At 42.1% G+C, this 64,509-nt stretch overlaps 1 protein-coding gene across 4 annotated transcripts; it reads right to left on the bottom strand.

Moving 5' to 3' along the window:
• Positions 1-3,859: 3,859 nt before the first annotated feature.
• POP4 (POP4 homolog, ribonuclease P/MRP subunit) lies at positions 3,860-64,110 on the bottom strand. Of its 4 annotated transcripts, none has more exons than XM_030204050.1 (9): positions 63,868-64,110; positions 56,602-56,647; positions 20,229-20,355; positions 17,492-17,544; positions 11,324-11,547; positions 9,886-9,963; positions 7,935-7,996; positions 7,369-7,470; positions 3,860-4,253 (listed from the first exon to the last, which is right to left on the bottom strand). In XM_030204050.1, the coding sequence occupies exons 3-9, from the start codon at positions 20,233-20,235 to the stop codon at positions 4,117-4,119; spliced, it is 663 nt and encodes a 220-aa protein (XP_030059910.1). In that variant the 5' UTR covers positions 20,236-20,355; positions 56,602-56,647; positions 63,868-64,110; the 3' UTR covers positions 3,860-4,116. The 4 variants fall into 4 exon arrangements, with proteins under 4 accessions (XP_030059910.1, XP_030059912.1, XP_030059911.1 ...); XM_030204052.1 differs by having other exon boundaries at positions 63,967-64,110; XM_030204051.1 differs by lacking the exon at positions 56,602-56,647.
• Positions 64,111-64,509: the final 399 nt, after the last annotated feature.

Raw genomic sequence — 64,509 nt, 5'->3', positions numbered from 1 at the left:
GCTGAATATTCTAATCAATTCTCTTTACACAGTGATGGTAAATTATTATAACTTTTGAAGGATTAAAATGAGAGATTGTAGTATTTCCAGTTGTAGTACCTGGAAATTGCCTTAACTTTAAGAATTCCCTGCTGTATTTTCACATGACTAGTTTGTCTGATAGTACAGAAGGCGTGTTTGTTTCTTTTTGGGATTCTGAGAAATTGTAGTGTAGTGCTTCCCAATCTTCCTGTGGGTATGACCCCAAGTTGCACAATCACAAAAAGGTACGCAACCACTGGGCAGTATAGGAAAATGATTTACTATGAGGCACTTTGTCATGGTCACGACCTCAGGGCCTTAGCAAACTGTCACAGTTTCAGGGAAACGTGAGTTCTTGGGCCACTGCCGACAAAAGGCAGCAGCAGGCGAACCTTCCAACCAGGACTGGAACAGACTAGAAGTGCAATAGGCACACAGGCAGGAACGGGGTACACAGGAACTGAGCTTGGCTAGGCAGGACTAGAACTAGAAGTGCAAGCACACAGGCAGAACGGGGTACGCAGTAACTGGGCTAGGCAGGAATACAGGAGCAGAGCCAATTAACGCTAGAAGAAAGGGACTCAAACAGGCCGCAAGACCAAACTGGAACCTGTGCACACCACAGCCCTCTCATACAGGCCGCAAGGCCGAACTGGAACCCAAGCACAACGGCAGAAGGCAGAACCCTAGGCTGGGCCACACAGCAACTCAAAGAGTAGAGGGAGGCGACACAGCAACTCAAAGAGTAGAGTGAAGCCACTCAGAGGAGCAAGGTTGTGCCACACAGCCACTCAGATTCAAACAACAGATCAAACAGGCAATAACCAAGACAGAAGTGCTAACCCTAGCACACAGGCAAACAGATAAGAACTAAGGCAGAAGTGCCACACTAGCTAGGAAACAAGGCAGAAGTGTCACACAGGCACACTAGCTAGGAAACAAGACAGAAGTGCTACACAAGTACACCGACAAACCTGGAGACCTTTGGCTATGCATAGGCCCTGAATGAATGTCCTCAACTTCCTTATGATGTCATGACTACAGGAAAGAGGCTTAAAACACAGAAGTGTTAGCAGAGGCAACAATGCAAGGAAAAAAGACAGGAGCCACCTCTGAAGCAGACCACCAGAAGACAAGGTGAATTCGAAAGTGGAGTCATAACCACAGTTGTGACACACCTACACAGGTCATTGATCCCAAAGGTAGGTTTCATGATCCCACAATTTGGGAAGCTCTGTTTTAAGATATACCATGGGCATTGGAACATCTTTTAGGTTGGAGGAACTGGGTTGATTCCTAGTTCAGCTCCTTGAGACCCTGAGCAAGTTACTTAATCCTCCATTACCCCAGGTACAAAATATAACGCACTAGGGGCAGAGAAAGTACCTGCACATAATAAATATAAGCTGCTTTAGTTGTACTACAGAAAGGCAGTATATCAAATCCATGACTCTCTACCATTTTGGCGGGGCTCAAACAAACCAATCACCAGTTGATGCTGTGTTGGGTGAAATATTGGTTGTGTCATTGTTACTACGGCGTACCTTATTCCGCTGTCTATGAGGTACACCTTTCCTTGCTTGGGTCCTGAACCCCTCAGTCCAGAATAGCTTAGTCCACTCCTCCCAGAAAAATTGAGGTACTAGGTTTTGAAGTACATTTGGGAAAACTATTTCTCTTTACATCCCCACTACCTTTGTTTGGCTGAAATCCACAATGAATCTCTTCCTTTGCTAATTTTCTTGGTCACTTAAAATCTTAGGGGTCCTTTTACTAGGCTGCAGGGGAAAAAGGGACCTGCAGCAGCGGTGAGGACTGTTTTTCCAGCGCACCTGGGCCTTTTTTAACGCAGCGGGTAAAAAGCCCCCCAAAAATGACCATGGGGTGGGGAGCACTTACTGCCACCCACTGAAGTGGCAGTAAGGGTTCCAGTAGTAACTGGGCAGTGTGCAGTAATGCCCGATTAGTACCATGCTAGAAAAATCTTTTTTACAGAACCAGAAGTACCACCAGCGGCTGCGTTGGACTGGCAGTAGTTCCAATACAGTGTGCAGTAAGCCTATTTACCGAAGCTTTGTAAAAGGGCCCTTCCTGTAGGCAATCTTCCACTAGTCTATTGCCTCCTTGGGGGTCAGTGGTAAATTACTCATCAGCCAATTTCTTAAATAAAATGTTCCAAAGTCCCACCTTCTATTCATTTAGCTGACATATCTTGAATGGCAAACCTAGTATATTCATTTTTCTTAAACATTTATCTGCCGTCTGTCGAAGCAAAAAAAAAAAAAAAGCTGCTGTAGCTGAATTTGCTCTGGCCTGTAGGACTATCTTACGTCATAAGATTAGCTAAGTTGAAAGCTGCCAAGGAAATTATTAAAAGCTTGTGTGACGTAACAGCCCTCAAACCCCCACCCCTTCTAATGGTGGGTCATGCTGCTGTGATAATATCCATTTCACATTTACTGTGATTATAAGTCCAGCAACTGGAATAGTGCTTCTCTATGACTGTCACCCCAACCCCCATCTTTGTAAGCATAATCGAGTTTACCACTATGAATCTGATATATTTGTTAAATGTACCTATTTTTCTGTATAGAATACAAGCCTAATAGCTTAAATGAGTGCATATAATGTGCAACCACTTATGCCAGTGGTGTAAATGTTCATGCTTAGATCAGGGAAGTATGCACCTACATCACAGTATATTATAATTTAAATGTGCTAAGTGTGTCCCTTGCCCACGTGAACACCCACTTACAAAGAACTACCTCCAATGGCTTGGACTGGATTGATTCACTTTATATACTGTCTTTCAGCAAAGTGTTAAAGCAGAATTCAAAAGCTTATCAAATGCAACATACAAAATTATTCTCCCTTCTCAGTAGCAGAAGTACTGAGCCAGAAAACAAACCCATGCCCTTCAATATAGCAGCACACAGCACTCAATTTGTCCTGTGTTTTCTGTAAAAGTTGTTTTGTGACCCCTGAAGCAGGTGCTTTGGCACCGAAACACTGACCTTGTCGGGTCCTTGATATGAATATTCTGAATAAACTGTTTTTTTGATATTATCTCCCTATTGGTTTGCGCATTTGTCTGCCTCTACTTTTGCTGTTTTGCTTTGACTCTCCATGGAGGCTCCTCCTCTCTTCTTGGATTAGCACATAGCACTCTGGCATAGAGGCACCAGAGTTTCTTTGAATAGTAGTATGGAACCATGCGAGGCTGATGTGCTATCCTTTACATTTTCAGGTTAGAAGATTTTTTTTTATTTTAAATATATAGTGACTTCTGACTCCACTGTGAAAAAAAAGAAGAGTCCCAAGCAAGGAAGGCTTAGCTACTCTAAACTGAAATATATGAAACCAATTTGGACTGCTTTTCTTAGTTGAGCTGTGTTCCCCCCCTCCCCCTCCCCAAAGCCCCTTTCCAGATTTTAGGCAATTAAATGTCATCAGATATTGACCCTGCTTAGCTCTGGAGGCAGATGAACATAAAAAAAAATGGCAAAGAACAGCATTTAAACAGGAAAGCCTTCATAAGATTATTATTAGGTCCACTGCTAGGAGGAGCAACCCAATCTGGGAAATTCAGGGTGTATCATGCAAATAAAAATTGGCATTATGCCAAAAAGATGAACTACCACCAAGACTATTTAAAAAAAAAAAAAAAAAAAACCCCAACAAACAAAACGTTATGTGCCCTCTTGTACCACTCAATGTGTTCTACAAAATAAGTACCTGAATATATGTAAACCGCTTTTAAAGTAGTTGCAAAACAACTTCAGAAAGGCGGTACATCAAGTCCCATTTCCCTTCCCTTCTACCTCCAAGGACAACCCTGCAAGAAAAAATACTTTTATTTGACAAAGTAATAGCATAAGTGATTTCATTTTATATAAAATAATATTGGAAAAACTGCTACTGCAAATCTTCTTATTTTACTGGCACACAGCCTTTCAACAAGCTCGGTTTAAGGCTGACTCGAAATCAGGTCCATCTCCTTCTTCTAGGCTGGTGTGAAGGGTTCTCAGATTGTTCCACTTCTCTACGTCCAAGCCTGAAATACCAAGATGCGGCTACTGATGAAAAAGGCACTGTTCACAGGTCTATGCTTCCCTTCATCTTAAATTTCTTTGCAGAGCGTTCACTTGATCGGAGCTGGAACCTGCTCCCATAGATATACGAGATAAAGTCATCCACTTCCACGCTAAAAACAGTGTTGCACTTGGGAACAGCTGCAGTGGGAGGAAAAACACACAAAAATTCAGAAACAATACAAGAATAGCCATACTGCAGACCAATGTATCTAGCCCAGTATCCTGCTTCCAGCAGTGGCCAATTCAGGTCACAATTATCTGACAGAAATACAAATTATTTTTCACACTAATGAAAATTTAGTAACTTTCAAACAGACTGCTGGACTATATCCTCCTAATCCAGAACAAGGATGGCTGCAGAAAAGGTTACAAATCTAAAGGCTCTCCGAAGAAGAATATTTTGGGTTACTGAAAGGCAAAGTAGAATCATACAGCATTTGTAAAACAAATAAAAAAAACAAACTCAAACACTCAATGAAATTATATGGCAATCCTTTAAAAACAAATAGGAGGAAATATTTTTTCACACAAAGAATAGTTAAGCTCTGGAACCTGCTGCCGGAGGTTAACGTACCTGGGTTTAATAAAGGTTCAGACAAGTTCCTGGAGGAAAAGTCCATAGTCCACTTTGAGATAGACATGGGGGAAGCCACTGCTTGCCCTGGGTTTGGTAGCATGGAATGTTGCTGCTGCCAGGTACTTGTGACCTTGATTGGCCACTGGTGGAAGCAGGATACTGGGCTAGATGGACCATTGGTCTGACCCTGTATGGCTAGTCTTATGTTCTAAGACATTTTCGGGCTAATACTATTCTTTTAGATATAGGGTTAGATTTATACATCTGATGATGAAGTTCAATGACTGCCTGGTGGCATGCACACTGATTATGTATATCGCTATTCTACAGCGATAACTGTGGGGGAGTTGCAGGGCTGGGACAACCATTAGACAAGACTAGGCAGTTGCCTAGAGCAGCAGCAAAAAGCAGATACTGTCAAAGCAAAGCAATAGTCCTGTCAGCCGCATAACTCATGAGAACCAGCAGCCTGTACCTTCACATAGGGAGACTGGGAATTTCCAAATAGATCATATACCCGGGTAAATGGCTTTTGGAAATTCCCTTCATCAGAAATATACTAAATAAAATTTCATATTTAAATGTATGATGTCCAATTATGCATTTTTACAGGATTGTTTGGGGAGGCATGGCATTGAAGTGATCATGATTGTTGAGTTCATCAAATCTCATGGGGTGCTATGGAGCTTTGAAATTAACTGAGCAGGGCACAAGGCTGAAGATTCACCTAAGGCACCAGCCTTGAAGAACTGGGTGCTAAAGTGTGCTGCTTGCTAAGGATAAAAAGGTGTGGCAAAGTGTTTGGCCAGCCTTGTCACAGAGTTAGGCGCCATAGTGCTGGGGGGCCTGTGAGAGCACTAGCACACAGTTGGCTTCAGCATGTGGCCAGTTAGCTGGAGAGGTGGCGGAATCATGTTCCTCTGCTCCACACAATTTGTGCACTGGTTATCCCAGCCTGGGGCTTTTTAAGCTTTTCTCTCTTCATTCAGCTTCATGCAGTGACCTGTAGTCCCTACGTTTTTCCTTCTATAAAATATGCTGCCTCCTGGTACCTTACAGAAGGTTGCTAGATATTTGGATGCTTCTTTGTAGCCAGACTTTGACTTTGGAAAGCCCTACTAATTGAACTGCAAACTATTACCCAGCTTGCACTTTTTCAAAAGACGATGAAGACATTTATTTCTTAAGGAATTTCCAGTTATTGAATGTGTTTTGATAACCATTATAGATAGATTTTATATTACGTTTGTCTCCTGTGTATTGTTACTTTATTGACTGTTGTGTTTTATTTTATATGTTAATTTTTATGAATGTTTTAACTGTAATCTGCTTAGATTTTTAGATAGTGTAGGCTATAAATTATTTTAAATAAAAATAAATAAATACTGTCCTTTCCTTCCAAGCAGTATTTCTAACTCCTTCACTGTCTGGGAAGGGGAGTAGAGGGGGCAGGGTTGGCTTAACCATTGGACCAGATGAGGCTCTGGCCCGGGGTGCTAGCCATTAGGAGCGCCAAAATGCCCAGCTTATAATTTCATCTGGTCCACAGGTTAAGCTTTTCTTCCCTCCACATCTGGTCCCTCCCATTCTCTTCCCTCCAGACCACAGTTCCAGCACTGCTCCCTCACCTCTTTCACTCCCCCATGGTCCTGTAAAGTTTATGTCAGTTGCCGGCGGCAGCAGCAGCATGACAGGCAGCATTGTGTCTTTCCTCTGCCATGTCCCGCCCACAAGAAATCAGATGAGGCAGCACAAGGCAGAGGGGAAGACCCAGGGGCTGGCCAAAGGCCACCTGCCATTCTGCTGTTGCTGCCACCGCCAGCGACCAACGTAAACTTTACAGGACCATGGGGGAGTGAGAAAGGCGAGGGAACAATGCTGGACCCGCAGGGAGGGGGACAGAGACTGGACTAGGAAGGGGAGGGGGAGAAATGCTGAATCAAGGAGCGCTAGAAGCAATGTAATGGGGGAGGGCCATCGCCATAGCTAGTTGGCTCAGGGCACCACTATCCCTTGAGCCTGCCCTGAGAGGAAGGAAGAGATCAAACAGAAGGAAACAAAATCAAAAGACAATTGTGAATTATAACTCCTGGCTTTGATCTCATCCCTGGATCTGAATGAGGGGAAGGAGGCTGCCAGGTCAATAAATACAACAAACCTAATATTACTATGCAGTATGTGGTCGGTGAAGTGGGGTGCAAACAACAACAAAACAAAGCAATGAAGAGTTAGCAAAAAGTTCCAAGTTATAGCAATACATCAGCACTAGAAATTATTTAATATGATGGATACCTGAATCTCTGTACTCCATTATCTGCAGTAGGTTACCATGGTAAATATGAACAACATGGCAGTGCACTAAACACCACTCACATCTGAGGTCTACATCTGGTGGCCCTGGCAGGGCCTTCTACTAAAATAAACTAGGACCTGTGTCCCAAATTACTGGGTGCAGAGACAGATCCTGGGCTCTTGGCTTCAGCCACCTTTCAGGGCCTTGCTTGCCACATAGTAAATGTCAGAAAATAAAGACCTGCACAGTCTATCCAGTCTGCCCATCAAGGTGGCCAGAATTACAATCAGTCCTTACTTTGTGAATTCTAAGTTAAGGTAGCATCCTACACTTTTTTTTTTTTTTTTTAGGAAACAGTGAGAATCTTTCATGTGACTACATACCTTTTAGCTTGTCATCTTTTGTGATAATTTTGAAAATGTGCTTTGTTTCCTGCACAATGATTCCAGAGAGGCCAACATAGGAAGGACACTTTGATTTCTTGACTGATAAAAAGGAGGAGGATACATTAAAGAAAGAAAGATATTTAGTGTTTAAGCAGAGCTCATTGCATTATATTTCAGCAGAGCTGATGCACCATTGTTTATACAGCCTCAGAGTTATGGTGGTCTGTGGCTCCTTGGACTGGCCAGGTTGGAGAATGTTACTCAAGGAAAATCAGACATAGTGGGGATTCTCAAAAAGCTCTGGTGACAATATCTAGCAGCCAATCAAATAGCGGTTTTGAACAAGCTCTGATTGAAGCTAGATCCTGCAATACCAAGAAGAACCTGTATTGCTCCAACATACATATCAGAGCTACAAAGAGAAACTTCAGGCCAAGAATGTGAATCTGATGAAAGGAATAAAATCCTTCCAAATATTCCCTCTCCTACCCCTTTCAGGAACTTCATGACCACCTCTGGTCTTGTACAGAAACCCTTATGAAATCACAAAGCTGGAAACATACCTGTCACAAGTGATCCATGAAGATCAGCTTTCAGCAATTTAGTCTGAATCATCTGGGGTTGCCTATGGAAGGAAAATAAGTGTAATTTTTTTTAAATACTATGAAAATCACTTTGTTAATCAATTAACTTAAGTAGTTCTAAAAGCACACTGACAAAGAGGGCTCACGTCCTCTTTGCAGATCTTTGACCCCAGATTTGTGCTCCCTGGCTACCTAGTTGGAATTTATATTATTAACTTCTAAATCAGTGCTCATGGCAAACTGCAGATTCAAGTGCAGTTGGTAGGTACTTGTCCCAGAGCACTTATAATCTAAATTCTGTACCTGAGGTAATAAAGAGTGAAGTGATTTACCCAAGACTACAAGCAGCACCAGTGGGAGGAACTGAGATTTAAGCTCTGGCTTCCTTGGTTCTCAGCCCATCGCTCTAACCATTAGGCCACTCATCCCATCAGTACCATTTTCATATAAAGGTAAAACCCTTCACAACCTGCTGTATTCGTTTGTCTGTGTTACAGTGTAATCACACCCTCCCCCCACCTTAACCTTTATAACATATACAGTGATTGCAATTTCCCACTTATACAATCATAAGATTTTCCCTCTATCCATTTATTTTAAGAACTGTTATAGCCCACTTTTCCAGATAGCTTTCTCATAGTGGATTACAAATAAAAGAAAAATAATGCTATTGCCAGCCAAATCTTTTCCCTTCTCTCTTCCACTTTTTCCTTGTGCTCCTAATCAACCCTCTTGATTTCAAGTTTCTTCTCCCTCTCTGTCTCACATTCAAAGGCCTCCCACTTTTTGGAAGAGTAGGGGCTTCTTCATGTTCCTGCAACTGCCCTGCTCCTACCCCATGATGTGCATTTCCTCTCTAAACAGAAAGGTAACCTTGAAGAGGGACAACAGTCATTAAGACCAAGGCCCAGATGCTCAAAACTCCGGCGCTATTCCAAATAATGCTGTAAAAATACTGCCAGAACAAATACAGGCACACTTACAGCATTAGGGAGTTCGGCTGGAGGATTGTGCACGATGCATGCGCAGAAGAGTTCCATAGTAAGATAGGCTCCTGTGTGCATGCGCCTGATAAAACCCAAACACGAAGCACACATTGACATCTATTTTCTGTACCTTAATATAAGCATTTTTAATCTTTTTTTTAGCTTGGACACTTATAGACACAGGAAACAGATACCAATGTGTGCTTTCACTGGGTGTTAAATTTTTTTTTTAGTCCAGGCACTTTAAATTTAGACACAGGAAACAGGCACCAATGTGTGTTCTTGCGTGGGGCTGCTGTTTTTCATGACCAGTGCTTAAGGGCTTGCATGGGCTTCATTCTGCTCCCAAAAGCAGTCAAAACCGGCAGATTTTGCAGAAAGGATCATGAGAAGCATGGGAAATCCTCTCTTCCAACATCCTAACGCATGCTCTGACCTGGTGTTATTTTTTGCTGCTGCAGTAAGGCAGTTTTATTTTGGGCACTCTTTTCTGAGTATTGGGGAAGAATACAAAATGACCTCATTAACATGAGCTTGACTACATTTGCATGCTATCTGCGCTAGTGCCTGGCGCACTCGTTTCCTGCGCTAGACCCCTCTGAACATTCTGCGCAGGTAAATGCAGGTGCTAGTATGGCGCTAATGGCCTGTTTACTTTTGAGCATCGAGGCCCAAAAGCACACATCTGTCTGAAGAGGCTGCAGCAATCCCTTCTGTGATCTTGTAGCTGGGAATAAACACCGAGATCATGAACTGCAAAGTACTGCTGCTCATTCAGGAAGGTGGTTATATACTGACATATGGTCATACCCGTTCCTCATACAGGAAATGCAGGGATGAACATCTGAGGCTTAGCTTTTGTCATCCCTTTAATGTGTCTGGTTTTTGCTGGACTTTGTTTCAGAGTGTGAACTTTTGTTACAAAAGTCTGAAATAGCACTTACGTATCTGCTCGGAGCCCGTTACACAGGTCACGGATATACTGCTTCCATAAGTTATGTAGTGGCAGAAAAAGATTATACCTGTGAGCAGGAAAAGCATCAGGAAAAAGCAGAAAGTTACCAAATGGGAAGGGGTGAGGATAGCACACTTCTTTAGAAGAGTATAATTTTTGTTAGGGAAGGAAGAGGATAATATCATAATTAGAAAGGCTTCTGGACAAGGCAATCTACTCATGTGTCATTTCTGAGTAAATAAGAGAACAATAAATAATGTTTTTCTCCTACAGGCAGATTCAGCCTTTTCTGGTGCATAAGTTGCTACCATGCACAGAGTTTTTGCAGAAGACAAAGCCTTGATTTTAGAGGTACTAAAATTGCCCTAGAAGGACCAAAGCAATACCTTAAAGCTTTGGTACCACCAGAAGGGTATGAATTTATCAGGCAGCTTACCCCAGGTTTACATCAAAGACACCACCTTTTGCTCTTTTCTCAATAGATACACTTGTAAAGAAATAAATAATTCCCAGTGGATTCAGCAGAACATCACAAGGCTAACTCAGCATGATATGCGTCAGGAGAGGGCACAGACACTTAGGAGTTCCACCATGGCCTGTCACAGTGGCTGTAACAGAAGAGGTGATTAGTTAAATGTATACTTGGAAGGAAAGGCAGGGAAATGGAGAAATGATAGAGACATGTAAATATCTCTCTGGCATAAATGCACAGGAGGCGGGCCTCTTTCAACTGAAAAGCAGCTCTGGAACAACTCAACGCACAGGATGAAGGTTCAAGAGGACAGGCTCAGAAGTAATCTAAGGAAATACTTATTTACAGAAAGGGTGAAATGACCTCCAGATGGAGTCGGTGGAGACAAAAAGACCATATGAATTCTAACAAGTATGGGACAAGAACAGAGGAAAAGACAGTAGAGATTAGTTGATGGTATGGGATAGGAAACTGGATAGCCCATTTGGTTTTTATCTGCTGCCATTTTCTATGTTTAGCATATTGGGGATAGCTGTGAGGGAACCAAGGCCCCTTCCCCCTCACCCCCGACACATCCTGTTCTGTGGTAATGTTAAACTTAATATGGGATAGTGGTGGAATGACCAGCCACCCTGAAAACCAAAAATGTGGTCGCTGGCTTTTAGTAATGGCTAGTCCCCAAGTCCCTGTAACTAACACTTATTTTTATAGCACTGTTGGACATATGCAGCACTATACAATGGTGATAAGTATTCAGATACAAGTCTATGCCCCAGAGCTTACCAACTATGGGAACACTAAAGGGAATAGGTCAAGTGACTTGCCCAAGGTCATTGCTGTAATTCCTAAGCCAATTCCTCCTCCTAAATGTTGTATGAACAGACTTCATAAATGAAGGCATCCTGGAGACAACGCCTCACTACTGCTGATCAGCTAAAAGAAACAACACCAGTACCTCTGTTGCTCTGCTTTAATTTCAAACAGTCTCAGTTGTCTCTTCTCCTTAGCAGATAAACCTTTCCTTCGCTTCCTTTTCTGTTTTTTCTTTTGCTTAACAGAATGCTCCAAGATGACAGCTTTTCGGTTCAAGCGCTCCTGGATCACCTCCTCCCTTAGTCCTGGAAGGCAACGCTTCAGAAACGCACTTACAAATGCTTCACTCTCCTTTGGGCCTTGTGTCTAGGAAGAAAAGTTTTAAATGGGTGAGATGGTGAAATTTATTCTTAACTGATAATTTCCTTTCCTGGAGTCCTGCTAGACCAGTGCAGACTCACAGGTTATGTTGCCCTACCAGCAGATGAAGCAGAAAACCTGAACTATTCCAGAGAAATCACGAGTATAGGAAGCAGTGCAGCCAGGAACACCTCAGCCAAAGCCAATTAGTAACCAAAGGAACCCATATACATTAGAACTCACCCCAACCACAGAACCTTATACATTCTCCAGAGCAATTCAACCAAGACAGATATGGAAGGGCAGCCCAAACCTGATGGTCACTTCAGTTGCACTGTCTTCTTGAGTGGGCTCCGGACTGGTCTAGCAGGACTCAAGGAAAGGAAGTTAACAGGTAAAAGTTTACCTTCCTTATGATCCTGCTAGACCAGTCCAGACTGATGGGATATACCAAAACTTTATCCATCTGGGCAGAAGGAAGACAAGACTCCCCACAAGGCCAATCTGATAAATGTAAATATCCTCTGGACTAACTGCCTGAGCTTCAGCTCTGGAAGTAGACTGAGTTCTATTTGAAAGAACACTCAAACCTTCTTCCAACTGAGGATGTAAGCAATTTCTAGCGCCTCCTTGAAAAATTTGTGGCAACTTCCCCTTTGCATGGACCACAAAATAATATGAGGAATTGGACTTGCGAAAGGCATTTATCACCTTCAAGTATCACAGCAGGACTCTGTAGGCATCTAGATTAAGACCCCAATTTCTCTCTCTCAAAATGCTAGAGGTGAGACCACCGATTCAAAGATCAAATTGGAGGGGGGGGGGGGGGTTGAGCTAATGTTAAAGAGGGAATCAAGTCAAATAAAATAAACATTCCATATGAAACAGATAGCAGCATAGAATCATTGTGGATAGAAATTCCATGTGTGGAGGGAAGGAGTATTCTTGTAGGGCTGTACTACCATCTGCCGGGACAGAACAAACAGACGAATGAAGAAATGTTTACAGAGATTAAGAAAGCTGGAAAACTGGGTAATACTATAATAACGGGTATTTTCAATTACCCCAATATTGACTGGATAAATGTTACATCAGGCAGTGCCAGGGAGTTAACATTTCTAGATGTAATAAACGACTGCTTCTTGGAGCAACTGGTCCAGGAACTGATAAGAGGGGGAGCCATTTTGTATCTGGTCCTTGGTTGTATGCAGGGCATAGTGCAAGATGTGGCGGTGTTAGGTCTCCTGGGAAACAGAGATCATAACATGATCAAGTTTGAGCTATTATCTGGGATGAACCCACAAAGGAAATCTACTGCAGCTTCACTTAATTTTCAAAAAGGAGACTATAATAAAATGAGGGAAATGGTTAAAAAGAAGCTAAAAGAATTGCCTGCTAAGGTTAGGACACTAAATAAGGCTGGACGTTACTCAAAAATACCATCTTGGAAGCCCTGACCCGATGCATTCCACATATTTGCAAAGGTGGAATGAAGAGAAAACGACAGCCAGCATGGTTAAAAGGTGAAGTAAAGGAGGCTATTACAGCCAAAAGACTGTCCTTCAAAGAGTGGAAAAAGGACCCAAATGAAGAAAATAAGAAGCAACATAAGCACTGGCAAGTCAGATCCAAAGCATTAATAAAGAAGGCTAAAAGAGAATATGAAAAGAAACTTGCCACAGAGGCTAAAACTCACAGTAACACCTTTTTCAGGTACATCAGAAACAGAAAACCTGTGAGGGACCGTTAGATCACGAAGGAGCAAAAGGGGCACTCAGGAAGGACAAGGCCATAGTGGAGAAACTGAATTAATTCTTTGCTTTGGTCTTTACGGAAGAAGATGCAAGAGATCTGCCTGTACCGGAAATGGTGTTCAAAGGTGATGATGTGGAGGAACTGAAAGAAATCTTGGTGTACCTGGAAGATGTACTGAGCCAAACTGACAAATTAAAGAGTAGTAAATCACCTGAATTATAGTAAATCACCTGAATTAGATGGCATACATCCAAAGGTACTCAAAGAACTCAAGCATGAAATTGCTGATCTGCTGTTAGTAATATGTAACCTGTAATTAAAATCATCCATAGTACCTGAAGATTGGAGGGTGACCAATGTGACGCCGATTTTTAAAAAGGGATCTAGGGGTGATCAGGAAAATTACAGACCGGTATGCCTGACATCAGTGCCGGGCAAAATAAATAGTGGAAATTATAAAGAATAAAATTACAGAACACGTAGAAAAAAACAGTTTAATGTGACAGAGTCAGCATGGGTTCAGCCATGGGAAGTCTTGCCTCACCAATTTGCTTCATTTCTTTGAAGACGTGGATAAACATGTGGATAAAGGTGAGCCAGTTGATGCAGTGCATCTAGATTTTCAGAAAGCTTTTGATAAAGTTCCTCATGAGTGACTCCTGAGAAAATTAAAGAGTCCTGGGATAGGAGGCAAGGTTCTGGAGTAGATTATGAATTGGTTATTGGACAGAAAACAGAGGGTAGGGTAAATGGTCATTTCTCTCAATGGAGGAGGGTGAATAGTGGAGTGCCACAGGGACCGGTGCTATTTAACATATTTATAAATGATATAGAAATCGGAACAAGGTGGAGGTTTGGATGCCAAGTGCTAAAGGCCTGCTTGAGGAGAAGCTTAACCTTGCTGTCATGGGAATCCTTAAAGGCAGAGATGCCCTTCACTGGGCTAGTAGCCTTCTTGGCCAGGAGCACAACCCAATTCAGATCCCCCAGGGCTCCCCCAAAGGGCCCTGCAGCTGTTCATACTGCACAGGATTTTGGTTGACCTGGCAACAAAGTGGCTGCTGTTCCTGCCAAAATTAGGTCTCTTGGAGGAGGCACGGGAGCCTGTTGTCCAACCTTGAGGACCATGCTGATGACTCAAAACAGGTCCGTGGGGGACCCCAATGCTTGAAACACACTCCCCCCCCCCCCCCCAAATCACAGATGGGGTATCTGGAAGTACTGTCTTCCACATACCCCATAGTACCTGCTGCCTGACATGAGCACTGGAACAGCCAATGAGGAAAAAAAGAATCAAAAGAAAACATAAGTGTGCTGCTCACCAGATTCCCCATTCAGACCTACCCTTTTTTGTCGCAGCTGCCTGCCTGCTCAGCTGAGGCAGTTAAGCTGGGAAATACCCCGTTGAGCCTGAGCTTCCTCATTCCTCCCCCCCCCCAATTATCTTTAATAGGCAGGCAGCTGCAGAGGAATAAAATCCTGGCTCTTTTTCTTATTGTCTGCAAGAGGAGCACCCCCAGGAATCACAACCAGGAAAGCGGGGGGTGTGGGTGTGTGCTACTTATTCCTGCTGGCTAAGGTCTCATGGACCAAAGATATCTGGCCTCACAAGCTAAGGCCTTGTAGCCATGGAGGAATGGACACCTTCAAGATCAACCAGGGGAAGGTCCGTGGTCTGATCCCTGGAGTGAAAACCCAGGCCACAGCTCAACCTCAAGAGCTGCAGACCATACACTGCATCCTGGAGAGACAGGCCTACACAGGAGAAAATAAAAACTGCTAGATCCAACTTGCATCATCTGCTAAAGGCAGAGAAGTAGAGGTGATCCAGACTATACCACTTCCTATATAGGAGGTGTCCATGAAAAGTGTCGATATTCTCTGCCTTCATTTGCTCATAGGGTAACATAACCTGTCAGTCTGGATTGGTCTAACAGAATGATACAGAAGCATAAAATTTATCCTTGCTGTTCAAATATAAAATACCCAGGGTACAAAGTTTATTGTCCAAATGCATACACATATTTGGTACTGTCAGAAGTAGAAAGGCTGTTGAAAAGATGGGTAAATCAGGACCTGCCAGATAGATGCTGGAAATAAAATTGTGCACTCTGTCCTCATTGTTGCACTTAGTTTTAGAAGAAAGTGTCGCACCTGCTGCCAAAACACAAAAGGAATAGGGGCTGCCATGAAAGCAGATGGTGCATGCTCCATCTTTGCAGCAGGAATTTGCATTCATTTTGAAACAAAATAGAAAAAAAAAAGATTGCAAATAAAACAGGTTCATTTTATTTGAAAACAAAACAAACTGCACCAAAATTAGAGAGGTTTCATTTCACTTTAGTATGGACTATTTGAAACTAATGCATATGAAAATAAAAACCACATAGACACCCCCTCCCCCAACTGAAATAGGGGCAAGAAAGGGTGGGGGACAGTTATATGGTAGAGAGGGTGGGAAACAGGGAATGGGTGAGGCAAAAACAGGGAATGGAGGACTAAGTAGAGACAATGGGGTGATGGCCAGAGAAACAAGATGAATGATATGGTGAAGAGGATATGCCAATTCTTTTCAATCTTTTTGTGGCGATGACCCCATGATCACGGCCAAATAAAATTGTTTGATCCTGTAGGTGCAGAAAAGAGATTCATCTATGGAAAGTTCACCAGGTTGGGGACTCCAAATCAAGTTTTGTGACCCTATCTGGGATCTCGACCCATAGTTTGGAAAGCTCAGGGATATGGCAAAGTGAGAGGCGAATGTAAAATGGGAGAGAATTTAAAAGGTGATGGACTAAAGACAGAAAGTGAGGAGGAAATAAAAGCAGAGGGAGAAGCCAAATGAAAAAGATTTCAGAAAGAGATTTTTTTTTTTTTTTTTGGGGGGGGGGGGGGGGGGGGGGAGGACAGAAGAAAGCCAGAGAAGAGTTTGAGAAAGTAATAAACAGTGCTTTGTGCAGCAAACCCCACTGTGTGATGTTTCAGAAAGTTAAGTGTCTCACTGGGCTGGAAGGTCAGGCTCATTAGGTGGGCTGTTTTCTACAGATTTTCCAGAGCTCTTAGAGACCCCTAATCCTCTCTGCCACCTTTCCATCCTCATCACATCAGAAGAGAGGACTTATAAAACCAAGTCTCTGGGTCTTATATAACCCCCCTCCCTCCGAAACATCTAGGATACACTTTCATTAACACACAAAAGAGCTCCCCATTGTAGCTCTCTCCATTGAGCCATCTATGCCACCCACAGAAACTGTAGTGAGAAGGCAAAAATACAACTAGGTGGATTTTTTAAAAATTGTAATTGTTTTTTAATTTTAAGCAGACATTAAAACATTTTGAAAAAGAAAACTAGCTCAAAGGTATCACCATGAATAATAATCATAGCTTTTAATTAAATTAGCAACAGTATATGGTGCACAAATATAAATACAAATCTCAAAGATGAAGAGGATTGTGTGTGTGTTTGGGGGGGGGGGGGGGGGGGGCGGAAATAGATCCAAAGAAGAGAGGAAGAATAGAAAGAGACACAAAAGCATACATTCCTGCAATCCTAAGGAACAACGTTCCTACTCTCTCTCCATTGATTTTTGAGGTCTACTAAACATTTTCTGGCAGCTGGTCATAAAAACAGATCCCATATTTTAATGAAATTCATTTACTTATGAGTAAGACAGACATGCATGCAAAATGTAAACAGTGCTACAGCAGCAACAAAATGCAAGGCCAAGTTGCTTGAATGAAGCAGCAATAGGAAAATTGCCCCTGCTTTGACGATATTGAAGACAGAATGTCTTAACATGCAGGAACTTTAGGTTTGCAAAATATTCTTAGGTTTGTCTTAAGGACTACTGGTCTTTCTTGGCCATAGCTCCTGGCAGCACTTCTTTAATTACTACTTGAATTTTCATGCTGGAACAAAAATATAATTATTACTTTATGGTACTAACATTTTAAAATGCAATTAAATAGGCAGATATTATTTTTACAGTTTCACTTATCAGTGCAAAAGTCTTCCTGACTTGTAATTTAGTAATTTAAATGGATTTGAGCCTGCAAATAGGTGGGAAAATGTGGGGTACAAATGTAACAAATAAAATAAATAAACCACATCCACCCTACTAGAAACTGTACTTATTCAATATTACACAGAAAAGCACACTACTACATCATCTCCCAGTGATTCCATTACATGTACCTGAATGTTTAACTCTTTAGCCTCTGCAGAAGACAATGTTTTGTAAATCACACCTAGAACAGAAATATTCAGTTTAAATTGCTTTTACTGCTGAATGTCTCCACTTAATTGTTCTGTTTGTTCTTTTACTCCACTGTCTATTCATTTAGTATTACAGCATTGTTGATTATGCTATTTACTCTTGTTCTATATTATTACAAATCTCAATAAAAACTGAACTAAAAAAAAAACTCTCAATACTTCTGGAAACAGTTTGTGCCCAAATAATAAACATTTTGTAACAGTACTAGCAAAAACTGCAATACCTTTTCTTTCTACTCTCATTTCTGAAAAGCTATTCGTGACCATTTCTGGGAAAAGGTGACTAAAATCACCAGAAACAACAAAAAAAGAGGTTTTAATGAATACTGTTGGAGCAAATAAAAGTTACAGAAGTTCAAACATGCAACTTTTGCAGACTGCTTATGGCCCCATAACATGAAAATTGCCTATTTTCAACATTTTGTCACCTTTCCCCAAAGACAGTCACATTTGTGTCTACAACTAGTGTTCAAAATTTAATAGGCATAGCTTAATACTTATTATTACTAATTTCTATAGTGCTATGAGATGTATGCAGCACTGTATACATACATGTAAGAGACTCTCTGCTCAACAGAGCTTATAATCTATTCAAGAAACAGGACTAAGGGATTAGGAACGTTCATTTATTATGGAAGCGATTATTTTATTAAGATTTATTTACCACCTTTTGGAAAAAATTCACCAAAGGCACATCAAGAATAAGTCTAACATAAGCAATTATAGCAGTGAAAATATTCAAGGCACAATACACTGTATGCTATTTACAGTGTCAATACAATATGCAGTAAAGCATCTTAATAAACAACATAGGCTGTAAGGGAAGGTGGAATACATAGATAAGATTAACAACATGGGAACTATATAGGTGACTAAAGCGGTGTAATCTGACCCCAAATCCATCTTTCCACAATTTTTGTCTGAATCTGACATGGATGTCTCCACATAGCAGTCAATGCATCTGCTTCCTTAGGGCCCATTTTACAAAGGTGCACGCTGTGTAGATGCTCACAGGAATATTATGGCTGTCTACATGATTTGCGTATGCTAATTTTTAGTGCATACTAAAAACGCTAGCGCACCTTTGTAAAAGACCCCCTTAAAGAATGTGGAAGTCAGGGTTAACAAATAAGTTGTAGGCGAGAACGTTTTGACAGACTAACTTAAAATATCTGTGGATATCTTTCAGAGTTATCCTCTCTTCATAAGGTCAGTGAAGAAACAATTCCGGTAAAGGAGTTTAAACATTACAAATTCATCTAGGTGTTAGGCTGTGTGCATATACTGTATCAATAGCTTAGTAAGAGGGGTGGGGGGCAGACAGAGGTGGCAAGACAGTAGTACCTTACTGTTCAAAGACTCCATATCTATAATGGATGAGAAAGCCAACGTCTCTATTGAATCCTTTCATTTTAGTTACAAGGTGTCTGATCATCCGATTGTAAATGTTTTCCATTGATGTGTATTTAAGCTTCTTTTAGGTACTTTAAATGTAAGGTCATTAAATGAGTAATCTGACTTTGAGAAATGTCTACCTACTGAACTGTCATTCTGTTTTTTTCTGCAGTATTTTATGGTATGGTGAAGACTGATGTGCCCTTAATTGTTTTGGCTTGTTTTAATGTAGCTCCCTTTTTCACTTTTTTTTTTTTTAATACACTGGATAACGCACAACAGGGATTGTCAAGTCCCAGGTGCCTGTTTGTCATAATGCTGGTGCCTGGGATTTCATAACCTCCTAGTATGCTTTTTTTTTTTGTTAAACATTGGCTGCTGAAAAGAAAGAGTGGTGCTCCTTCAGTTTGCACCATGCAGTTCAGCTGTCAGTAAATTTTTACCTGCACATGCAAGAAATCTCTGGTTGGTCTTTAAGTGTCATACGACCAGCAGCTTGAATTTACTAACAGTCAAACTGTAGCCAAACTTTGTTCTTATGAATTTCACTGTTTTGGGTGTACCAAGATGGCAGTGGTTACACTGGGGAGAATTAAAACTTCCTTGGGTGGAGACCAGCTTCAGCCTTGTGACATCATGCCGTCTCGTCATCAAACCTCCTTGAATGAAAAGTCAAACACGCACTATGGCTCCTTGTGACCCTAGGCAAATCACTTAACCCTCTGTTGCCCTAGGTACAAAACTTAGATTGGGAACCCACTAGGGACAGAGAAAGTACCTTTATATTGACATGAAAGGCTATGAAACACCTTATAACTGAAAATGGGAGGGCTATTTAGGAGAGGGAAGTGCAACAAAAGGGAAAGACAAAATTTGTGTTGGTTTAGGAGCGATGCCCTATAGATGGTCATGCTCTGTGGTTGTTTTTATTTTTTTTTAATATTTTCACATAATAATCAAGAATACTCTTGATAAAGAAAAGATACAGAAAAGGGGAAAAGAATTGATTATCATCATATTACACAATTATAGAAAAAATAAGTAATCTTTCTGATCTCTAGTCCACCCAACTCATGTGTAATGTGGAATCCTCACAACAGGTACACAGGTGATGCATATCAGAACAAAACAAATTCTGGGCCCTCACTTTTATACACCTAGACTGTAAAATCAATTATCCACTAAATAAATAGGTCTCCTAATGTTATAGTATTTGAGAATACGATACAGATTATTAAGTGAATGCGTATTAATTACTCACCCTCCATCTCTGTAAACGTAGCTGAGCTGCACCAGAGAACTTGGCTGTCCAGTCTATCTCAATGATTCTTTCTATGAAAATGGAAAGACTCTTTCTTGCCCTTCCATGGTGTCATCAGCACAGGCACCTGGGTACAGGGAAGACATACACAGATCCATCTAAAGAATGGTCACAGCTTATCAAACAAGATTCACAGGCTCCTGCCTAGCAAGATGCAGGGGTAGGAACCAACAGGCTACAACTCCCCAGAACCCAATCGGGTTGGTGGCTAGACACTGTCCATTAACACCAGACACACAGCTGATCAGATGATTGGGCAACAGCCTTGCTAGTTTTGGTAGCTGATTAGATTATAAAAGCTGGAAAGCTGGGAGGGGATGGCGTGTTGGATTAACCATGAGATCTTCTATGCTCATCAACTCAGAATGAGAGTGAATTAACAAGGAAGACAACAAAGTGGATAAGGTAATATACTACAAGTTGTCAAGCTTTTATGGCTGCAAGACAGAATATATCGTTAGCAGTATAGACCAGGACAAGTATGAAGAGTAGATGAGCCAACTGTCCTTTCAATAATGTTTCAACACAGTAAAAGGGACAGGTGAAAAAAATAGGAACATATATTTTAAAATTCCCAAAAAAGAGAATCTTGCTGACATTCTACTAACAGGGACACAGAAAATCCTAACAATGCAGGTACCAGAGTATCAGTAAAAAGTTCCCTTATTTATTCTCAGTGTCATAAATAAAAAGCACCCAAAGTAGCTATCAACCATATACCAAACATAAAATTACATCATAAAAAGTTGTAAAAACAATCAAAATCCCCCACACATTTTGACCCATTCACCCCACACCATTATTCTCTTTCAGCAATATTCCAAACAAGATTATCCACCCAAACACATGACTTTTCTAATCTAATCTAGCGCTTTTTAACCACCAATTCCTAAAAGGTCCAAGGCAATGTAAAAGATTGCAAAATACAAAACAATATAAATAATACACTTAGTAGAATAAAATAATATCCACTAAAACAGAATTTACAAGTAAATATTCATTAAATAAAAAACGTTTTAAGATTTTTACAAAATGAATATGAATGGTCAGTTCTTGAATGAGAATGAAAAAGTAAATAATATAAAGAGGTTTAACCGTGAAATGATTTAAAAACTAAACTGTCAGAAACAGGAAGCCAAATAAAAATCATCATCAACATTTCCCAAATTCTGCCCTTATAATTCCAACAATAGCCCTCACTAAAAAACAAACAAACAGCCTAAAGGTATAGCAGATTGAGCATCTTGAGTCCAGATCATCCCATTAAAATACGTGGCCTAGATGGGAACAACCATGCCTTCACTTTTTTTTTTAGAAAACCAATAAGTTAACTTTCAATTTTATCTGCAAATGAAGGCTGTTTTATAATAACCACCCTGAAAAAGTCCTTAATTTCACACACAGGCTCTTCAAAAAACACATCCAAAGAAGATACATGTAGTAAAGTCCCCTGACCATGAAGTCCAAATGATTCTAGTTTGTTTTTCAAAATAAGAGGATGTATTTGCTCTTAAAATCCTGAAAACCAACCATAAAAGTTTAAAACTTTATCACAGGTCCCTACAGAGGACCAATGTAAAGTCAACATGGGAATGGCTGGCGTTCTTTGTTTATGTTACAGGACAATGTCAGCAGCTTCATTTTGGACTGCTTGCAGCCTTCTGTGATCTACTCAGTAGGCTCAAAATTAGGCTGTTACAATAGTCCAACTATGAAGTTATGTGGGCCTGCATAACCAATTTAAATAACCTAACTTCAAGAAGCGACCCTAAATTATCTATCACATGCAGTTGTTCCCAAGCCTGCCCTGAAGACCTCCAGCCTGTGTGATTTTCAGGATATCCGCTAAGAATATGCATGAGAGATTTTTGTTTTAATACACTGCCTTCAATTTATACAAATCTCTCAAGTATGTATATCCTAAAAACCCAACTCGCTGGGGTTTGGGAACCATCGTCTTAGATGCAAACGTGAAGTCCAGCCTGACCTTACAAACTCTTCACATTAGCAGACAATGAAACCATCTCATTCCCCAAGCACAGTTTTCTAGTCTTTTCCTATGAGAAGGAAACACTATTTCTTGAACACCAGGAAACTGCTAACTGAAAACACATCCTAGACAAGGACCATGGATTTTGGTTATGTGCACCCCAGATTAATTTTGATCTCAGTTTAACAATCAAACAGGCCTTGCCTTAAATTCCAAAATCACAGAAGGAGAACGTGACAGAAGAACAGGGCCATATGGTCTATCTACTCTGCCCATCCACACCAACTGCTCAGCTCTACAACCCCTTTCTCCCCTTCTTCAGAGATCCTCTGCACTTGCCCCATACTTTCTTGAAACTCAGATACCATCTTCATCACCACCACCTCAACTAGGAGTTTTTAATAGCATCCAACACCCTTTCAGTAAAGAAATGTTTCCTTAGATTATTCCTGAGTCTGTGCCCTTTCACCCTTTACCTATGACCCCTCATTACAGAAATTCCTTTCTGTTTAAAGAGGCCTGCCTCTTTACATTTATGCCACAGAGATATTTAAATGTTTCCATCATATCTCTCCTCTTCTCAAAGGGTACACATTTAGATCTTGAAATCTTGGGGTTTTTTTTTTTTGTTTTTACTAAAGCTTAGCTCAAGTTATCTGCAGCAGGGCCCATAGGAATAAAATGGGCCCTGCTGCAGATAACTTGAGCTAAGCTTTAGTAAAAGACCCCTGATCATTTTGGTAGTCACCCTGTGGATTGACTTATCTTGTTTATATCCTCCTGAAGGGGCAGCCTCAAGAATTACATGCAGTACACCAAATGAGGTCTCACTAAAGACTTACACTACCTATGCACCCAAGCCTTCGTCTGGCTTTTGCCATTGCCTTATTTTCCTGTTTGGCCATCTTAAGACCAGGTATGATTACTCCTAGATCTCACTCTTCTTTCATGCTCAGTATTTCACCCTCTATATTGTACCATACCACTCCTTTTGTTTTTTTGTGTTTTTTTTTTTTTGCAGTCAAAATACATCAGCCTGCATTTTTAGCTGCCAAACAGACCATTCTTCAAGCTTCACTAGATCCCTCCTCATGTTTTGCACCACTTCCAGGGTGTCTATCCTACTGCAGATTTTGTGGTCATTCTCCAAAGAGGCAAACCTTTCACGACAGCCCTTTTGCAATATCACTTACAAAACTATTGAAAAAAACAAAACAAAAAACAAAAGACCTATCCCTGGAGCACATCATTGGTAATGCCTTTTTCCCTCAGAGTGAATGCCATTTATCACTAACTTCTGTCAACTTCCACTCAACCAATGTCTACCCCAGCAGGTCACTTTAGGGTCCATACCAAGGGCACTCTGTTTATATAAGTTGCCTATATAGAACCAAATCAAAGGCTTTGCTGAAATCCAAGTACATCACATCTAGCACTCTCCCCTGATTCAACTTTCTAGTCATCCTGTCAAAGACATTGATTAAAATTGTCTAACAAGACAATTGCTGCCTCAGATTTTGTAATCCACTGGATTCCAGAAACTGCACTATCCTCTGTGTTAGCAGTGTTTCCATTAATTTACTGACTGGACTGTAACTCCCAGTCTCCATCTTCTTTCCACTTTTGTGAAGAATCGTTATCTGCCTGCCTTCAGTCCTGCAGAACCACTCCAGACTCTAAATGAAAGGGTCAGAAAGCAGAGCTGCCAGAACTTCTGAAGATTTCCCAAATTCTCTCAAATGTATCCTGTTCATCCCTATCGCTGTGTCTACTTTTAATTTAGCTAGCGTATCATGAAGACATTCAATGTCTACATCGCTCCCATTTCTATTTGTGGTAGTCTTCTGTGGTTCTACTTCCAGCTCTTCTGCAGCTCCTTTATAAGTGGACAAGGGGAATGTGCTGAACACACCAGAAGCACAAAAAGGTAAGCATCTACACCAGGTACATCAGAAAAGTCCTAATTAGTGGGTGTATACTTAACAGATGTTACTAGCCATATCTCAAGTCTATAATAAGAAAAATTTAACTAAGGTTAGTTCACTCTGTTATACACCATTTGACTTTGTGTGGCATCGCCCCCTGAATAAAGTGGCATGGAGGCCGTGTTCTGTGTTTCTTAAATATAAGTACATAAGTAATGCCATACTGGAAAAAGACCAAAGGCCCATCAAGCCCAGCATCCTGTCCCCAACAGCGGCCAATCCAGGTCAAGGGCACCTGGCAGCTTTCCAAACGTACATTCTATACATGTTATTCCCATGAAGAAATTATCTACACATCAGCACCATTATTTATTTATTGTTCACTTGTATCCCACATTTCCCCACTCATGCAGGCACAATGTGGCTTACAGAAAGTTAAGTAAATTTACAATGTAAGAATCATAGAAAAGTGTACAAAGAATAGACAGGGGGAACAGTAGCTAACAGTGTGAAACTAAGCAGGGTGATGGTCAGGGAGGGTGCATGATGTAGCATGGCAAAATCCACCAAACACACCCCAGATTAATCCCCAAAACCGGTCCTTGCCTTGCCCTTTTATATGCAGGGAGGGGTAGTTCTGACTTACATCCTCTACACCAGTAGTATTCACTGATGGTTCTCAAGGGCCACAAACAGGTCATGTTTTCAGGCTATCCCTAATGAACAGGCATACATATCAAGTCACAAGCATTAGCAAATGTGGCTTAGATTGTGAGCCCTCCTGGGACAAAGAAATATCCAGAGTACCTGAATGTAACTCACCTTGAGCTACTACTGGAAAAGGTGTGAGCAAAATTTAAATAAATAAATATATATAAGGAATTTCACAGCACACCCAGATATCTCTTCCCTTCACACACTTCAACAACTAGTGAATTTTCCAAACCTCTCTGGAGAAGAAGTGAAGCAAGCAACACTGGTAACCTGAGGGAGAAAGAGAGGCATGGAGCAGAAGCTAAGAAATAAGGGGAAGTGGAGAAGGGGGGCAGATGCTAGGTGGGCTGGGAGGAAAGGAGAAGCAAAACATGGGGCTGTTGTTGATGGAAAGGCAGGAAGAAGAGCGGCAGATGTTGGGTGGGGAGGGAGAGGTAGGGGGCAAATATTGAACACAGAGGCAGAAATGTGGATGCTGGGGCCTGGAAAAGTTCCTAACCATTTCCAGCTGAAGAAACAAAAGTGGAACCAAAGACTGGAGCAGAAGCAGACCTAAAGTTAATTAGTGTCGGGGACCTGATGTTGAGCAGATGCAGAAGTTGTAAAAGGTAAATATTATTTCATGATATATCTTATTTTTGCTCAGCAGCACAACGTTCATTTCCAGATTTGTACTCCAAACAGGAACGATCTCACTCAGATAAGCAGTAAATCTTATTTTTTGGGACAGAGTACCCTTAGCATCTGAGTGAACATGTATGAAATGTAGTTTGTATTCAAACCCTTCCTCGCTTGCATGGAATCTCTCTCAAATGTATTCTTTAGGGATCATTTGAAAACCCAAACATCTGTGACCCTTGAGCACTGGAAGCCATACCACAAGCCAAGACTACATCTCCTTGCATATGGTACAAAACTAGGACTGGCTCGCCCTGTTTGGGTTAGCATGAACGAGAGAACAGTTTCACCTCTGTGTCAGCTGCTCATCCATTCTTTCCTATCCCCATCTCCAGAAGTCACATGTGACCTGCAGAGATACCAAGTCATTTTGGGCAGGTGAAACATGTATCCATCTGAGCTCACATACTGAGCACCCCTCCTCTCATACACCAGCATGACTGTAGTGCAGAGGTCCCCAAACTACAGCCCACAGACTTAGTGCTCCCCAGGCTGAACTGGTTCCAGCCCATGCCACAACTTCTCCCCCCCTGCACTCCAATGGTCCAGCATCTCTCTGTCTCGCCCTTCCCCCTCCCCTAGCAGCCCTTTAAACTCACCAGTATCTGCAGCTGTTCGCTCCCCTTGATGACCCCCGAGCCTTCCCCCTGCCTCATATGCCTCACTGGAAACAGGAAGAGGAGTCAGAGGGGCACATCAGAAGAAAGGCTCCAGTGTTGGCCCGAGGGTTGTTTGTGAACCACTGATGAGTCGAAGGGTTGCGGGGAGGTGAAAACTTAGAAATTATAAATAGTAGTCGTAGTAGTAAATATCAACATTTTTATTTAGTCTTTTATTACACTGTAAGAGTAGAAAGGCATATTTCAGCGGTTTCTCACATGGACAATATTAATCAGTATTCCAATATGCCAAAGGCACTTTTTTGGACTGCTGTATTATTGAGCACCCTTTGCCTGCTGCCAACTGGGATGAAAGAACCAGTCATGCTTCAATTATGAATCAGTATTACATCCCGATCCTACAAAAAAATATAGTTCCTTTCCTTTATTGTTTTTAGATTGTACACTGCCTTGATTGCCTAGATTAAAAGGCAGTATATCAAATACATAATAAATATAGTAAACTTTTATATCTCATTTAAGATGTAAACCTTCCTCGGTGGGTACAAATTTGGATGAAATTTGATAAGATAGCTGGAATCATAACACAAATCTTCCAAAACAGAAGGATGTAGGAGGAATGCAATACGTTTCTACAATGAGGGTGGAATAGCATTGAACAACTACCTGCCAGTCCACTCCTATGTCCCAGTGGCCTCCTCCGTCACCCACTCCCACCCTTCTTTCTCTCTCTATTCTCAGCCCTAACAGTTCCCTTTTCATGCCTCTTCCCTAGGCCCAGCACAGTTCCATTCTTTCTTCCCCTTGAGCACCAGAAGTTATTTTCCCCATCCTTCAGCAGTCCTCTCTTTCTACCTCTCCCCCAATCCTAGGATTATTCCTCTTTCTCTCCCACTCCTATCCCCAACAGCATCCATATTTCTTTCACTCTCCTTAAGAGTGAAAATTGGACCTTAGGAAATTGGAAAACTGGGCATCCAAATGGCAGCTGAAATTAATGTGGACAAATGAAAGGGGATGCACACTGGAAAGAATAATTCGAATCATAGTTACCTGATGATCGGGTCCACCTTGGGGGTCAGCACTCAAGAAAAAGATCTAGGTGTCAATGTAGATAATACACTGAAATCTGCTCAGTGTGCGGTGTGGCCAAAAAAGCAAACAGGATGCCAAGAATTATTAGGAAAGGGATGATGAATAAGACCGAAATACTATAATGCCTCTGTATCGCTCCATGGTGTGACTGCACCTTGGAGTACTGCATTCAGTTCTGGTCACCATATCTCAAAAAAGATATAGCGCAATTAGAAAAGGTTCAAAGAAGAGTGACCAAAATGATAAAGGGGATGCAACTCCTGTAGTATGAGGAAATACTAAAGAGGTTAGGACTCTTGAGCTTGGAAAAGAGATGGACAAGGGGAGATATGATTGAGGTCTACAAATTCCTGAGTGATGTAGAACAAGTACAAGTAAATCGATTTTTTACTCGCTCCAAAAGTACAAAGACTAGGGGACACTCGAGGAAGTTACATGGAAATACTTTTAAAACAAATAGGAGGAACTATTTTTTCACTCAACGAATAGTTAAGCTCCAGAACTCATTGCTGGAGGATATGGTAAAAGCGGTAAGCATATCTGGTTTAAAAAAAAAGTTTGGACAAGTTCTTGGAGGAAAGGTCCATAGTCTGCTATTGAGACAGACATGGGGAAGCAACTGCTTGCCCTGGGATTTGTAGCATTGAATGTTGCCACAATTTGGGTTTTTGCCAGGTACTTATGACCTGGCTTCGCCACTGCTGGAAACAGGATACTGGGCTAGATGGATCATTGGCCTGACCCAGTATGGCTATTCTTATGTTCTCACATCACCATCTCTCTCTCTCTTTTGCTTCCTAATATCAGCAGCATTCATCCATCCACAATCCCTGTTCTTTCCCTGTTTCCTACCAGGTGTGCTCTGGGCCCTGGAACAGAAAAAGCTGCACAGAAACTCCCCTATCAACTGAGGCCAGAAGCAAAGAGTGGCATGGCTTAAGCTACTCAAAGGAAATTGCAGCACCAAGTTGCTCGTGGTCTCTGGAACCAGAATCCATGCAGCACATGCTCAAGTACCATTTCCTCTAGTTTGAGACTCGGTTCCAGCCGCAAGACAAACAGGCAACTCAATACACGTCATGCAGAGAGAAGTGACTTGGTAGTTCCCCAAAAAACTTCACACCACCTTTGTCTTGGCTCACTGTATAGGGTGAGGCAGAGCCAATGGAAACATTAGGGCCAGGTGAAAGAAAAAAAATTAAAAATTGAAAAAAATCTAAAAGTTACTAAAAGAAAAAAAACAAGCAAAAAAGTCTAAAAAAAAAAAAAAAAAAAGATGCAAAACAAAAAGCCCCAAATGTGACCACATATGAAGTCTTCATTAGAAGACTCCCCCCTCCCCCATGCTAAACTGATAGAGACCCCTCCCCCCAGGAATCTCATGATTTCTTAGTATTACACCCTTCAACCTAAAAGGTTTTCCCACACCTGGATCGATGATTTCCTACACAAAGGTCCCGCTTTAGCAAGGGAAGTAGAACCTTAGTTTTATGTTCAAGAGCCTTAAATTTTGAATAGGTGTTTTAAAATTGGTAACATAACTGGGTCAGAATAAAGATTCGTCAAGCCCAGTATACTATACTGTTCCAATTGTGGTCAATCCAGGTTACAACTACATGGTATGATCCCAGAGAATATAAAAATTCCATGTTGCTTACGCCCAGGATTATGCAGTGGCTTTCTCAAGTCCATCTGCTTAATAACAGTTTATAGACTTTTGGTTTTACCACATGCTCTGGTAATGAATTCCAGAGCTTAGTATGTGTTGAGTGAAAAAAAATGTTTTCCCTGTTTGTACTACTTAGTAACTTCATAGTGTATCCCTTAGTCTTTTTGAGTATACAACATTGCATTTACCTGTTCTAAGTCCACTCAAGATTTTATAGACCTATGTCATATTTTCCCTCACTAACCTGATCAGCTTTTTTTCCTAGGAAAATCAGTCTAACATTTTTCATTTTGGTTGCCCTTCTCTGCCTTTTCTAATTCCATGGCAGCAACCAGAAATGCAGACAATATTTAAGGTGTGGTCACACCATGGAGCAGTACAGAGGTATTATAATATCCTGTTTTATTCTCCATTCATTTCCTATTCCATGTGGAAACTTAAACGCATAAGACCTTACTTTCCGAAAGGTATATTCCGTAACTTGACACAATCAATGGTACTGAGATTATTGCAATGGAATATATGCGGGTTGTAAAGTGCAACTTATGAAAAAACTCCAGACAGCCCAAAACACAGCTGCCAGACTGATCTCCAACAAAACATGATTTGACAGTGCAAAACCTCTTCAATTAAAACTACACTGGCTCCCTATCAAGGAATGCATTACTTTCAAAATTTGCTCTCTGGTACACAAGACAATTTATGGTGAGGCCCCCGGATATATGATCAGATCTTCCAGCCAGAAACAGAATCAGTTCATCACGTACTTACCTGAACCTTCACTATCCAAGCTGTATTGGTCTCAGATACAAATCAACCTATGGATCCAATTTTTCATACTTAAGTACGCAAATGTGGAACGCATTAGCAAAGAGGGTGAAAACAATGCACGACCATCAAAACGTCAAACGAACTTTAAAGACCTGTTTTACAAGGCATACTCTATTGGTTCCACTTAAAAGCCGCATCTATACCTACACTGCAATGGACAATTTAATTCCTAAATTTCCTTATCCCTTATTGTACCTACTTACCCCCTACCTTACCCTTTATCTATTTGTTTAAAGCCTACCGTATATGGAATTTACCATTACGGTATCTTGTAAACCACATCAAGCCTGCTAATAAGTGGTAAAATGTGGGGTACAAATGTTATAAAATAAATAAATAAACAAACAAATTCTGTAAACTTACGTTGCTACAACTGGATTGCTTTTCCTTATGACCCTCCCTTTGCCCTTGTCCAGGGGGTACTTTTATAAGGAGTCACCCATTTTTAGGCACCAAGAATGTGTGTAAATGGTGCTATGTTAAGAATGTATGCATGGAAGTGATTATATATAAAATATTAGCCAATGTAAAAGTATGTGCTGTTTGCATGGCATGCACTTTTCCTATGGGCATGCACATGGGTGGAATCTGAGCAGAGCATACATGTACATGTGTAAATTGTTGTTTTTGATACCATCTAGCCAGAGGTTCTCAACCCAGTCCTCAAAGCACACCCAGCCAGTCAGGTTTTCAGGTTATGCACAATGACTATGCACGAGATAGATTCATGCATATTCATTGTAAGTATCTTGAAATCCTGACTGGCTAAGTGTGTCCTGAGGACTGGGTTGAGAACCCCTGATCTATACTGAGATGTTTACATCAGCCTCCATTCTAAATAGTAGCAAGCTTGAAATAGGTGTATTTTTGCCGCCTTTAGCTAGACGCCGTCATAAATAAACTCTCCACATTTCATCTGCCATTTGGTTGCCCAGCCAAACTGCGATTAGAAAGTTCCTAGAAGAAATTTAAAAGTGAACTTAAGACATTACTTACAATAGTATTTAGTCAATGATTGGCTGGGCCTTTGGGACATATAGACTGTACTGGTTAATCTGCCTAAACTATTATTGAAAATGTTATTTAAAAATTTATATTTTGTTACTTTCTTGATTTTACTTTTATTTCATTTTTATTTACCTTTTGGAAAAAAAATAGTTTACTTATTGCTATATTGACAAGTGATATAACAAATCAAATCTAAAACATGAAACTTAGAATTTCTCACAGTCCACTTGTGATATGATAACTTTGAGTAATTTTGTGTTGTTTTCAAGTTTCATCATCTCACGCCCTTTTCCAGATCATATATAAAGATGTTAAACAGTATTTGTCCCAGTAGAGATTCCTGAGGCACCCCAACATTTACTATTATCCACTGAGAAAAAACTGACCATTTAGACCTACTGTCTGTGTCCTAGTTTTTAGCATGTTCCCAATCCACTATAGGGCCCTGCTTCCTATTCATATGTGCTGAGGCATCAACGAGTAGCCAAAGATTAGTGCAATGGGCTCAGAATCTGTGGAACTGGGCTTGATTCTCACTACAGCTCCTTGTGACTCTGGGCAAGTCACTTAACCCTCCACTGCCCCAGATACCACAGAACCCCCCCCCCCCCCAAAAAAAAATCCAGACTAAGGGCAAGATGCACTAAAAAAAACCGTTAAGCCCTTCCCTTACCGATTCCCTTAGCGAATCGGTAAGGAAGGGCCATGCATCAAGGAAATGGAATGCAAATGAGTTGCTCGTTGTAGCTACTACTACTACTACTTATCATTTCTATAGTGCTACAAGGCATATGCAGCGCTGTACACCATACACAAAAAGACAGCTGTAGCTTACTTGCATTCTCTATTCCCTCGGAAGCCAGTCGGCCGGCCGAGCATGCGCAGAGCAGCCAAGTGTTATGCTGGCTGCTCTGCACATGCCAAGGACGTCCTTTATGGACGTCCTTCACTAAAAAAAAAAAAAAGGACGTCCCTGACGAGCATGGTGTAAAAGGTTTAGCTGAGTACAAATAGGTTGCCAGGTAAATCGGATTGCATGGTTTAGAGAAAAAGACGCACTCATCCGATCTGTTTCAAAGCATTTCAGAAGTCCCAGAAGCATGGTTAGCTCCCCCCAGGCAGTTGCTCAGACTTCCTGCCTGCCTGCCCAGACGAGCTGCAAAGAAAAAAAAAAAAAACAACATCTCCTGCAACTTCGTAGCTCACACACACAGAGGCGATCGAGCACTCCTCGGAGACCAACCCTTCTCCCCTCGTTGCCAATTACCATGGGAACATTTTCTGTTTATGCCCCTGTGTGTCTCTCAGCCAATCACAGCGCGTTTATCACAGCTAAACGCACTGTGATTGGCTGAGAGACAGACCGAAGAGCTAGAGGACATCCTCCACAAGCCAGGCGAATGTGTTCCACAACCATAGAAAAGAGAAACAACCGCCCTCCGTGCTATTATGCTTTTGTAAGTAAGCAGCGTATCCTAAATAAAAAAAATCGGGGGGAAAAAAATGTCCAAGTGCTCGTCAGGGCCGTCCTTTTTTTTTGTTGTTGTTTGAGTGAAGGATATCCATAAAGGATGGCCCTGACGAGCACTTGGACGTTTTTTTCCCCCCGATTTTTTTTTTTTAAATTTTATAGAAGTCTTAGAGGTGAAAAAATCCCAGGCAGCCCCAACGAGAGGTGCAGACCTCTCATTAGGTTTTCCACGGTAAGGAAAACGGTAGTGCATCTCATTATAATAGCCTTGCAATGGTAGTGCAGTGCCTTTGGATCATTTGCATTCCATTTTTGTTAGCTGCTACCGTGACAGGAAAATGCCCTTTTGTGTATGGTACGGTTTACTACTTGCTCGTTGAACTGACTTGAACCAGTTTAAAACCCACGTTAATGGCTCATTTTGTTTAGTGCATCTACCCCTAAGCTTGCTAGGGATAGAAAAAAGTACCTGTATATAATATGTAAACTGCTTTGATTATACACCAGAGGGACTTTGCTGAATGCCTTCTAAAAATCGGTTTACATATCAGCCAGCTTACCCTTATCCACAAGTTTATTTACACCTTCATAAAAATCTAAGATTGGTAAAACAAGACTTCTCTTAGTTCAGGAGTGGGCAACCATAGTCCTGCTTCCATTGTATGCAAATACATCTCATGCATATTCATTGTGGAACTCTTGAAAACTCAACTGGACTGTGGCCCTCGAGGACTGTGGTTTCCCACCCTTGCCTTAGCTAAATCCATATTGGCTCTGTCCTTTTAAATGTCTGTGTCTATATAGACAGTAATTTTGTTTTTCAGAATAGCTTCTACCGTTTTGTATGACACCAATGTCAGACTTGCTGGCCTGTAGAGATGTGCACAGGACAAAGATTTTCAGTTTATCTGGCTTTTTCTCAAAGTCATGGACTTTTTTTGGTTCATTTCACACAATCATTTTAATTAAACTTAAAAAAATGTGCATTGTAACTTTTTAGCAGATACTAATTGACTTCACGTGTACTAATTTGTAGGTTAAGGTGTATCAAATTGAGTTAGCATGCACTAACAGTTTTAAGGCACACTAATAAACCGATTACATGCCAACAAACGCACATCCCTACTATAGGTCTGTAGTTTTCCAGATCACCCTGGAGCCCTTTTTAAAATTGATGTTATAATTGGCCATACTGCTATCCCAAGGTATTGTAGCTGATTTAATATTATAGATTATTATTATTTATATTTATTAACCATCCTTCTGAACAGATTCATCCGATATGATGTACAGATTACTAGTAATAGGCCTGCAGTTTAATTTTGGAGTTCTTTCAGAATTCTGGGGTATAGACCATCCAGTACTGGCGATTATTTTTACATTTTAATTTGTCAATTTGTTCCATTATGTTTTTCATCTTCACCATAATGTTCTTCAGTTCCTCTGAACTGTCTCCATCAAAGAGCACTTCTGGTGTTTGTATCTCCCTGACATCCTTTTCAGTAAAAATCAAAGTGCAGAATTCATTAGACAAGAATGGGCAGTTACCTAGGACAGCAGCTTCTTGGAGACAACAAGGAGCAGCTGCAATAAAAGCAAAACAATAGATTGCCAGAGAATGTGGTAAAAGCAGTTAGCTAAGCAGGGTTTAAAAAAGGTTTGGACAAGTTCCTACAAGAAAAGTCCATAAGCCATTATTAAGATGGACTTGGGAAAATCCACTGCTTATATCTGATATAAACAGCATAAAGTCTGTTTTACTGTTTTGGAATCTTACCAGGTGTTTGGACCTAGATTGGCCACTGTTGGAAAAAGGATACTGAGCTTGATGGACCTCATGTCTGTCCCAGGGGCAATTTCTGCAAATTGGTCATTTTTGCACATACCATGACAATAATGAACCTCATTCCAAACCAGGGTATGTGGAGTATGATCTCAGCCTCTCAAAATTCTGCTAGCATTTGCTCAGTATGGTGATGCTTATGTTCCTTCATAAACAGCATAAGGTGCTAATCAAATTCATATCATCAATTAGCTAATAAAATCTTTGTTCCATTACTGTGCTGCTTTCTGTAAAGCAAACCAAGCTTCAGCAGCAATAAAATGCAACTGCCTCTTTATTTTAAGGGGAGTCAAAGGTTCAGTGGACAAGTTTTACTTTTTCAAAAAGTAGAATCAAATTCTATAATCCGGTAGAAGTAAATAGTCAGAAATATACTCAGGCGCGAAGGGAAGGGTTAAAAAAAAAAATAATAAAAAAAGTACAAGGGCTTCTCCCAACAATTCAGGGTTAACACACATTTCTCTGCTCATTTTACATAGAGTCATAGAAAAAAGAAGGCAGAAAGACTATGAGGGGCATAATCGAAAGGCGCCGGCCAAATAGCTGGCTGGCCATCTCCGGCGCTGGCACAGCAAGCGGGCGGAGCCAACCGTATTTTCGAAAAAGATGGCCGGTCATCTTTTTCTTCGCTAATAAGGTTGGGCCCGGCCAAATGTCAGTTCGCCGGGGTTGAGATGGCCGGCATCGGTTTTCGGCCATAATGGAAAAAAATGCCGGCGATCTCAAACCCAGCAAAATCCAAGGCATTTGGTCGTGAGAGGAGCCAGCATTTGTAGTGCACTGGCACCCCTCACATGCCAGGATGCCAACTGGGCACCCTAGGGGGCACTTCTAAAAATTAAAAAAAATAAAATAAAAATAGCTCCCAGGTGCATAGCTCCCTTCCCTTGGTTGTTTAACCCCCCCCCCCCAAAAAAAAAAAAAACCCACTCCCCACAGCTCTACACCATTACCATAGCCCTAAGGGGTAAAGGGGGGCACCTACATGTGGGTACAGTGGGTTTTGGGTGGCTCCCATTCACCACCACAAGTGTAACAGGTGGGGGGGGGGGGATGGGCCTGGGCCCACCTGTCTGAAGTGCACTGCACCCACTAAACACTGATCTAGGGACTTGCATACTGCTGTCAGGGAGCTGGGTATGACATTTGAGGCTGGCAAAAAAGTTTTGTTTTGTTTTTTGGGGGTGGGAGGGGGTTAGTGACCACTGGGTGAGTAAGGGGAGGTCATCCCCGATTCCCTCTGGTAGTCATTTGGTCAGTTGGGGCCCCTTTTTGAAGCTTGGTTGTGAAAAAAAAGGGACCAAGTAAAGCCGGCAAAATGCTCATCAAGCCTGGCTTTTTTTTTTCCATTATCAGGCGAAGCTGGCCATTTCGTAAGCACGCCCCTGTCCCGCCTTCACTACCCTACGGACACGCCCCCTCGATGTTTTGCCGGCTCCGCAACGGAAAGCAGTTGAATCTGGCCAAAATCGGCTTTCGATTATACCGATTTCGCCGGGTTCTGGAGATCGTATATAGCATATCCACAGCTTGTCCATCCATGCCATTTACTCTCCCTTTCACACCCTTAGGGGGTCTTTTACTAAGGTGTGCTAGCATTTTTAAGCTTGCACTAAAAATCAGTAGGCGCTAAACTCAGACACCCGTAGGAATATAATGGGCATCTCAGCATTTAGCACCAGCTAATTTTTAGCGTGAGCTAAAAACACTAGCGCACCTTAGTAAACGGCTCCTTTGGAGAACTTACGTACTTGTCCCAAGCTTTCTGAAATTTAGAAACAGCCTTTACCAGGAGGCCGTTCCATGAATTTTCCATCTTTTCCGTGAAGAAGTATTTTCAGTTACTTCTGAGTCTGTCTCCTATCACCTTCATCCTATGCCCCTTCATTTCAGAGCTTCCATTCAATTGAGGCTCACCTCCTGTGCATTTACACCACATAGGTACTTTAACGTTTCTATCAAATCTCCCCTTTCTCGCCTTTCTTCCAAAGTACATAAGTATTGCCATACTGGGACAGACCAAAGGTCCATCAAGCCCAGCATTCTGTTTCCAACAGTGGCCAATCCAGGTCACAAATACCTGGCAAGATCCCAAAAAAGTACAAAACAATCTATACTGCTTATCCCAGAAATAGTGGATTTCCCCCAAGTCCATTTAATAATGGTCTATGGACTTTTTCTTTAGGAAGCCGTCCAAACCTTTTTAAAACCCCGCTAAGCTAACCGCCTTTATCACATTCTCTGGCAACGAATTCCAGAGTTTAATTACACGTTGAGTGAAGAAAAATCTTCTCCGATTCATTTTAAATTTACTACATTGTAGCTTCATCGCATGCCCCCTAGTCCTAGTATTTTTGGAAAGCGTAAACAGATGCTTCACATCTACCTGTTCCACTCCACTCATTATTTTATAGACCTCTATCATATCTCCCCTCAGCCACCTTTTCTCCAAGCTGAAGAGCCCTAGCCGCTTTAGCCTTTCCTCTTAGGGAAGTCGTCCCATCCCCTTTATCATTTTCGTCACCCTTCTCTACACCTTTTCTAATTCCACTATATCTTTTTTGAGATACGGTGACCAGAATTGAACACAATATTCGAGGTGCGGTCGCATCATGGTGCGATACAAAGGCATTATAACATCCTCAATTTTGTTTTCCATTCCTTTCCTAATAATACCCAACATTCTATTTGCTTTCTTAGCAGCAGCAGCACACTGAGCAAAAGGTTTCAACGTATCATCGACGACGATACCTAGATCCCTTTCTTGGTCTGTGACTCCTAACGTGGAACCCTGCAAGATGTAGCTATAATTCGGGTTCCTGTTTCCCACATGCATCACTTTGCACTTGCTCACATTAAACGTCTTCTGCCATTTAGACGCCCAGTCTCCCAGTCTCATAAGGTCCTCACAATCCTCCCGCGATTTAATGACTTTGAATAACTTTGTGTCATCAACAAATTTAATTACCTCACTAGTTACTCCCATCTCTAGGTCATTTATAAATATGTTAAAAAGCATTGGTCCCAGCACAGACCCCTGGGGAACTCCACTAACTACCCTTCTCCATTGAGAATACTGACCATTTAACCCTACTCTCTGTTTTCTACCTTTTAACCAGTTTTTCATCCACAATAGAACACTACCTCCTATCCCATGACTCTCCAATTTCCTCTGGAGTCTTTCATGAGGTATTTTGTCAAACGCCTTCACTAAATCCATGTTGACTGTCTCATTAATCCATGCTTTTGAATATGCTCTGTAATTTTGTTCTTTATAATAGCCTCTACCATTTTGCCCGACACTAACGTCAGACTCACCAGTCTATAATTTCCCAGATCTCCTCTGGAATCTTTTTAAAAAATTGGCGTTACATTGGACACCCTCCAATCTTCCGGTACCACGCTCGATTTTAAGGATAAATTACATATTACTAACAATAACTCCACAAGTTCACTTTTCAGTTCTATCAGTACTCTGGGATGAATACCATCCGGTCCAGATTTGCTAATCTTCAGTTTGTAGAACTGCCCCATTACATCCTCCAGGTTTATAGAGAATTCATTAAGTTTCTCCGACTCGTCAGCTTCGAATACCATTTCTGGCACTGGTATCCCACCCAAATCTTCCTAGGTGAAGACCAAAGCAAAAAATTCATTTAATCTCTCTGCTATGGCTTTGTCTTCCCTGAAATTTTTACTATGTGTTTTGGCCTCCAACGCAATTTTTTTTCGAAGTCCCTCTTAGCCTTCCTTATCAGCACTTTGCATTTGACTTGACATTCCTTATGTTGTTTCTTATTATTTTCAGCTGGTTCCTTCTTCCATTTTCTGAAGGATTTTCTTTTAGCTCTAATAGCTTCCTTCACCACACTTTTTAACCATGACGGCTGTCGTTCAGTCTTCCGTCCTCCTTTTTTTAATAAGCGGAATATATTTGCCCTGGGCTTCCAGGATGGTGTTTTTGAACAGCATCCACACCTGATGTAAATTTTTGACCCTTGCAGCCGCTCCTCTAAGTTTTTTTTTCACCGTTCTTCTCATTTTATCATAGTCTCCTTTTTGAAAGTTAAACGCTAATGTATTTGATTTCCTATGTCTACTTACTTCAAAGCTAATATCAAATCCAATCATATCATGATCACTGTTATCAAGTGGCTCCAGCACCATTACCTCCCGCACCAGATCATGCGCTCCACTAAGGACTAGGTCTAGAATTTTTCCTTCTCTCGTCGGTTTCTGTACCAGCTGCTCCATAAAGCCGTCCTTGATTTCATCAAGGAATTTTACCTCCCTAGCGTGCCCCGATGTTACATTTACCCAGTCAATATCGGGATAATTGAAATCACCCATTACTAATGTGTTGCCATCCGTCTGTTCATCTTGGCCAGGTGGACGGTAGTACACTCCTATCACTATCCTTTTCCCCTTTACATATGGAATTTCAATCCACAGTGATTCCAAGAAGTGTTTTGTTTCCTGCAGAAGTTTCAATCTATTTGATTCAAGGCTCTCGTTAATATACAATGCTACCCCTCCACCAATTCGATCCACCCTATCACTACGATATAATTTGTACCCCGGTATGACAGTGACCCACTGGTTATCCTCCTTCCACCAGGTCTCAGAGATGCCTATTAAATCTCATTTTTTATTTAGTGCAATATATTCTAACTCTCCCATCTTATTTTTTAGGCTCCTGGCATTTGCATATAGACATTTCAAACTATGTTTGTTATTCCTATTTACATCATGCTCAGTACTTGACAGTATTAATTTGCAATTTTTTGTCTGTTTCTTATTTTTATTTAAGGACACCTGATCTACTATGGTCTATTTTGCAACCTCACTATCAGGATACCCTATCTTCCCTGTTTTGGTGGTATCTTTGAAAGATACCTTATCCCGAACCATGCGCTTTTGAGCAACTGTCGGCCTTCCCCCCATTTCTAGTTTAAAATCTGCTCTATCTCCTTTTTAAATGTCGATGCCAGCAGCCTGGTCCCACCCTGGTTACGGTGGAGCCCATCCTTTCGGAATAGGCTCTCCCTTCCCCAGAATGTTGCCCAGTTCCTAACAAATCTAAAACCCTCCTCCCTGCACCATCGTCTCATCCACACATTGAGACTCCGGAGCTCTACCTGTCTCTTGGGCCCTGCGCGTGGAACAGGTAACATTTCAGAAAATGCTACCCTGGAGGTTCTGGATTTGAGCTAAGAGTCTAAATTTGGCTTCCAGAACCTCTCTCCCACATTTTCCTATGTCATTGGTACCCACATGTACCAAGACAGCCGACTCCTCCCCAGCACTATCTAAAATCCTATCTAGGTGACGCGTGAGGTCCGCCCCTTCGCACCAGGCAGGCAAGTCACAGGCGATCCTCACGTCCACCAGCCACCCAGCTATCTATATGCCTAATGATCGAATCACCAACTACAACAGCTATCCTAACCCTTCCCTCCCGGGCAGCACCTGGAGACATATCCTCGGTGCGAGAGGATAGTGCATCCCTGGTGGGCAGGTCCTGGCTACAGGAGTACTTCCTACTTCACCAGGGTGATGCTCTCCTTCTAGGAGACCTCCCTCCTCCAAGGTAACAAAGGGGCAACCAGACCGGACGTGGGACTTCTCTACAACATCTCTGTAGGTCTCCTCTATGTACCTCTCTGTTTCCCTCAGCTCCACCAAGTCTGCTACTCTAGCCTCAAGAGAACGGACAAGTTCTCTGAGAGCTAGAAGCTCTTTGCATCAGGCACACAGATATGACATCTCACCAACTGGGAGATAATCATCCATGTAACACTCAATGCAAAAGACTGGATAGCACCCCTCTCGCTGCTGGACTGCTGACTCTATCTTAGTGTTTTTGAGTTTTTCAATAATTTAAAACTTGCTACAGTATTAAGGATATTAGCCTAATATAAAAATGCCTTTTATGTTTCAACACTTTTATTAAGATCCAACTGACAGTGCAAACATTACACCATTCACAAGAAGTACAAACATAGGCTTGCAGTAAGTTCACACCCTCCAATACTAGTCCATACTCTATGGGATTTTTTACATGTACAGAACACTCAAGAATAATTCAAAGTAAATTTATGTTTTAGGTGTAATCCCCTCTTTCCCTGTCCCCCTCCCCCCACCTCCCTCCCAAGAATCCATCCCCCACCCACAACGATGCAACTAAAGATTCTCCAGAATAAGGCACATTTACATCCAAGTAATACATCCTATACCTTCCCCCCTCCTTTAAATTCTCCCTCCCCCCTTAATAAAAATGCCTTTTAGTTTATATAGTATATTGTATGATTTATTTAGTGTTTCCTTCTTAGATGTTAATGAAATGTATTTAAAACTCTGTAAGAGCACTCCTTGCTTGTTACCCTAATTACAATAATTGACTATAAATGAAGAGTTGTCCTAGGGGTGGGTGGGAAGACTAAACTAGATCCTGAGGTGCCTGCTAGAGTCTGTTAATGCTGTGGTACAAAGTTTTTAAAACTAAGGGGAAAAGACTATGGAGATTAGTTGATAAAATTTGCTTTTTTATTTTGCCTATCACTAACCTACAATTCCTCCTTTAAACCCCAATCTTTAAGTTCCCAAAGCACAAAGCAAAATAGTGTTCACTTATCAGAGAAATGTCCTCTTCTCTCAGAAAGTATATATATTCAGATCTTTAAGTCTGTCCCTATATGCTTAAAAAAGACCACTGACCATTTTAGTAGCCGCCCTCTGGACCGACGCCATCCTATTTATATCTTTTTGAAATTGTGGTCTCCAGAACTGTACACAATATTTTGAAAGACGTCCCACCAGACTCTTATACAGGGGCATCATCGCCTCTTTTCCTACTGGTCATTTCTCTTCCTATACAACCAAGCATCCTTCTAGCTTTCATCGTTGCCTTTTCTACTTGTTTGGTCACCTTAAGATCATCACTTATGATGATACCCAAGTCCTGCTCTTCTTTCAAGCAGAAAAGTTCTTCACCCACTACACTGTACTGTTCCTTTAGGTTTTTGCAACCCTGTATTTTTTAGCATTAAATCTTTGCTGCCAAATTCTGGACCATTCCTCAAGCTTCACTACATCCTTCCTTATTTCATCCACACAATCAGGGGCATCTACCCTATTGTGGATGATACAAAAAATCTCCAAAAAGACAAAATTATCAGACAGGCCTCCAGCAATATTGCTCACAAAAATGTTAGAAAGAACCAGCTCAACAATCAAATCTCTAGTGCTTTCAGAGAGGGCTTTTAATGTGTCTGATTGTCTCTCCCACCTCTGCTCACAGAGGTCTTCAGTTGCTCATGTGTTTCTCAAGCTAAAATGTATTATATGGCCCATTACACACCCCAAGCAAGGAAATTACATTATCTGCTTAATAAATGAATCATATGGCATCTTAATGCGGTTTTGATGACATATGACAGTCTGCCACAATCAATTAAAGAAGATGGCTTTAGTGCTTTCCACACTATGAAACCAATTAGAAAGCACAGACAGGAGAGGCCAAGCGGAGGGAAGCTGGTGCAATTCAGCAAAGCACAAACTCTAATTGCTATAATGGGAATAATTCAGTAACAGTGTTCAATATTATAATTAGATGTACCTTGGACTGGAGGCACTTGTGCTCATGAAGTCAGGGACAGAAAACCCACTGTGGCAAGGCAGAAGAAAAATTCAGACTTGGGTTTAGTCTTGTTCAGAGGGAGAATGATTTTAAAAGCCATTTCAGTGGGTAAAGGAAAAGGTGTTTTCAAAATTGCCTGCCTTATCTACAGGTAACAGTAAGCACATGGAGCCTCTGTGTGTGTACTTTTACCCTCAGTGTGAAGAGGTATTCTTGAGGGCAGGGTTTGGAATTAGGGGCATACTCTTACATTTTCAAAGCATCCACATAATTTTCCCCTAAAAACACTGCACGTGTGTAGCAGGTGTAGATATCTGCAGATTGTTTTTGCTAGGGTCATTTTCAAAACAAGAGTGTGCGCATATTTTCACTCAGAAAATTAACAAAAAAATAGCAGGTAAAATTTACCAACTGGACTTTTAACTTATGTGGACAAAATTATCCCTTAACCCCGGGATTCTATATATTGTACTGAGATTTCCGCATGGAAATTGAAGCGTACTGCATAACTTAATTAGGTAACAAGCTAATCAGTGCTGACAATTGAATGTTAACCAATATCAGCACTAATTGGCACTAATTAGAATTTATGCGCACTACTTGCTAAACTTATTCTGTAATGTGGTGTGCTTAAATGTAACGTATAGTTGAAAAGTGGGCGTGGTTATAGACGTGGAATGGATGGGTCGTGGGTGTTTCTAAAATCTATGTGCGTTTCTCCATGCCTAATTTAGGCATCAGGATTTACACCAGGTTTTACTTGGCATAGTTGACCACGACTAAATTTAGTCACATGGTTCGGCGCTCGGCTTATTCTATAAAAGTACATCTAAATTAAAACGTATAGAGTATACTTCAATTTCCATACGGAAATGTCAGCAAGATATATAGAATCTAGTCCAAAAAGTGTAAACCCCAGCCACAGTGGTGGAGTCATTCGCATTTCCTCTGATACAATGGCCGGACAATAGAGATGTTATTTTAAGATAATCAGTATGCACCAGCAGAAGTGACCTATGGGGGCTGTGAAGGGAGGGGGGCCACGGGCACAATCTCATTGTGGGGCCTCATTTTGCATATTTAAGTAGAGGCAGAAAAGTGGAGCCAGTTGCAAAAATCATAGTCATCAACTGTAGGGCTGGTCCTATGCACCTGTGATTACCCTGTTCATTAATGCTGGTTTCTCCAGTGTTATTAAATAGTTCTCCCACAGACAAGGGCAAGAAATCAGAGTGGGGAATGCTCACTAACCCTGGTAGTACATATACCCTTGGATTCTATATATGGCACCCAGATTTGGGTGTGGTTCCGAGATGCATGTGCAACTTAATTGGCTAACGAGCTGTTAACCATCAATAACTGGATACTAAAAACCAATTGTTGTTAATTGGCACTGATTAGGATTTGCATATGCTATTGGGCACCTAAATCCCATAGCGCATAACTCAAGAGGGGGCCTGGCCATGGGGCGAGCATGGACTGGTCAGGGGCATTCCAAAAGGTTATGCGCAGTGTTATAGAATAATTAGTCAGCATGCCCAGCTTGGGCGCTACGATTTATACCAAATTTCAGCAGGCGTTAGCCTGGCACCAGTCTTTTCCAGTGTCCATGACTGCCATTTATAGAATCCCCCCCATAACATCTTATGAATTAGCTTACATACATACAAATCACTTTGCAAAAGTTTCATCACTTAACTTTTAAGAACATTAACATGATATTGTATTCAAGAACTTTTATTTTCCATTGAAAAGAATTTCAGATAAGGCACTATATAAATACTAGTAAAAAAGTCCCGTTTCTGACACAAATGACACGGGCGCTAGCAAGGTTTTCCTTGGAGTGTGTATGTTTGGGAGAGTGTATGTGAGAGTGACTGTTTGAGAGTCAGAGTGAAAGTGTGAGTGTGTGAGAGAGTGAGTCTGGGTGCGAGTGTGTTTGTGAGAGAGTGTGTGTGAGAATGAGAGTGTGTGCAAGTGTGTATGTGAGACACAGTGTGAGAGAGAGTGTGTGTGTGTGGGCAAGAGAGAGAGTGTGTGTGAGACACAGATTCTCTGTGAGAGTGAGTGTATGACACCAAGCGAGTGTGTGAGTGACTGTGTGGCACATAGAGAGTGAATGTGATACTGTGTGAGACAGTGTGTGAGAGTGAGAGTCAGAAAGACATTGTATATGAGAGAGTGTGAGCCGTGCCCTCCCAATCCATGGCCATCTGTCCCCTGCCCCCTCCATTCATCCTTTTCCAGCAATTCCCCTCTCTCCCTGAGTCCTGCCCTCCCAATCCATGGCCATCCATGTTTGTCTGTCACCTGGCCCCTCCATTCATCCCTATCCAGCATTTCCCCTCTCTGCCTGAGGCCTGCCCTGCAATCCATATCCATCCATGCCCATCTGTCCCCTCCATTCATCCCTATGCAGCAATTCCCCTCTCCCTGAGTCCTGCCCTTCCAATCCATGCCCATCTATGCTCCTCTGTCACCTGGCCCCTCCATTTTTCCCTATCCAGCATTTCCCCTCTCTGCCTGAGGCCTGTTCTGCAATCCATATCCATCCATGCCCATCTGTCCCCTCCATTCATCCCTATCCAGCAATTCCCCTCTCCCTGAGTCCTGCCCTTCCAATCCATGGCCATCCATGCTCATCTGTCACCTGGCCCCTCCATTTTTCCCTATCCAGCATTTCCCCTCTCTGCCTGAGGCCTGCTCTGCAATCCATATCCATCCATGCCCATCTGTCCCCTCCATTCATCCCTATCCAGCAATTCCCCTCTCCCTGAGTCCTGCCCTTCCAATCCATGCCCATCCATGCTCCTCTGTCACCTGGCCCCTCCATTTTTCCCTATCCAGCATTTCCCCTCTCTGCCTGAGGCCTGCTCTGCAATCCATATCCATCCATGCCCATCTGTCCCCTCCATTCATCCCTATCCAGCAATTCCCCTCTCCCTGAGTCCTGCCCTTCCAATCCATGCCCATCCATGCTCCTCTGTCACCTGGCCCCTCCATTTTTCCCTATCCAGCATTTCCCCTCTCTGCCTGAGGCCTGCTCTGCAATCCATATCCATCCATGCCCATCTGTCCCCTCCATTCATCCCTATCCAGCAATTCCCCTCTCCCTGAGTCCTGCCCTTCCAATCCATGCCCATCCATGCTCCTCTGTCACCTGGCCCCTCCATTTTTCCCTATCCAGCATTTCCCCTCTCTGCCTGAGGCCTGCTCTGCAATCCATATCCATCCATGCCCATCTGTCCCCTCCATTCATCCCTATCCAGCAATTCCCCTCTCCCTGAGTCCTGCCCATCCATGCTCCTCTGTCACCTGGCCCCTCCATTTTTCCCTATCCAGCATTTCCCCTCTCTGCCTGAGGCCTGCTCTGCAATCCATATCCATCCATGCCCATCTGTCCCCTCCATTCATCCCTATCCAGCAATTCCCCTCTCCCTGAGTCCTGCCCTTCCAATCCATGCCCATCCATGCTCCTCTGTCACCTGGCCCCTCCATTTTTCCCTATCCAGCAATTTCCCTCTCTCCCTGAGTCCTGCCCTCCCAATCCATGCCCATCCATGCTCCTCTGTCCCCTGCCCCCTCCATTCATCCATTTCCAGTAATTCCCCTCTCTCCCTGTGCCCTGCCCTCCCAATCCATACCCATCCATGCTCCTCTGTCCCCTGCCGCCTCCATTCATCCTTTTCCAGCAAGTCCCCTCTCGCCCTTCCATGACCCCCCCTCGCATCCATGCTACTCTCTCTCCCATGTCCCAGCCTGGCCCGCCCTCTTCTCCCCCCCCCCTTCGCATCCATGCCCCCCCCTTCGCATCCATGCCCCCCCCCCTTCGCATCCATGCCCCCCCATCCCTTCGCATCCATGCATCCCTTTTTTTTTTTTTATTCTTTTTAACTTTACCTCCGTGGCGGTTCGTGCAGCGAAGCGTCAGGGAAGGAGGCGGCGCTCCCGACGTCTAGCTTTCCCTTCCCTGTGTTCCGCCTTGTTTTGAAGGCGGAACACAGCGAAGGGAAGGCTAGACGTCGGTAGCGCCGCCTCCTTCCCCGACGCTTCGCTTCCGGATTTGTTTGGTGGGAGTGACGTCAGATGGCTTCAGGGCTTCAAGGCTTCACAGAACGTTGTCCTCAGAACGTTGATGGTGCGTTTTATTATATTAGATAGATGAACTGCTAACAGTACGTTTGACAAAATTCTTTACCCTTTGTCTTAATAGGCCACCTCTACTTATTCTCTTACTAATTTAGAAAAATTACAGAATTTTGTGAAAGAGGGTGTTATCGGTTATAAACACACTACACATTCCCTTCACAGATTTAACACAACTGGCAGTTCCTCGTTCCCCCCTCCTCCAGTGCTTCTCCAAACATCTCTCTCACTTCTCCCCGATTTCGCATCCCATGAAGACTCAAGGAAGAAAGGACAATCTCCAGTCCCTTTTGTTTTACTAGTGCTGTGCTTCAAAATGACATTGGCCTTGGTTCAGTTGACACAGTTTTGGAGTATGACGCTGGTAGGGCACTGCAGAACTGCGGATCGCTCCTACATCCTTTAAAAGGGGTAAGATGTGGGGTCGATGAGGGAAATTTTGTACCCCCATGGAAGTGTTTGAACATAATAGCCTTTGGACTAACAACTAAAAACTGAGTTTCATTATCCTTCAGTTGTGGAGCTAGCTATTTTTCATATGATAAAAGTCAGGATGCATATTTTCCAATTTCTTCACTGTAAAATACCACATGCAGCTGCACCAGTCATACTGAATTGTACCAGCATGATGAGCAATGGGAAATGATGCATCTCTGAAGCACTCATCGAACTAGAAACTCAATCCCCACCCCCCACCCCCCCCAAATCATCATCTTTATTTCATCTTCTGCTTTTCTTGTTGGAATAATTCCAACAGCAGCCAAATCAGATTACCTGGAGCAGTTGCTTAGTGCAGATCTAGGTGTCAGGTACATAAGCTACCTATTTTGTACTAGTTTACCCCTCCCCCACAAAACATTCCCAGACACAACATCCCACTGTGCCCCAAACATAGAAGCTACTGCTCCTCCATGTCAGATATATTACCTACAGCAGACACCCCCTATACACCCCAAACGTTCACCCAGTCCTAAATACCATAGTATTACTTCCCATACACACTAGGGACTGGTATAATATTTGCAATGCTGCCTTTTCATAGACTCTATGGCAGGTCACTGGGTAGTCTCTCCACCTTTTACGGATGGTCCTGCATGCCAGTACCAGCATCTTTTGTTTCTAATTTAAAAACACTGCAGCTCCCAGGTTAGAGGGGGATGACCCAATTTTGTATGATGGCCAGAATTTGAATTTACAGCACTACTAAAATCCAAACCAAATACAATGGGATGTATTTCAAGCAAACAATATACGTAAGAATTATGGGGCCCTTTTACTAAGCCACATTAAGCATCACAGTATTTTGCAGTAATTTGCCTGTCAAGTTTCAATTAATCATGTGTTATTTACTTTTTCTGTAATTTTTGCAGGATGGGGTGTATAATGGGCATGGAAGCCTTATCCAGCTAGCGCATGCTAACAGAATAACTCAGAGCTGACCTCAGGAGTGAGCTAGTGTAGTGGGCTGCGGACCTGGGGAACTGAGTTCGATTCCTGCAGCTGCCTGATGGTCAGCAGTGGGTTCAGATCCTGGGGAACCAGGTTCAATTCTCTCTGCAGCTCCGTGTGACCCTGGGCAAGTCGCTTAACCCTCTGTTGCTCCAAGTACAACAGTAGTACAATGTACTGCTTAGACTGTGAGCCCAGTAGGGACAGACCCAGTTCCTGTATAATGAAACTGTAAACCGCTTAGGTCTAAGCGGTATATAAATGCTAAAATGAGTTAATGTAGGAGCACTTAGCACCTCCTAAATAGGAGACAGTAAGTACTCCCGTGATAACTTTTTTCAGGTAACGCATGCTAATACAAACATGCATGACCTGAAAAAATACATTGAAAATACCATAAATATTGCCACAGCACACTAGAATGTCCCATGATAAAACTCGCTGAGCCCATTTCCTAATGCATTTTAGTAAAAGGGCCCCTATGCAAAGTACTTGAGTTTTCTTGAACTAGTGAGTTATAGTATGTTAAATTCTCCTTGTGACCACAAGGACCTAAATCTAGAAAAAAAGCCCTGAAGGCTGGGACTACAAACTTTGAGAGAAAGTACTTGTGGTGCACACAGAAAATCATGGGCTTTGTGAATACTCGCCTACCAAGAAGCCAGGCAGAATGAACTAAGAGGTGTGTAATAGTGCACGATGTTCAGTTCGTGAAACATCAAACAAAACCAGTAATTCCAAGAAAACACAAAATTGTATTATTTGCTCCATTTCTATCCCACATTTTCCCACCTCTTTGCAGGCTCAATGTACCTTACATTATGCCGCTATAACAGTCGCCATTAGCAAAATAAGAAGAACAAAGTATTATTTCGATTAAGGTAGATGGAATTCATGAGAATTAAGAAATAATTAATACGTTACAAGATATGCAAAGAGTAAAATGACAATATGATTAAAGTAACCAATTTAAGGAATTCAGTGTTGATTAGTTCTAATATAGATATGAAATGAGTTTTTTTATGAAGAATTCTTATTATAGGTCTTGTTGAATAAGATCGTTTTCAGTGACCTCCAGAAAGTTGCTAGATCATGTGTTTTCAAGGTATTCGGCAGTCACTTCACACTTGGAAACTGATATTACACAGGATTTCTAGCTACAGAAATGGCTATTAGTCTGTTTCCACCTATAGAGTTCAGGCTCTGTAGCAGAGGCCCAGATGCATCAACCAAACGTAAAAAAATCTAAAACGTAAAAGTGCTTACCGAACTTGAAAAAACAAAGAATGCACCAAAAAAAACAAGTCACACATGTTCGGTACAGTATTGTAAAGTACAATGCATTACAGATTCGAAATCCCCATCGGTAATCGGCTCCTAAAACATGCGCAGAGCCACAAACTTCAACACAAACGTATTAAACCTACGTAGGTTGCTTATGTCAGATGGGGGTGTGCGAGGGAGAGGGGGGGATCGGGACATGCGAGCATTTAGCTCTGTGATCCTAGCAGGAGAGTGCAGTTGAAGAGGTCCTCCTCAAGACTCCAAAAGAACGTCCTTCATAAATCCCCCTTTCTAACAAAAGACCGCTTTCACTGTGATACCCTTTAGCTCAGCAGAGAGACCTGCCCCCCTCCCCCTCCACCCCCCCTCCGGCTGGAGAAAACAGAGGAAGGGAGGGGGAGGGGGACCTGCCTGAAGCTTCAGAGGAGAGCAGAGAAGCGGGGAGGTGTTGTTTATCTCACTTTTGTTTATAAACATGCCAGCTTGGAATTTTAAGGTGCAGGGGGAAGCGGGGAGATGACAGCTCAGGCCTTTACGACTTCTCTGACCATACGTTTAATAATGTCGCGGTAAATGATTCGGTATAATCGTCGGTATTGTTAGTGCATCCCGAATCGTCCACATTACAATGGTAGTTACTCTTTTGTATTCCGTTTTCGTTAGCTGCTTGCTTCATCAAAAAGGCCTTTAATGCATGCAACGGTTAGGAATTTCCTTCCTTAAAGGGTTGTTAGAGGGTCGTTAAGATTTAGTGCATCTGGCCCAGAGAGTCTTATTTTTTAAAGCTATTTTCACAAGGTACAAAGCAGAGGAGTCTGGCTGGAAACATGAATGCTCTCAGCATCTACTTCAGGCTCAATGACACCAAAGCATTAAAAATGCAACACAGGTGAAATCTATATATAATGTCTGAGAATTAAAACAGAGAAAAGGGGAATGCCATGTACACAGACTTACATAAGTATTGTCATACTGGTCCATCAAGCCCAGCATCCTGTTTCCAACAGTAGCCAATCCAGGTCACAAATACCTGGCAAGATCCCAAAAAGTACAAAACATTTTATGCTGCTTATCCTAAGCAGTGGATTTTCCCCAAGTCCATTTTAATAATAAGTACATAAGTATTGCCACACTGGGGCAGACCAAAGGTCCATCAAGTCCAGCATCCTGTTTCCAACAGTGGCCAATTCAGCTCACAAATACCTGGCAAGATCCCAAAAAAGCGCAATACATTTTATGATGCTTATCCCAGAAATAAGCAGTGGATTTTCCACAAGTCAATTTAATAACGGTCTATGGACTTTTCCTTTAGGAAGCTGTCCAAACCTTTTTTAAACCCCGCTAAGCTAACCACCTTTACCACATTCTCTAGCAACGAATTCCAGAGTTTAATTACACGTTGAGTAAAGAAAGATTTTCTCTGATTCATTTTAAATTTACTATTTTGTAGCTTCATTGCCTGCCCCCTAGTCCTAGTATTTTTGGAAACAGTAAATAGACACTTCACATTTATCCGTTCCACTCCACCCATTATTTTATAGACCTCTATCATATCTCCCCATAGCCATCTTTTCTCCAAGCTGAAGAGCCCTAGCTGCTTTAGCCTTTCCTCATAGGGAAGTCGTCCCATCCCCTTCCAGCCCTTATGCTGAGTTTAGAGCCACATGACATAATGGCCCCATTCCATCTGCTGGGTCAGTAATTTGCCACACTGTAGCACTAATTAGGCCACAAATTACCACGTTTTTCTTATGTGTTTGAAAATAACCTTTTACTAGGAAGTACTGTAGAGCAGAATCAGAAATGAAATTGAATGAATGGGGATGGGATTTGATATACTATCTTTTAGTGGTTACAATCAAAGCAATTTACATACTATATGAGGTACTTATTCTGTACTTGGGGCAATGGAGGGTTAAGTAACTTGTCCAGAGTCACAAGGAGCTGCGGTGGGAGCTGAACCTAGTTCTTCTGGTTCTCAGGCTACTGCACCACCATTAGGTTGCTCCTCTATTATAGTGGACTAGTGGAACCAAGCCTGTTTTGTCAACAGTGAAATGGGCCCTAGGAAGGCTCTCGTATAAGCATTTTTTTCTCTCTCCCCCTGCCCTCCCCTCCATGTCCAGCGATTCTCCTCTTCCCTGCCCTCCCATCTGTGTCCCACGATTCTCTCCTCTCCTTCCATCCATGTCCATCGATTCTCTGCCTTGCTCTCCCTTCGATGCCCCGCAATTCTATCCTCCCCTCCATGTCCAGCGATTTGTACCTGAACATTCTCTGGCTGGCTTCTGTTCCGTTCGTAACATCCTGACGTCAGCTCGCCTCCAGGGTTCCCTGCCCTCTCACTGTTCTGCCCTCCTCTGACAACATTACGTCATTACGTAAGGGCGAGACAGTGAGAGGGAAAGGAATGCTGGTGGCTTGCTGATGTCAGGAGATGTTATGAACCCTGACAGCCAGCCAGAGAACGTTGGAGGTACAAATTATTATATAGGATGATGGCTGAAAAACTCAAAAACTCATTGAGCATGCTGAAGAGTCAACACATTGTTTTATACTCATTCTAATGCTTTTTAAACAACCTTTACAGCACCTGCTCATTTCATTAGTTGAGACTCTTTTGGTGTACAAATTATCATCTTGTTGCTTGTTTTTTGCTTTCTTTCCAACCCAATCAATGCTGGAAAGAAATTATACCCAAGGAGTTGAGAATGTCTGTCAGGACAAAATAACTTTCCAAAATTTGAATGGAATGGCATCAAATTTTGTGTTGAAGAAAAATCTGTGAAAAGGCACATTAGGTTCAAAAAATGGCTTAGATTGGACAGGGAGTTCCAGAGAAATAAGCGTCCCTAAAAATAGCTCTATGAAAGCAGTAGTTCCAGCTCTGTATCCTAGAAACTTTCATACACTGAAATATAGCCGATAGGGAATTATTCTTTTTAAATTGCCTCTTCTCTACTCTCCTGTACACAGACACGTACACACAAAAAACACAAAGATATGTACACAAGAAACACAAAGATACATCACAGAAAACACATACAACGTATACATTAACACACTCAGTGAGCTTGTAAATAATTTCATGAGGACTGTTCTGCATGCTTTCTCCAGGATGCACCTCCCTCTCCACGAAACATTCTTAGCCCCAAAGGGCTACTTTTTAGTCATTCAGATGTTTATTTCATTTTCTTTTATGTAAATTCTACTGTGAAACCCTAGTGACTGTACAACTTTCTTAATTGTTGCATATATGTACTGCCAGCTAATACTGGTTGGGACACTGTCACCCTGTGGTTAAACTGTAAAATCCATCCTCTAAGATCCATTAACAATGACATTTTCACACTTGGTTTAATTTCATTATTCTTTCCAAACGAACAGAATGTTTGGGTACTGCTCCACTGAAACTGTCCACTCATTACTCACATACACATGCAGAGGAGTTGGAAAGAGTCATATGATCCACACTCCACATGCTATTCCCATTTGGGGGAGACCCTTTTATTAAAGTACGTTAGAAAATGGGCTTAGTATGTTTTAACATGGGACTTTCCTGCATGCTAAGCCCATTTTTAACGCTGCTGTAAAATAGTTTTTTTTTTCTTTTTGCAGTTCCTGTGCTAATTTTTCCACTAGTGTGAGACACTTACAAAAAAATTAACCCAGAGTACTTACCGCCTCTATTTAGGAAATGCAAAGTGCTCCTATGCCAACCCAACATTAACCAGTTAGCACGCACTAATCCTAATACACTAGCTCCAACTACAGGAGTGTGGCACAGATTACAATAATAGCCAAGATAGCTGAAGCACTAGTTGCTGGTTGGTTACAACAAGAACTGATAACATTTGATTTGTTAGTTAATGCTCAGTCTGGTTTCCAGTGTCGGTACAGCACAGAAACCTTACTTGACACCTTCATGCATGAACCACAATTCAACCTGGATGGACATCAGCAGGGGTTTGCGATGCAGCTGGCTCTTACGGCAACATTTGATTTAGGGAATCAAGATATCTTGCTAAGGGAGCTGAATTGTACCATAAGGATCTTATGACTGGGGACTTATCTTTATCTTGGCAGATTTTTTGTGGAGTACTGCAAGCTTCACCACTTTCAGCCATTTTGAATAACATATACTTATGTTCATTAGGCCATATTTTTACATCTTATGAGGTATCATATTATTTGTATGCGGATGATATAGTGTTATTTTTTTCCCTGTATGAACTCAATGGAATTCCTTTATCAACTGATGTATAAGGGTCTTTGGACTTGTCCTTCAATGGATAAGTCAGAGAGGTCTAAAACTGAACCTGGAAAAAACTAAAATCTTTTGGGTGGGACCAAGTAAATATGCCATACTGAATGTATTCCCAATATTTGTAGGGATGCACATTACACTGTGTGAAGAGATTAAACTGTTGGGGGTTTTACCTGGATTCCCATCTGACTACGAAAGTACATTTGAATTATTTGGTCAGAAAAATCAATGGTAAATGAAGACAAATTAGATACATATATTCTTAGAGCAAACAACAGATATAGATGGTAAACCAGGCAGCATGGCTACTGTAATAGCCCTGGATTACTTATCAGATGTCTAGATTACAAGTTCTTCAAAACGTTGCAGCCAAATTGATTTTTGGGAGATCTACTACTACTACTACTATTTAGCATTTCTATAGCGCTACAAGGCGTATGCAGCGCTGCACAAACATAGAAGAAAAACAGTCCCTGCTCAAAGAGCTTACAATCTAATAGACAAAAAATAAATAAAGTAAGCAAATCAAATAAATTAATGTGAACGGGAAGGAAGAGAGGAGGTTAGGTGGAGGCGAGTGGTTACGAGTCAAAAGCAATGTTAAAGAGGTGGGCTTTCAGTCTAGATTTAAAGGTGGCCAAGGATGGGGCAAGACGTAGGGGCTCAGGAAGTTTATTCCAGGCGTAGGGTGCAGCGAGACAGAAGGCGCGAAGTCTGGAGTTGGCAGTAGTGGAGAAGGGAACAGATAAGAAGGATTTATCCATGGAGCGAAGTGCACGGGAAGGGGTGTAGGGAAGGACAAGTGTGGAGAGATACTGGGGAGCAGCAGAGTGAGTACATATATAGGTTAGTAGAAGAAGTTTGAACAGGATGCGAAAACGGATAGGGAGCCAGTGAAGGGTCTTGAGGAGAGGGGTAGTATGAGTAAAGCGACCCTGGCGGAAGATGAGACGGGCAGCAGAGTTTTGAACCGACTGGAGAGGTGACTAAGTGGGAGGCCAGCAAGAAGCAGATTGAAGTAGTCTAAACGAGAGGTGACAAGGGTGTGGATGAGGGTTTTGGTAGAGTGCTCGGAAAGAAAGGGGCGGATTTTACGGATGTTGTAAAGAAAGAAACGACAGGTCTTGGCAATCTGCTGGATGTGAGCAGAGAAGGAGAGAGAAGAGTCAAAGATGACCCCAAGGTTTCGAGCTGAAGAGACAGGGAGAATGAGAGAGCCATCAACAGAAATAGAAAATGGGGGGAGCGGGGAGGTGGGTTTGGGGGGAAAAATGAGAAGCTTGGTTTTGGTCATATTTAATTTCAGGTGGCGTTGAGACATCCAGACAGCAATGTCAGACAAGCACGCTGAAACTTTGGTTTGGATGCAAGGTGAGATATCAGGGGTAGAAAGGTAGATTTGGGAGTCATCAGCATAGAGATGGTAGGAAAAGTCATGGGATGAGATTAATGATCCAAGGGAAGAAATGTAGCTAGAAAAGAGGAGGGGACCAAGAACAGAACCCTGAGGTACGCCGACAGGCAGAGGGAAAGAAGTAGAAGAGGATCCACCAGAGTGAACACTAAAGGTGCGGAGGGAGAGGTAGGAAGAGAACCAGGAAAGGACAGAGCCCTGAAATCCAAGTGAGGACAGGGTATCGAGAAGTATGCTATGATCGACAGTGTCAAAAGCAGCGGAAAGATCAAGAAGAATGAGAATGGAATATTGACCTCTGGATTTAGCCAGTAATAGGTCATTGGAGACTTTAGTAAGCGCAGTTTCGGTTGAGTGGAGAGGGCGAAAACCAGATTGCAGTGGGTCAAGAATAGCACGTGAGGAGAGAAAATCAAGGCAGCGGCGGTGAACAGCACGCTCAAGTAATTTGGAGAGAAAAGGAAGGAGGGAGATGGGTCGGTAATTAGAGGGACAAGTAGGGTCGAGTGAAGGCTTCTTAAGGAGAGGTGTGACCACAGCATGTTTAAAGGCAGCAGGGACAGTCGCAGTGGAAAGTGAGAGGTTGAGAATCTGACAGATAAAAGGAATAAGAGCAGGAGAGATGGCATTAAGAAGGTGGGTAGGAATGGGATCAGAGGAACAGGTGGTACATTTTGAGGAAGAAAGGAGAAGTGTAGTTTCCTCAATAGTAACTTCAGGAAAGGAGGAAAGGGAATGAGGGGAAGGAGAGAGAGGGTAACGGACTAGTGGAGGGAGAGGTGGTGAGGTAGAGAAAGCAAGGTTTATCTTTTGAACCTTGTTGTGAAAGAATTCAGCAAGGGTCTGAGGAGATAATGAAGGGGGAGTTGGGGGAGGGGGCACCTTGAGGAGAGAGTTCAATGTGGTGAAGAGAAGTTGAGGATTAGAGCCAAGAGAGTTGGTCAGTTGGATATAATAATCCTGTTTGGCACGTAAAAGAGCAGATTGGAAGGAGGTCAGCATGAACTTAAAGTGTAAGAAATCAGCAAGGGCCCGAGATTTCCGCCAGAGGCGTTCGGCGGAGCGGGTACAGGAACTTAGGTAGCGGATATTAGAAGTCAGCCAAGGTTGGGGTTTTGTACGCCTTACAGGGCGGGTCATCAAAGGTGCAAGAGTGTCTAAGGCAGAGGATAGAGTATTGTTGTAAGAAGAAACAGCCTCGTTGACAGACGTGGATGGTGCCACAGTAGAGAGGAGGTTTGAAACATGGGAGGATAGAGATGAAGGGTCAATATCGTGAAGATTCCTAGATAAATTAGATAAGATAGGATGGGACTGGGAGGGAGGAGATTTAAGTGTGAAAGTTATAAGATGGTGATCAGAGGAGGGAAGATCAGAGGCAAGGAAGTGAACAGTTGGAGGAGAAGATGAGATCAAAACAGTGACCATTTTGATGAGTGGGGGAGGTGGAGCATAGTTGGAGATTAAAGGAGGACGTTAAAGCGAGTAACTTGGAAATATAAGAGTTGGAAGGATCATTAGCAGGAATATTAAAGTCACTGAGCTCCATTTTTTAATAAAATTATATTGGTTGCCTATTCAGGAGAGAGTTAAGTTTAAAAGTTTAACAGCTGTGTTTAAGATTCTTCATGGTTAACCTCCCTTTTATATGGTCACTTGGCTGTCATTCTATGTCCTAAAGTAAAAAGTACGTTCACAAGATCTCTCTTCCCTCGCCCAAAATGTTTAATTCATTTACATTGCAGAAAAGAAGTATTGTGGATGTAGCTCCTCCCCTATGGAACTCTCTTATTATGTCTACATTCACAACAATCGCATGGTTTAATTTTATAGTGAATTAAAGACGTGTGTTTAAAAAAAATGCTTTTCTCATGTGCAACGCCCACATTAGGGCTTAGCACACTTTTGTAAAAGGGCTCCATGTTTACTGCTTCCAAAGGAACTAGACTATTTGGGGCCCTGTTTACTAAACAGTGCTAAGGGCGCGCTAGCATTTTTAGCATGCGCTAAAGACACCCACAGGAATGTATGGGTGTCTCTAGAATTTAGCGCAGGCTAATTTTAGGCACACGTTAAAAACACTAGCGCATCTTAGTAAACAGGGCCCTTAGTATTATTTAGAACAGGTCAAAGTTTCTGTAGACAGTCCCTCCCATTCTGTTGACCTCATTTTTTACATTTTTCATCATATTTACATAAAATTAATTATAAAATACCGACCCCCCCCCCCATTGTCCACAATAGTAGAAGCCATGAAGAAATATACAAACCTCATAAAGCCATGGAGGAATAGACAGAGGTAAAAACTTGGAAAACCTGAAGAAACGGAACAGAGAAAGAACTATACATTTTGAATGCACAGTCACCCTAGCCATGGTACCTCCAAGTGTAATAAACAATTAACTATTCTTATCCATAACAAAATGTTCTAACTAACACTTTTATAAAAGATACATCTAGAACCCTGAAAGGTTACCAGACACTTAGAAGGTCATTCTGGGAAGAAAGATGCCCCCACAACCAAAACCTGACGTCTTAGATGAAGAAACTTTTCCTTCAAACTTAAGAACATAAGTATAGCCATACTGGGTCAGACCAAAGGTCCATCAAGTCCAGTATTGTGCTTTTAGCAGTGGCCAATCCAGGTCACAAGTATCTGGTAGAAACCCAATTAGTAGTAACATTCCATGCTACCAATTCCGGGGCAAGCAGTGGCTTCCCCCATGTTCATCTCAATAACAGACTATGGACTTTTTCTCCAGGAACTTGTCCAAACCCGTTGTTAAACCCAGATATGCTAAGCAGTTACCACGTCTTCCAGCAATTAAAAAATATTTCCTCCTATTTGTTTTAAAAGTATTTCCATGCAATTTCATTGAGCATCTTCCTGTCTTTGTACATTTTGAATGAGTGAAAAAAATTGATTTAACTTCACCCGCTCCACATCATTCAGGATTTTGTAGTCCTCAATCATATTCCCCCCCTCCAGCCGTCTCTTTTCGAAGCTGAAGAGCCCTAACTTCTTTAGCCTCCACATACATCAGGAAATAAATAATTTTTATCCACTGAATAGAAATTCCTTCTTTTGAAAGTAAAATTTAAGCACATTAATCTTATCTGACTCAGTAAGGAATGTGATAAGCAGAGTAGCTCAATTAGAAATAATATCAGAGGAAGATTGTACCAAAAAAAACATCTGAAATATTCAGCATATCAGGGCACCTCTCATTTCATTCTGAACTTTAAGCTTATTTTAATCATTATTTGAGATTTATTTACTGTCTTTTTTAGGACATTCACCCAAGTATAACATTGACATAGGCAATAAACAATCACTGCAGGAGAATACTCAAATAACATTTCATATTATGGCATAGTTTGGTATTTACAATGTCAACACACACACATTAAACATCTTAATTCAATAAGCCGAGATAGAACATATAGACAGATAAGATATAGTGTTAACAGGAATTAGAAGAGTAACCAACAAAGAGGCCCTTATACTAAGAAGCCCTGCAAAATGGGCTTAGTGCATTTTAATGCAGGACTTTCCCACATCTGCAATTAATTAACACAGGAGCACTCACCCTGTGTTATTCAGGGGCAGATGATCAAAAGTCCCGCACGGTTCCAAACAGTGCTCTAAAAATAGCACTGGAACAGAACGGGGGGGGGGGGGGGGCTTTAATGCACCTATAATCAGAGATAATTGCATGCAAATTTAAGCACACAATTCTCTCTGATTATGGGGTAGAAGTGTGAGAGGATTGTCCCCCCCCCCCCCCCCAACACAAGTTCAGGGGGGCTGGAGATACGGTGGGTCTGCAGCCCCTCCACCTCCCCTCCAGCATTGGTAAAAGGTCCCTGTAGCCCAGTGGGCGACCAACCACCCCCTCCAGCTACAGGGGGCTGGAGGTCCCCTTATATGATGTGAAGTCCCGCACAGGATACACTGGGCAGTGCTGGGCGCCACCATTTTGCAGACAGCGCCGAAGGAAGAGGAGGGAGGCCACTTCACTCCTCCAACCCAAGGTAGGGGGTGGGGGGATTGAACGTGGCCCACTGAACCTGTGTTGTGGGGGGGACTAGAGGTTCACCGGACCTCCGGTCCCCATTTTGCCTTGCTCGGGGCAAGGGTAGTTGGGGTCTGGTGGGCCCATGGACCTCCAGCCCCTGTTTGACAGGTCTGGGCTTTTGACAGCCCAGACCTGTCAAACAAGTGCGGGAGGATTACGCCTGAGCGCATGCTCGGGGGGGGGGGGGGGGGGCTGGAGACCCGCCAGATCTCCAGCTCCCCCTGAACCGTGGAGGGGGGGGGGGGTCAGAGGTCCGCCAGACCTCCAGCCCCCTGTCACTGAGGGAGGGGGGTTGTCAGTTCCTGCGGGGGGTTGCTGAATTGGGGGGAATGGGGGACTACTAGAATGCAAATGCATGCTGGACAGGGCTCACCATTCCTCCTCAATGGTCTGCAAACCCTAACGTCAGCTCCGAGCTGGCGTAGGGTTTGCCACAGCCAATCTTTTGATCATTGGGGATGAATAGGTTTAGTGTGCATTTGCATGCTACTTGCACTAAGAGCCCTGTTTTGAATGCATTGGCATGCTAGTTGCGTTGAGAGCCCACGAGCCTGTTGTTTCACGCACTCGGGGGCTCTGATCATGGGGCGGTAGTAAACGCAGGCACTAGTATGGCGCTAACAGCCTCTAGCGCCTGCGTTTGCTTCTGATCATCAGCCCATCAGTTAGGGGTAAATTCTAAGTTGTGCCTAAAAACCAGCGCTGAACAATTTTACGTGCTGAGCACCACTCTATGAAGGATACACATTCTTTATAGAATAGTGATTAGGGCATAAACCTTGCCTAACTTTAGGCATGGTTTAGACAAATTCTGTATTTACGTATGTAAAATTTTGGAAACCCCCCCCCACAAATTTACATGATTGTTCTAGAACCTGATCTGCATGTAAATCCTAATTAAGGCCAATTAGCAAAATGGCTACGCATGCTGGATCACGCACATAACTTTAGTGGCCATTTATAGAATCCAGGGATTAGTGCGCACTAATGTCAACATGCTACCTGAATATCATTTCCATGTCCACTCTCTGTCCGACACCCCCCCTTCAAAAGACAAATGTAAAATAATACCACACAGTGCACAGAAAAGGGAAAATTACCACAAGACTCTTTAGCATATCCTGCGGTAAGCCTTTTTTGGCACACTAAGCCCATATTATAGCTTAGTGCACCTTAGGGCCTCAATGAGAACTGCAGATGGAGTCAGAAAGGTCCATGAAAATGATCTTGGTTAGAATGAATAAGCAAATCCTCCTACAGTATGTACAGCTAGTGTTAGTCCTTTTGTATGTGACTAGCAAGTTAGTTGTTTCTTCTATTAAAGGCTTGGAGAAGAGCCAAGTTTTCACCTGCTTCCTGAAGTAGAGATGGACTTCACTTAACACAAATCTTGAGTGCATTCCAGAGTGTGAGGTTACTCTGGAGGCACCTTGTTGGTGTGTGTCTTAGGTATAAGCTGTTGGTACAGATGTTTTGTTTGAAATTTCTTTACTCTGAGGTGCTACATCTGGTGGGTCACCAGGTGGTTCCAGATCACGAAGAACAGGCTGATTCCATTCTGGTTTTGCCCCAATGCCTGCATGGATTTGTAGTTCCTGCTTTGTATACACAAATTAGAACTACAAATCCATAGAAGCAATGGGGCAAAATAGGAGGAAATATTTTTTCACTCAATGAATAGTTTAGCTCTGGAACACTCTGCTGGAGGATGTGGTAACAGCGGTTGGTATATCTGGGTTTAAAAAAAGGTTTGGACAAATTCCTGGAGGAAAAGTCCCTAGTCTGCTATTGAGACAGACATGGGAAGCAACTGCTTGCCCTGGGATTTCTAGTATGGAGTGTTGCCACGATTTGGGTTTCTGCCAGGTACTTGTGATCTGGCTTGGCCACTGTTTGGAAAACAGGATACTGGGCTAGACAGACCATTGGTCTGACCCAGTATGGCTACTATTATGTTCTTATGACCTGCAGCTCTTATGTGAGAGTATTACTTCCCGATACTTCAAGATCTGGCACCTCAGATGCATTAATGTAACTGTAATACATCATATACTATTAAAGAAACTTTCATGCAGAATTAAGTTACAGAAAACCTGAAGAGTCAAACTAAACATTAGATAACCCCAAATTCTTAATCTGCAACCTAGGCAGTTTTCATGCTGTTAACAATCATTACTAAACAAGCTCTAAAACAGGAAACAGCACTTCACTTTAAATGAAAACACATGGGTAATGCTGTCTGCAGCTGAGTCTAATTGGATTGCCATCTACAACATGTAATTAAGGCAAATCCTTAGGATGGTGTCTGGACTAGGAGACAGTTCAGTCCTGTCCAGAGCTGTAAACTGCTTTGGGAGTTGATTGGTGCCCTGGGAGATATGTCAGCCTTTTGTGTGAATAATTCTTTCCTTGTACCTTGGTATCATTGATGTTCAGTTCTATAACTAGATACTCAGTTCTATAACTAGATACCCAAGAAGTACACATAGCAAGGGAGCCCCTAGTTCAGTTATTTCATGGAAGATGACTGGCCCAGGGAGAGAATCCCTTGATAAGAAATTAGAATAATTGCTACGTGTACAGTGCTCCATCAGCTAACGTAATATACAGCATCATATTTACACCCCCAGCTGTTCTTAGGTACGTAGTTTCCTCAACCCCACATACCAGTATGGCACCTCAACTGATTATGTTAAACAAGTGACTGATATAGGAAGGTGGCTGCTCATAGGCACTGGCCAACTCATAAATGCGTAGGTGTCATTGTGGACTATACATTGAAATCTTTTGCTTAGGGTGCGGCGGCAGCCAAAATAGTGAACAGAATGCTAGAAATTATTATGAAGGGGATAGAAAAAAATGAATTATAATGCCTCTATCACTCCACGGTGCAACCTCACCTTGAAGTATTGGATGCAATTCTGGTTGCTGCATCTCAAAAAAGAAAATAGCGGGATTAGAAAGAAGGACAACTAAAATGATTAAGGGGATGGAACTCCTCTCATATGAGGAAAGGCTTAAGAGGTTAGGGCTCTTCAGCTTGGAGAAGAGACAGCCGACAGGGGATATCATAGAGGCCTACAAAATCCTGAGTAAAGTAGAATGGGTAAATATGAATCAATTGTTTACTCTTTCAAAAAGTACATGAAGTTACATGGTAATACTTTTAAAACGAGTGGGAGAAAATTATTTTTCACTCGATTAATAAATGCTGCAACTTGCCAGAGGATGTGGTAACAGCAGTTAGCGTACCTGGGTTTAAAAAAGGGTTGGACAAAGTACTGGAGGAAAAGTCCATGATATGCTATTAAGATAGAAATGGGGAAAGCCACTACTTATCCCTGGGAACAGCAGCATGGAATTTTGCTGATCTTTGGGATTCTTCCAGGTACTTGGATTGGCCACTGTTGGAAGCAGGATACTGGATTAGATGGACCTTCGGTCTGACCGAATATTGCTATTCTTATGTTCTAAGGACAGTTTGGGGATTTGGAAGCACAGAGAATTCCATCTTTTAAATGTCTTGCCCTGTTCTCTAGCAGCTACACTTAACTCTAAGGGCCCCTTTTAAAAAGGATTGCTAGCTTTTTTTAGTGTGTGCTAAAAAATAGCATGTGCTACATGCTAAGACACTCATTATCTTCCTATGTGCACCTTAGCATGCACTAAAAATGATAGTGTGCCTTTGTAAAAGACCCCCTAAGTTTCTATGCCACAGAAGCGGGAACTTCTTTTTCCATAGAAATGCATTGGGACATACTTTGGGGAACTTACTTCTCTGGAACCCCTGGTTTGATTTGACTCATTTTTAACTCAGTGTGTTTTTGTGCTGTTTTTTTCATCCATGCTACAATTCATCCCATTAAATCTTATATATTACCAAAGCTGGAACTCCATTTCCCATAGAAATGCATTGAACCCAGGCAATAGATTTGCAACATATTTATTTCATGGCTAAACTTACAGCTCTCTGCTGGATTCAGCTACGAGCCTTTAACATGATATGGGAGCCCTTCTGGGCATGGAAATAATTGATCCTGGGAGCGCTGGACTGAGACCCGCAGGGACTTGGATCTACTATGTGCTTTTCAGCTCCTAATCATGCTTCAGGTGGACTTTAGCTGGGATTGTGCTCATGGCAAATTATCCATAAAAAAAACCTTTGTCAGGGTTAAAAACATAGCTCTTTCAACAAGCCTATGCCACTTAAACAAATACGAGGTAATATCTTTTCACTCAACGAATAGTTAAGCTCTGAACTCTTTGCCAGAGGATGTGGTAACAGCGGTCAGCATATCTGGGTTTAAAAAAGATTTGGACAAGTTTCTGGAGGAAAAGTCCATAGTCTGCTATTGAGATAGACATGGGGAAGCAACTGCTTGCCCTGAGATTGGTAGCATGGAATGTTGCTACGACTTGTGTTTCTGCCAGGTACTTGTGACCTGGCTTGGCCACTGTTGTAAGCAGGCCATTGGGCTACATGGACCATTCTTATGTTCTAAATCCAGGCCGCAGATTAACTGTCGAAGACACCATGCCCTGCCCTTTACTCTAATTGTTCTATTGTATTTATTTTATGTTCAAAGTGAATGGGTTTTCATTCCTATTTATGATTGTTCCTTTCCTTTATGTTTTTAGTCTGTAAACTGTTTTGTCCTGCTAAAGTCAGATTATGCAGTATAGTAAATCACAAATAAAGTTATGGGGGGGGGGGGGGAATAAAGGAAGCTGGAGGCTTTGTAATATACTGAAGGACTACAGTATGTCATTTATTTTTTCCCCAATTTTTATTGTTCAGGTTAAAACTGCAAAAATATAGTTGAAAAGGAAAAAAATGCATTGTGTGTGTGTGTTTGGGGGGGGGGGGGGGGGTATATTTCAGTAAACCCCAGTCAGATTTAGCCCATTTTCAAATCTGTTGTGTCTTTTCATGGGTTAGAAAGAATAAAAATTAATACAGACACACAGTAGGAAAAACAAAGTGCTTGCATTCCTCTTTAAAAAAGTAAATCACGTCATTAATTTTGGGGAGAAGCTAAGCTGCTGTCCCTCCGGTGACATCCTTAGCCTCCCGGATGTCTCCTCAGTGGTATATCAAATCACTGTGTTACTGTGGGAATCAACTCTACTGGAATTTTCAGTGCCTCTCAATGAACCCTCTTAAGCATATCTCAGGAGGACATCAAATGGGACTCACGGAAGTTAAGGAAACAAATATTAAGCTTCCTCTCCTGGGTTTAGAGCTTGTAACTGAAACTGTAATTAAAGTCAACTCACAGGCCTATACATCTTTAATGCATTATTCCAGCTCACTCCCTTGTCCTAATGCCTGCAGAGTTTGCGTCTGGTTATTTACTTCAGCTTAACATTTACTAGTCACTCCCAATAATTCATTCTATTAGACAAGGATTTCTTCTTATATATATTGGCAGTTTCATATCAGATCTAAGGTATTACCTGGGGTTTAGCTGGAAGACGTCCACAGAACATGGGAGCTCTATTTTATAAAACCTTGACGACAGAGTAATGTAAATAGGGGATTTTTTTTTTCAATACCTGAGGTGAAAGTCCTGAGGCTTTAGTGCCCCGTTTCTGAAAAGAAAAGGAAGCTTGCCTGATGCAAGGGGACTTCAACGAATACTATTCGACTCTCTCTCTCTCTCTCTCTCTCTCCGTGAATTTCAAGCCTCATTCTGGGGCTCCAATCATCCAATGGCGTCATGCCTTGCAATCCAAGGACGGCATGACATCACACAGTTGAAGCTACGTAGGTCAATCTCTGTTTCCCAGCCGTCGTTCTGCGTACACTCAAAATAGAGCAAACAAACCTCTGAGTCGTTCTTTATTGTTGGTAGCATTTATTATTTATTATCCAGTTTTGGCACAGTATAAATCATCACAAGGACAAAATATAAGAAAACCAATGGACTGCATTAGGGGCTTATAGCCCATCTAGTTATGTTTAAACAAATGACAGATCTGCATGAAAGAAAATATTTATTTTTATTATTTTAAGGTATGAAAACTGCTTGTCCCTGAACATGCTCAAAACAGAATCATCCATTTGTACAAAAGAGATGAGGTGAAGATGTGATTCAA

This window comes from Microcaecilia unicolor, chromosome 5 (genome assembly GCF_901765095.1).
Source record: "Microcaecilia unicolor chromosome 5, aMicUni1.1, whole genome shotgun sequence".
NCBI lineage: Eukaryota > Metazoa > Chordata > Amphibia > Gymnophiona > Siphonopidae > Microcaecilia > Microcaecilia unicolor.
Note: the sequence above shows the minus strand (reverse complement) of the source record. Positions and strands in the feature narration are given on the sequence as shown.

Bases quoted from the DNA above. Each gene is read 5' to 3' on its own strand.
- POP4 (XM_030204050.1), bottom strand. The intron at 7,997-9,885 runs GTAAGTGCTATT...TTCCTTCCATAG, and splicing joins AACGGGCTCCGAGCAGATAC to GCAACCCCAGATGATTCAGA. The intron at 7,471-7,934 runs GTATGTTTCCAG...CCTTTTTATCAG, and splicing joins TCATGGATCACTTGTGACAG to TCAAGAAATCAAAGTGTCCT.